The sequence below is a fragment of the Helianthus annuus genome, chromosome 13 (genome assembly GCF_002127325.2).
Source record: "Helianthus annuus cultivar XRQ/B chromosome 13, HanXRQr2.0-SUNRISE, whole genome shotgun sequence".
Lineage (NCBI taxonomy): Eukaryota > Viridiplantae > Streptophyta > Magnoliopsida > Asterales > Asteraceae > Helianthus > Helianthus annuus.
In genome coordinates, this window is record NC_035445.2 from 138,434,526 (window position 1) to 138,506,614 (window position 72,089).

The following is a 72,089-nucleotide window of genomic DNA, read 5'->3' on the forward strand; positions in this document are numbered from 1 at the left end:
TGGTGAGCACCGGGCTTACACCGATAGGTATGAGGAGTTGAGTTTACTTTGCCCTACCATGGTTACCCCACTCGAGAAAGCTATCGAGAGGTATATTGATGGCTTACCTGACTCTGTACAAGACATCGTCACTGGTAGTAACCCTACCAAAGTTCGGCACACAATTGAGTTAGCTGCGACATTGATTGAGTCGCAGGTTCAAAAAGGTAAACTGCACAGGAAGGGAGAAAAGGGTAAGAAACAGTCGTCTGACAAAGGTGAGAGCAAGAAGGGTAAAAAAAGAAGGGTAAGGATTCTGGTTTTTCGAAGGGGTCTAGGAAGCGTAAGGCTTCCCAGAATTTTGCTATCACTGCCCAAGCGAATCAGGCAGCTCCCGATCAGCCCGCACAACCACCAGCAAAGAAGCGGTATGCGGGGAATGCACCTTTGTGCAATAGATGCATTAGTCACCATCAACCGCAACTTCCGTGTCGTTTCTGTACCAACTATGGGAAGTCAGGTCATCTCTCTGTTATTTGTCGCTTTGCTCCAAATCAAGCAGCTCGTATCCCAGCTCAGCGGGTTGCTCAACCGCCTGCTCAACAGCAGGCACAAGCTGCACGACCTCATTTTCCTTCTGGTTCATGCTATAATTTTGGAGACCTGACTCATTATCGAAACCAGTGTCCAAGGCTGGTCAACGCCAACCAGAATCAGGCTCAGGCTCAGGCTCGAGGTCGAGTCTTCAATATGAATGCTATTGAGGCACAAGCAGACAACGAAGTGGTGAACGGTACGTTCTTTGTTAACAATCAGTCTGCTTCTGTTCTTTTTGATTCAGGTGCCGATAAGAGTTTTGTGTCGTTGTCTTTTGAGCCATTGCTTCGCATGTCTAGAACGAAATAGGAAAGCCTTTGACAGTAGAAGTTGCTAGTGGTGATCTCGTTGTTCTCGATTCTGTTCTTCGCAACTGCCAGTTGAACTTTAACAACCATCTTTTTCCTATTGATCTCACGCCAATGCAACTCGGAAGCTTCGACATTATAGTGGGTATGGATTGGTTAGCCAAGCATCACGCAGAGGTAGTTTGTTTTGAAAAGATTGTTCGTGTTCCGCTTTCGACAGGTGAGATCCTACAGGTTCATGGTGAGAAACCTGCTAGTAGCCTCAAGCTCATGTCTTGTTTTAAAGCTCGGAAGTATCTGCGAAAGAACTATGTCGTAGCAGATAAAGGCAAGGGTAAGTCTATTCAAGATATCCATGTTGTTCGGGATTATACTGAACTGTTTCCTGAAGAGTTACCTGATTTACCCCTAGCGCGCCAAGTCGAGTTCCGCATTGATCTTGTACCTGGTGCAAATCCTATTGCCAGATCTCCATATCGTCTTGCACCGTCTGAGATGCAAGAGTTGTCTAAGCAGCTTCAGGAGCTTTTTGACAAAGGTTTTATTCGTCCTAGCTTTTCACCTTGGGGTGCTCCCATTTTTTTGTCAAGAAGAAGGATGGATCTTTTAGGATGTGTATCGATTATCGTGAGCTTAACAAGCTTACCATCAAGAATCGATATCCCCTACCTCACATTGATGATATCTTTGATCAGTTACAGGGTGCTACTTGTTTTTCAAAGATTGATCTGCGTTCTGGGTATCATCAGCTTCGTGTGCATGAAGAAGATATTCCCAAGACAGCTTTCCGCACTCATTATGGGCATTATGAGTTCACAGTTATGCCTTTTGGTTTGACAAATGCTCCTGCTGTTTTCATGGACTTGATGAATAGGGTTTGCAAGCCTTATTTAGATAAGTTCATCATCGTTTTTATTGATGACATCTTGATATATTCTAAGACGCAAGCTGATCATGAGCAACATCTTCGTCTTACTCTGGAACTCCTGAAGAAAGAGAAACTTTTTGCCAAATTCTCTAAATGTGAATTTTGGCTTAAGGAAGTTCAATTTTTAGGACATATCGTCAACGAACAAGGTATTCATGTAGATCCTCCAAGATCAGTGCGATCAAGGATTGGGATGCGCCTACTACTCCTACTGAGGTTCGTTCTTTTCTTGGTCTCGCAGGATATTACCGCCGCTTCATCGAAAACTTCTCAAAGATTGCAGATCCCCTAACTGCTCTAACTCAGAAGAACAAACCCTTTGAATGGGGAGCCAAACAAGAAGAAGCATTTCAGACCTTGAAGCAGAAGCTTTGTGATGCGCCTATTCTATCTTTGCCTGAGGGCAATGATGATTTCGTCGTATATTGTGATGCATCAAACTTGGGTCTTGGCTGTGTTCTCATGCAAAGGAACAAAGTCATAACTTATGCATCGAGGCAGTTGAAGGTACATGAGAAGAACTACACCACTCATGATCTTGAGTTAGGTGCAGTCGTTTTCGCTCTCAAAATCTGGAGACACTATTTGTATGGAACAAAATGCGTGGTTTTCACTGACCACAAAAGTCTTCAGCATATCTTTAATCAGAAAGAACTCAACATGAGGCAACGATGATGGGTTGAACTTCTAAACGACTATGACTGCGAAATTCGCTACCATCCTGGTAAGGCGAATGTCGTGGCTGACGCCTTGAGTCGTAAAGAACTTGTCAAGCTTCATTATGTTCGTGTTCAATATGATATTCAAGCTCAATCTGATATCCAAACCCGCATCTCTCAGGCTCAGCATACTTGTGATTCACAAGACTTAATGAGTAAGGAATACCCTATCACATTAAGCCTGATCTTGAACTAAAGGACAATGGATTATATTATTTCATGGACCATTTGTGGGTCCCAAGCCAAGATGATCTTCGCACCTTGCTTATGGATGAAGTTTATAAGTCTCGTTATTCTATTCATCCTGGTGCTGACAAGATGTATAAGGATCTTCGTACTCAGTATTGGTGGCCTGGTATGAAGAAAGACATTGCCTTATACGTGTCAAAATGCCATACTTATCTTAAGGTTAAGGCTGAACATCAACATCCTTCAGGTTTATTGGAGCAACCAGAGATTCCAGTTTGGAAATGGGAAAACATCGTTATGGATCTTATTACCAAACTTCTGCGCACTAAGAAGGGTCATGATGCCATCTGGGTAGTTGTTGATCGTCTTACAAAATCAGTGCATTTCTTGCCGATCCTTGAGGATCTATCTGCTGACAAGCTTGCTAAGATCTATGTGGATGAAATTGTATCTAGACATGGTGTTCCTTTGAACATTATTTCTGATAGAGATGCTCGATTCTCATCTCGTTTTTGGCGAACCATGCAATCTGCAATGGGGACCCAACTTAATTTGAGCACAGCTTATCATCCATAATCAGATGGCCAAACTGAAAGAACAATCCAGACTTTGGAGGATATGCTTAGAGCTTGTGTGATCGATTTTGGTGGTAGTTGGGATTCGTATCTTCCATTGATTGAATTCTCCTACAACAACAGTTATCACTCCAGCATCAACATAGATCATTTCGAGGCTCTCTATGGTCTAAAATGTCGTTCACCAGTCTGCTGGAATGAGATCGGTGAGGCTCAGCTTACTGGACCTGACCTCGTTCTAGAGACAACAGATAAGGTTAAGAAAGTTCGTGATAACCTTCAGACAGCTCGAAGCCGTCAAAAGAGTTACGCGGACCGACGACGCAAGCCCTTGGAATTTCAAGTCGGTGATCGCATATTACTTAAGTTCTCACCTTGGAAAGGTGTGATCAGATTTGGAAAGACAGGAAAACTTGCACCTAGATACGTTGGACCATTCAAGATCGTCGAAAGAATCGGTAAGGTAGCCTACAGACTTGAGTTACCTCCTGAACTTTGAAATGTTCATCCAACCTTTCACGTATCCAATCTCAAGAAGTGTTTAGCTGATGAGAACCTCCACATAGCACTTGACGAAATTCGTGTTGATAACACGACGCATTTTGTTGAGAAACCTGTGGAAATTATGGATCGTGAAGTCAAGTGGCTTAAACGCAAGCGTATTCCATTAGTCAAAGTTTGCTGGGAATCTAAACGTGGACCCGAGTTTACTTGGGAACGTAAAGAACAAATGAAGGAGAAATATCCACATCTATTCTCACGAGTTTCCTCTAAACAAATTTCGGGACGAAATTCCCGCAAGTAGGGGAGACTGTGACACCTGTGCTTGTAATCATTGTTAACAGTTCAGTTATCAATAAAATAATGTTATTTGACCCCAATGTTTGTTTAATTATGTTTGACATTTTTTATGTTTTGATTTTCGTTCAATTTCAAACTCTATATCATTTTCTGGAGAGTTATACGCAAGCTGGTGCGTAAACGTAATCAGTTTAACGCAACAAATACTCCGGAACATCAATTTATGCTTAACATACCTTAAATAACCTTTACATAACTTAGAAATAAGTTTTGAAGGCTTTGGTATGGCAAAATCAAGTTTATCCGCTGACAGGGACTAAATTCGACAAACTACGAAAGTATGCTGATTTGTACTGTAACAGACATTCCGGAACTTGATCATATGTTAAACACACCCTAAATATCCTTTACATAGCTTAGAAATAGGCTCTGAGGGGTTCGGTGTGCTAAAATAAACATTATGCTCATTCAGGGACTAAAAGCGTCAAAAAGTGCATAAGTTTGCATTTTCGCGCATAACTTACGTTCCGAATAGATCTGGACATCTAAAAATTTATGTAACCACTAAAATATTTTATTTTAGTGTTTGGCATGAGAAAAATCCATTCGTCGCGTAATATGGATCGTTTTTCGCGTTCGTGCGCATTTCGTCGTAATTAAGCGAATAACGCGTCTGTACGACCAAACGAACCGACATCCGACATATTTTTGAACATTTTTCATGTCCCTCATGTTTAGACATCATTGTAGGCCCTTAAGGTTGGCTTAACGGGCCTTAGATGTGTCAGAATTGAGCTTAAAACACTGCAGGGACTGAAACTGTAATAAATGAAAGCTGTTGTTGATCTGTGAAGTCCAGGCGGCCCGCGTAGCCCCTGTCTGACTCTTATGCGGGGCGCGTAGGTGCAGCAGATCTGCACAGAATCATTTTTTGAGCTGTTTCCAGCTGTTTAGGGGCCTTGCACATGGTTTTTAACTTACTATGGGCTCATATTAGGGGCTCCCATGGTTTTAGAAAACAATGGGTGCAAGTGTACGGCCTAGATCAAAGCTCGGGTTTCAAGAAACGATCTTAACGATTCTAGGAAATCTATAAATACCCCCACCCACTTCACTCTCAAACTCACACCTTTGAATCTGAATTGGTTCTCTAAGTTGATGTGTTTATATCTTCATACATGAGAATATTCGGATCAAAACTTCCGTTCTTGGACCCGTTGTAAGTATTCTTTCGTTCTTTTATGCGTTTTAGCATGAAAGTCAAACTTTGTTTGAATTTCCGCATTGACCAGTTTATGGTAAACATGAAGTTCGTTTGAACTTCATAACGTGAACGTAATCACGATGGTTTTAGTCTCTTATGACTATACCTACTGATTACCACGTTATCTAGGCAGAGTGGCGAGTCGTAGTTTCGGCCAAAATGCGTATTCTTGCGTATTTTGTAACCAAATTACTTTTAGGTATCAAGACCCTTTGTTTTGATACCAAACCTGTTTTCAAACTTCGTTAAACATGCTTTAACATGTTTAGCTCGTCACTTTTAGATTTGTGCTTAAATAGGGTCGTAAAGGTAAGCGGTCTAAACAACCGCTTATACTTTCGAACCCGACCCGTTTGGTCAATCATTAGGATCCGACCAAACACATTAGGTGACCATAGTTATATAGGGAATAACCTTCCGAGGTTATACCTTATGGTCACTACGTTTAGTTAGTTGTATGATAGGCAGTTTATATGCCTTAGGAAAATTACTAAAATGCCCTTTTTACGCTAAAATTCATTTTAAGCATATGTAACATAATTTTTGACATCTAAACTGATTAGGCAACAAATTAGACATGTTAAGGCATATTTTACTTGTCATAGGACTAGTTAGGCGGTCTGAACGCGTTTTACGCAAACGACGTGTTAAAGTAACGTAAGCTACCTAAACGAGTCGTAATGGGTCGTAAGCACTTAGGATAGGTTCCGTTTTAGAATGTGAACTTTGTTAAACCATATTACATGAGTTCTTACACTCATTTGGTTTACGAAACCACATTTTATCCGATCCTCCAATTTAGGTTCGTTTATTAACGTAGTTACCTATATTAGGTGCCGTTTGATTTCGTAATCTTTCTAGCATTGCTTGGTGGTTATCTAAAGACTATTGAGCAATCTCAAGTGAGTACACAGTCCCCTCTTTTACTGTTTTTCAAACATTTTGGGGTGAAACACATGTGCCTACTTGTTACTTTCGTGCTTTCCATGTTTTCATATCATATGCTTGCTATGTTCATTAGTACACTTATAGTACATGATTTCATTGTGTTTTTGCTATGTATGTCCATTTGTTGCATACTTAGTACATCGTTTTACATTACATTTTTATGCTATGTATGTCCATTTAGCGCATACTTAGTACATCGTTTTACATTGCATTTTATGCTATGTATGTCCATTTAGTGCATACTTAGTACATTTGTTTCACATCACATGCTATGTATGTCCATTTGTTGCATACTAGTACATTTTTTTTACATCACATGCTTACATTTTGGTATGACATTTGGTTTGTTTAAATGGGACAAAAAAATACATTCATTAACATTAGCTACGCCGTTCGTTAGTAGGTAGTGGTACCATAGGAATTGACAACTCCCGTTCCTGACATCCTAGGTATGTTTGGATGGAAGGAATGACCGAATTCGATACACATAACTCAGATAAACCTTTAATTTGTTGAAGGGTTTTTCGCCATAGTCTCAAGGCTTGAATGTATGCATTTTCACAATACCGCATAGATGTTTGTATCAGTATAGCATGCATTTCCACAAAACATAACTTTGATTTAAACTACGTTTTACTTCAATACCTTGTTTTGTGCATTTTCCCTATGGTCTAGTTGATATATTTCACATGCCATACATGATATTTTGGATACACACTACATGATTTACATTTGACACATGAACATTTTGATATTGGTTTACACATTATATGATTTACATTTTGATAATAGACAATTATTCACACATAAACATTTGACAATTGGTTAATTTACATTGGTGGTTTGTTTGGGTAAGTGATTTAAGTAACGAGGCGTGTGTAATATGATACAAGCATGGTGGATACGCCGTTGGTACTTTCTATATATAAGTGCTTGTATGATATTACATATCGTAGCGTTATTTAAATTATTTCAATTTAGACACATAACATTTTACATCAGTAACATATTCTTCACAAGACATTGTTTTACAAACAGTTTATTTTATACAACTCATTTTACTTGGTTATTTTATTAACCATACACCTTTCTTTTATATAATCTGATTTCATATCAAATTTTCATATGATTTATAAAAGAAAACACTTAACAAAGGTTCATGACTAATTTTTATTAAACTTTTCTTTAAACCTAAGTCATGAATCCTATTTTCATAAAACCTATGTATCTCACAGGCATTTTTATGCTGGCGTACCTATTTTCACATGTGTTTTCAGGAGCTGTTGTATAGGATGATCGTGACACACTAGGGCGGACCTGTGTCTTAGTGACTTAAAAATGAAGCTAGAACTAGTTTAATTTTGTTATGTACTCTTGTTTCTCTTTGTATAAGACAATTGCAATCCCTCTTTGTTAATAAATAAAACATAACTTTAATTACCATGGTTGTGAAACAATAATTATGTTACAACACTCCCCGACGTTTCCGCCATGTTTTTGTTGTTTTACGTGGTCGGGGTGTGACAAAACCCAAGTTTCCATTACAAACGTGTTTTTAGGGATAAACCCTAATTTATTTGAAATAAAACTTATTCTTTATTTAGGTAACTTTTATAGCCACTTTTCCAAGCCTTCAGTGCTCTCCAGCTGGCTTCTATTTGGCTTTCACATTTTGTTACCTGAACCGCGTTAAAAAACATTTTATCAGCAAGAAATACCGGCGAGTGAATCCCAATTTAATCAAAACAGGTTTTATCATTTTACAGCATTGAGGGCAATCCAGCAATTACATTTGTTTATATCTACTTTAATTACCACCCACGGTACTGTCAATCCTCACTGGTGGTAGTGTTACTACTCACAGTGTAATAACAAATTTTGTATACAAAACCCCAACATACCGACGATAATTGTAGAATACAAATACTCAATCACTGTTAAATATGAATTAAAACAATTTGAGGTTTTGTAAAACACTTTGTGAAAAGAGGAATCACTCAACTTGCTATTTTAGGTATTTCCCTTGTGACTTCCTGGTTATAATCTAATAAATTAAACAATGCACACGCGTTAGTATAATAACCCAAATTTACATTAGTTATACTCTCCCCGAGACAGAACTCCAACGACTGAGTAAGGCAGAGCCTCGACATGCATTATGGAGCACTAGATCGATCGGGCAGCGTATCTAATACGTAACCGGGGGTTATAATACTTACTACGAGGCAGAGCTTCGCTAATTAGGGGGTATTATACCCGATATAGTAATTGCTATTCAGAGATTTTGAGAGAGAGAGATTGAAAGTTTTGAACGAATTGGATTGAATGCCGATCTCCTCTATTTATAGTGTCTGATTGACGGGTGGTCCATTGGACAACCCTTTATGATGTTAAAAGACAAGTTTATCCCTCATTTAGTTGTGTAATTATCTGGAATTAGATAACTACGGTTGCTTATGTTTCAGGTGCGGTCCGGGAGCTTAAAGAGGATAAAATGCAGCTTTAGAGGGTTCGGAGTTGAACGGGTCGAGTATGGAGCAAAAGATGAAACAAAGAAGAAAAATCAGCTTTCCACCGTAAATTACGGTCCTACCGTAATTTACGGTGGACCTGATTTCCACCTGATTCCTGCCGTAAACCAGTAGAGTCATGCCGTAACAATATCATGTCCACCGTAAGTTACGGTGGAGCCGTAAGTTACGGTGGAGGGTGCGTGAAAAGTGTAACTGCCATCATTTATGCAGTTTTATGATGTCTTTTCATGTTTTCTCATCATTGGACGTTTTGGGAACTTGCTAGGGGCGATTTTGGTGATCTTGCTTGGTTGTAAACATTTGCTAAACAATTTGTTTGTGTTTTCGATCCGTATGAACATTGAACTTGTTGCTTTGATGATTCACCAAGCTATGTGTGGCTAAACTTATGGTGATCATCCTGAATTGAAGGTTTGTCTAAGACTTTTGTGTTTGGATTCGTATTTCTAGAATAATAAACTTGCAATGTTTGTTTGTTTAAAAAAAAATAAAAAAAGCAAGATTTATAGTGTCTGATCGACACTTTCTCACGGCCCGCGGGTCTTCGCGCCCTGCGAGCTAGGCAAGGGTAGGCCCTAGCTTGGCTGATTCGACCACTAGGCTCGACACGATGCAGACAAGTGGCGGCTCAGGGGGCGGCCTGGTGGCCAAGTTGTCGCGCCCCGCGACTGCCTTACTTGGCTCTTTTGCGCCCCGCGAGCGATATTAGAATTTTGTTTTTATTTAATTTTTGGTAAATTTAATGTATTTCGGGCCAACTTTTCGTATACGGGGTGTATTTTAGGGCGTATAGGGATGTTATAAGTATTTTAGGAGGGTGGTTATATCCTTCCCACCTTGTTTTAGAACTCGTCCTCGAGGTCTACTGGAACAGGTGTGGATATTTCCTCTGCATCTCTGACTCGAGTTCCCAAGTGTATTCTGGTCCTCTCTTAGAATCCCATCTTACTTTGACTAGAACCAATCTCTTGTGTTTGAGATTCTTGATCTTTCTGTCTTCAATCTGTAGGGGTCTTTCTATAAACTTGAGTTTCTCGTTTACCTCTATGTACTTAAAAGGTACCACTAATGATTCATCTGCTAAGCATTTCTTGATATTACATACATGAAATACATCGTGTATTTCTGCCATTTCCTCTGGCAGTTGTTGTTGGTAGGCTACAGGTCCTATTCTTCTACTACTCTCAAAGGGTCCAAGATACCTGGGGCATAGCTTCCCCCTCTTGATGAATCTGACTACTCCTTTCCATGGAGAAACTTTTAATAATACCTTATATCCTACTTGGAACTCCAATGGTTTTTGCCTGTTGTCAGCATAACTCTTTTGACGATCGCGTGCTGCTTTTAGTCTATCCTTGACTTGAATAATCTTGTCCGTTGTTTCTTGTACTATCTTGGGTCCAGATAGTTGCTTTTCTCCAATTTCTGCCCAACAGACTGGAGTTCGGCACTTTCGTCCATAAAGTGCTTCAAATGGTCCAGCATTGATACTGGTATGATAGCTATTATTGTAAGAAAATTCTATTAATGGTAGATGATCGTCCCAATTTCCTCCGAAATCAATTACACAAGCTCTAAGCATATCTTCCATTGTCTGAATTGTCCTTTCGCTTTGTCCATCCGTTTGAGGATGATAAGCTGTGCTTAGATTCAACTTGGTTCACATTGCTTTTTGGAAACTAGTCCAAAAATGAGAAGTAAAACGGCTATCTCTATCAGACACAATAGATAAAGGAATTCCATGTAATGAAACTATTTCATTTACATATAACTTGGCTAATTGTTCCATACTGAAAGTTTCCTTCATCGGTAAGAAATGAGCAGAATTGGTTAATCTATCTGCAATCGCCCAGATTATATCATTACCCTTTCGTGTCTTGGGTAATTTAGAAACAAAATCCATTGTTATCAATTCCCATTTCCATATTGGCATTTCTAATTGCTGCAATAAACCTGAGGGTTTTTGATGTTCAGCTTTAACTTGTGAACAGGTTAAACACATGGCAACATAAGCTGCTACATCCTTTTTCATTCTTATCCACCAGAAATTCTTTCTTAAGTCTTGATACATTTTATCATTTACATGATGTATCGTATACTTAGATTTTTGGGCTTCTTCTAATATTCGGTGGCGTAGGTTTCCTCGTTTAGGTATCGAAATTCTTTTCTTATGGAATCTCCAAATTCCATATGTTCCTTGTTCTAATTCCTTAATCATCCCTTTTAATTTTTCAGTATCATCCTTGATTACTGATCTTTGTATTTCTCTAATCTGATTATTTAAATCTATCTGCAGATTTAATTTAAGAGAACGTACTCTTTTTGGCTTTTCATGATACTTTCGACTTAAAGCATAAGCTACTACATTAGCCTTTCCTGCATGATACTGGATATTACAATCATAATCGCTAAGACTTTCCATCCAGCGTCTCTGTCTCATGTTTAATTCCTTTTACCCGAAAACATATCTTAAACACTTATGATCGGTGAAATGGTAAACTTACTACTGTAAAGGTAATGTCTCCAAATTTTAAGGGCAAAAATTATGGCTCCTAATTCTAAATCATGGGTTGTATAGTTCTCTTCATGATTCTTAAGTTGTCTAGAGGCATAAGCTATAACCTTTTGACGTTGCATCAACACACATCCATAACCCAATTTAGAAGCGTCACAATAGACTACAAAGTCTTTAGTTCCTTCTAGTAATGCTAGTATGGGTGCGTGGGTTAATCTTTGCTTAAGAATTTTAAAGGCTTCTTCCTGTTTTGGTCCCCATTCAAACTTAACTGATTTACAAGTCAGTTTTGTTAAGGGAATGGCTATTCTAGAGAAATCTCGGATAAACCGTCTATAATAACCGGCTAGTCCTAGAAAACTTCTTACTTCTGTTGGTGATTCTGTTAGTGCATACATCTGTCGACTTCGTCTTGTATCGAGTCTTAAATTAGATTATATAGATCAGGGCTCGTAGATCGAGAAAATGTCAAGTCTCACGTTATGTAGATGCTGATTTTGCTCGAAACAACTTATGTAGGTGATTCCGCCCGAAACAGTGTTAAGCGGAATCACAAGATTCTAATTCCGCTCCAAATGGTTCTGATGTCTTTCGAGCGCAATCGTGAGCACTATATATAGTCTTTAGGAGCGAAATCAGAAAGAGATAGAACGATTGACGAATTTCATACCGAAGTGCTGCCGGTGTGAGGACTGATTGTATTTGCTGTCAAATCAATATAATTAGTGTTTAAAGTGAATTGCTAGCTGTTACTAAGTCTATTTCTTGTTTTCCGCACCTGAAATAGATCAGAACCTCTTTGAACGACTCATTCGGGTCAATCGCACGATCCTACAATTGGTATCAGAGCTCAGGAGGAGGAGTTCTGCAGTCTACAGCCAAAATTTGATTACATTTTCTTGCTTCTACACCTTCTTTCATCAGTTCAGGAAAATTTAACGGTCAAAATCAGTTAAAATTTTCACAGACTGTATAAAATTGAACATTAACAAACCCTTGAAAGTTTCACATCTAAAATCGGACTAGAAATGGACAAAATGGACCCCCGAACTGATTCCGCTCGAATTGGACAATTTTTGATTTCGCTCGAGTTTTATGACTGATTCCGCTCCAGGGTACAGGTTCTGAGTGTTTCCGCTCCAAAGTTCTTACTGATTCCGCTCCAGGCTGCCAAACTGGTGATTTCGCTTCAACATACTTGTTGATTCCGCTCCAGACAACCAAAACTTCTCATTCCGCTCCAGTGTGCATTGTGATTTCGCTCCAAACTACAAATTAGTGATTTCGCTCGAGAGGTGGTGTTAGCTATTTCGCTTGAAAAAGCATTTGTGTTATTCCGCTCGAAAGTAACTGTTTTTTTTTTTAAAACGTGATACGTAATCATGAGTGAAGAGTTCTACAACGCGTTCGCTTCATCCTCGACTACTCCAGCTTCCATTGCTCAGAATATGAATTTGGAAAACGAGACCGGAACGTTACAAAAGCCTCCAAAACTGATGAGTATCGAAGAGTACTACGGGTTGAAAGACAAATTCGAAAACTGGGTCCAGGCAAACCATCTAAGGTTATGGGAGTGTATTCTGAAGAAATATGTTTTGCCACGTACTGATTTGCAAGTTGTGAAAACAATTTCTGAGTTTAGTGATCAAGAACGAGCTATGTATCGTGCTGAAAAGATGATGATAAGTTTGCTTCAACAAGCCATCAAAGAAGACATTTTTGTGTTGGTACAACATGATAAAACTTTGAAGTCAATCTGGGATGCTCTACGTGTTAAGTTTGAGGGTAGTGAGAACATGATTAAGAGCAAGAAGTCATTGCTCAAGAAAGAGTTTGATCTGTTCAGTAGTTTACCAGGAGAAGATACAAAGAAGCTGATTGAACGATACTGCCACTTGGTGCGATCCATGTCAATGCTGAGTATAACAAAAGATCGTGAAGAGTAGGTAGACAAATTAGCAGACGCTTTACCGCAAAAAGAATGGGGAACACACTTGATGATCTTGAAAAACACTGGGGTGTATGCTGGGTTAACTATTTCTCAGTTTATTGAGAAGATTGAAAGTCAGGATTTGGAACAGCAAAAGATCGCGAGTATGAATAGTCCAAATGGTCAACAGGATGTAAAAATGTACTACAAAGGTAGTGTTTCGGAAGCTGAGAGAAGTCCGAAAATCCAGACTGCGTTTAGTGTTGGGGATTCAACGGAAAAAGCTGATCAAAGTTCAAACAAAAGCAATTAATTCTCTTCATTTCCGAGTGTTAATCCAAATGATACTACATCAAGCTTTCATTCTCAAAGCACGAAAACTGAAAATGGTTATGTAATCCAGTGCAACCTCGCGTTGAATCTTCCAGATGGTCAAAGTTTTTATGAAGAGGTTGCGAAAGATCATATGGCTTTACTTGGTTCTGTGTTGTTATCCTATGAAGGATTAGTTGCAGGAAGGATCGGGAATCCTATGCTCACAAAAGAGGATTACGATCAGATAGACGCCGAAGAGATGGAGCTAATGGACATCAAATGGTGTCTAGCTAGTGTTCTTAGACGAGCCGAAAAGTTCAAACTGATTACTGGGAGAAATGACTTTCTTGATGCACATGTTTCTACTTTAGGTTTTGATAAATCTAAAGTTACTTGTTTTCGATGCAAGGAGAAAGGTCATTTCAAGAGAGAATGCAAGAACAGGGAAGCTAGTGAAGCTCAGAATCCATTCGGTAAAGACGATTACTACCGGAAAGCCATTTATCAGCAAGTTGGTCAACAACAACAACAAGAACCACAGGTGGCTCATGGTAGAAAAGTGATCGAGGATTCAAAGAGAGTCTGTTTGGTGGATTTTAACTGGAACGAATACATATCACCTAAAAGCAAAGTCTGTTTAGTTAATCAAGATGATGAAAGGCTACCTGAAGGCTTCAATTGGAATATGTTTATGGATGAAAATGGATATTTTAAAGCTTTCATTGCAAAGATAGTGAAAGAACCTGATATGTTCACTGAATGGATGAAATCTATTGGTGAAACTATAAAGAATGTAGAAGAAAAGTCTGTCTCATCTGATGAAAGCTCATAGAGTGCAGATGAAAGCTCGCAAAACTCAGATGATAGTTCAGAAAAAGAAGTCGTCTTTGATCAAACACCATCTGATTCTGATTCATCGGATGATAATTCTGAAAAATCAATCGATTTTGATCAGTCACCAATTAATAACAGTAGTGACGATGAAGAAGAAAAACATATTAACATTGCAAAATCTCATCTTTCTCCTGAAAGTTTTCATTTTTATTTTGCAGAACGCTTGGAGAAACTGAAGGAAAAACAGGCTGCAAAAGAACAAAAGGAAATGAAATCTGAAATTGTTGCTGAGGAGATTGTTGAGACTGAGCAGGTCGGTGAAGCAGAAAAAGTGACTGAAGCTAAGAAAGTGGTCGAAGCTGAAAAGATTGTTGAAGTTATCAAACCTTACGAAAAGTGTTTGGAAGCTTGCAAAGAATGTGCAGCAAAAGATGAAAAGCTGGCTGAGTATGAGAAAAAGAAGGAGCAATTGCTGTTCAATCTCAACTATGTGAAAGAGTCTTACGATGTTTTGAACAACACTGTGACCGGTCTTCAAAAGACAAACTCAGAGAGAGAAGACGCTTTGACAATAATGAATGCTGTGATGATGTCGAAGCAGAAAGCTATCAACTTCTACATCGAAGAGAGTGCAAAGTGGAAGCAAGAGTTGGAAACCGAAAAGATTGAGAATGAGAGAATTAGACGTTTATTGCAGAGTTACTCTAGCTCTGATTATCTCATTGATCGAATTTATCCAACTGTTGCAGGTTTTGAAGCTTTCCAAGATGACAAGACAAAGAAGACAGATAGTGGTAAGAAACCGACTGTTAACTATAACAAGTGTCCGCCTCCGATCTGGGAAGGGTATTCTCCCAGAAAACCAAACGAGGAGCAACTTGAAAAAGCAGTTAATATAAAGCTAAAAACCGAGACAACTGATGAATTACCAGAAAACATTGATGTTACTTACACATCGTCTGACACTGATCATGAGTCTGAGTTAATTAAAAAGGTGGTCGATCAGGTGTTGGATACTGATGAGGAATCTGAGTCAAAATCTGAGTCTAGAGGTTCAAGTTCGTCAGTCAATGGTCCAAAATCGTGGGTTAAATGGTCTTATAGTAAAGAATTTTTGTTATCAAAAGAAAATTTGGATGATGAAACATTTGAAGTTGCATACACTTTAAATGATTCTGACAAATTATACTCTGACAAAGAGTTTGCAATAAAAAGTGTTCGTTTTGAATTGATCAAAAAGGTTTTCAAAATGACAGAAATTAATATTTCTGAAATAAAAGATTTAAATCTTACTGGAAAACCTAAAAAATACACTTCAAGAGTTCAACAACGATTAAACAAGAAAAAGGGTTACAATTCTGGTTCTGGTTTTCAAAAGAAACCAAACCATAATGGTAGATACAAAAAGAAAGGTTTAGGTTTTATTCCACCAGAAAATTATAAAAATGAGAAAAATTCTAAAACAAAAACAGAATTTGGTTCAGGTGGAAGTGCTGAGGAAGAACAGAAGAAACCGTTCTGGAGACAATCAAATCAGAAGTTTCTTGCTGAGAAGAAAAGGAATGGAACTGGAGTGTTTCATCCAAGAGAGACTCGAACCTATTTCAAATGCAATGAAGCTGGTCACATTGCATGGAACTGTCCGAAAAATGCTAAGACAAAGCAGGGAGTTTCTGAGAAATTGAAAGAAAAAGTTGTTGATGTTGAACCACCAACCGAAAAATTTAAAATTTTTGAAAACTCAACTTATGAGGTTGGTGAGTGTTCTAAAAAGAATTTTTATATAAAAAAAAGCAAAGGACAACCAAGTGTGGGTTGTTAAGAAGTCTGAAGAGAGAGTCGGCGATGAGTCTGGTTCCACAAAGCCAGAAGAGCCACAGGATGAGGTAAAAGATTTAGTGAATGATGATGAATTTCCATCACTGAAGTTTGAAGAAATTAAACAGAAAGTTGGTAAGGTTGAGATCTCGGATCAGTTCTACTTCGAGAAAAATGAGTTTGATGTTGAGAAAGTTTTCAATGGAAATGTTAAGAAAATTTTTGGGAAAATGCTTGATGGAAAAGCTAAAGGGGTTAAAGATTTTTATGCAACTAAAAAGGCAACTTACAACCCTACTGAGCAAGAACTGAAAACACTTAAGTCTGAAAAGACTTGGGTGGAAATTCTCTTTCCCTGAACATCAGGACTATGCCGGAGATCCCAAGTTTGTAATCGTGGATCAGGAATCGGCATCATTCATGTTTAATGAGTTTGTATGAAAGTTTTTGAAATTGTTGAAACTTTACAGGTCGAAGGACTATGCTGGAGCTTCCAGGTTGGTAATTGCAAAGTAGGAATCGGCATCCTTGATTGGTAAAATGACGTGTGTAGATGGTTTATTCCTACACATGGTACAGGTGTTTGTGTTTTTACAAGTGGTAAGAGGTTAGATCTTACAAGTGATTCGTCAAGGTCATTAGTTTGAACTTGATGTAATCTTATACAAGTGGTTAAATGAACAAGATGATGAACCCTAACCTACAAATGAAACAAATTCATTTTCCGGAAAAATCATTTTGATTAATACAAACTTAAGTGTTTTGAAATCTTAATGAGAAAATGGTTTGTTGAAAGGGGGAGTTCTAATTGTTTATGCCAAGTGAATGGCGAATTGAGGCGATTTGATATCGGTTGTGAAGTTTATTGTACAGTTTTTTGTTTTCAAATTTCTTTAAATGTGTTTGCATTTTAGGGGGAGTAGAAAATTTCAGAAAATCCAAAAACATTAGAAAATTTGAAAAAGCCAAAAACGTGATAAAATTCAAAAATGAGTTTTTGTTGTCAAAAAGAGGAAATGATAGTACATCAGTGGACTGTCACAACATGCTAAAGAAATGGAATGTTAAATGTGATAAACAATCTCACTGTGGATATGCCAGTAGGTTTTTATACATTTAGTAAATTGTGATGAGATATAAATCTAAATTTAAACTTGCTTATATCGTGGGGAACAACTTCTTGGATATATGGGTAACCCCCGAAATCTTGTTTGAAAGGTTCCTCTTTCTGAGATACTAGGTCTTTATGCTTAGTGATATCTGGGGTATTATCCCGGGACTTCTGCTGTATGGAAATACTGACCTAGTCCCCGTATAATACTTCCGCAAATGCTTGAAATACAGCGCCGCCCTCAGCAACTTGATGAAACAATAAAATTGATAGTCATTGCTGTTGAAACAAAAGATCCTCTAAAGGGGACAAACCTAAAGTCGAACCGTCATCTCTCTACTGAACGGAAGTTCTGACCTGAGCTCTCACGGTTTCGCACCTAACTCCTTACAGATATCATCTAGGTATACTCACCTGTAAGACTGAATATTGGGATCTGGATACGGGAGTATATTCAAGTAGTGGGACACGCGAATAAGTTTAAGTCATTAAAACATTAATATCGTATCTCGAAACAGTTGAACTTTGTGTGAAAATTTAAAGTGGACCAATATACTGACAATCTAGGTGAATTTTTTAAAACTTATAATGAAATGAAGCTTAATGGTGTTCGTGATATGTCTCATATACTGATATGATCCTCTTACACAAACTCACAAAAATAGTGTCTGTAAATATTCCTTTACTACGTTACATTTCTCTTATTTCAAAATCCAAAAGATTTTAGTGTGTTTTAGCATAAATTTTGAAAAATTCAAAAAGATTTTCGACAACTGGTATTGAAAAGCTGATTTTCAAAATTCCAAATGCTAAACATGATGAGCATAATTTGAGGGGGAGTTTGTTCTTAATTGATTGTATCTTAATGAAATCTTCAAGTGGTTCATCAGAATTATATGAGAAAAATCATTCTGGTTGTTTTTGAGGGAGAGTCTGAGTTAGTACATGCCTCTATATTTGAAATGTGTAAATGTATGAAATTTACTGTGAGGTAGAGATTATGCAGGTTAAGTATGCGCTGGGTTTATAGATCCTGAACTGGAAGAGAGCCAGGTGTCGATTTTGGAACAATCTTCTGAAGAGCCAGGTCATTCGATCCTGTCAAGCTTTTATTTAAAAGAGCCAGGTTATGATACCTGAGGACTCTGATTGAATAAAGCCAGGTAACGATCATGAACCTGTGAAAGCCAGACAACGATCCTGAAGTTGATAATGCTGGTGATCTGAAGGAATGCCAGCATATCGCAAGGGGGAGTCTAAAGACATGCAACAGAAGATTGAAAGAGTAAAGCCCAGAGACTGATCAAGTCTGAAGATACGAAGACTCGACACTGAAGACTCGTCAACATCTGAGGGGGAGTCTGTTAGTGCATACATCTGTCGACTTCGTCTTGTATCAAGTCTTAAATTAGATTGTATAGATCAGGGCTCGTAGATTGAGAAAATGTCAAGTCTTACGATATGTAGATGCTGATTTCGCTCGAAACAACATATGTAGGTGATTCCGCCTGAAATAGTGTTAAGCGGAATCACAAGATTCTAATTCTGCTCCAAATGGTTCTGATGTCTTTCGAGCAGAATCATGAGCACAATATATAGTCTTTAGGAGCGAAATCAGAAAGAGATAGAACGATTGACGAATTTCATACTGAAGTGCTGCCGGTGTGAGGACTGATTGTATTTGCTGTCAAATCAATATAATCAGTGTTTAAAGTGAATTGATAGCTGTTACTAAGTCTATTTCTTGTTTTCCGCACCTGAAATAGATTAGAACCTCTCTGAACGACTCATTCGGGTCAATCACACGATCCTACAGATTCAGTGACTTTCCATTTAGTAATCACCACGATCTTTGTGGGATCCACATGAATTCCTTCATGATCGACTATATGTCCGAGGATTTGCACTTCTTCTAACCAAAACTCACATTTCGAAAATTTAGCATAAAGCTTTTCTTTTCTCAATAATGTAAGGAGTGCATGCAGATGCGCTGCATGTTCCTCTTTACTCTTAGAGTAAATGAGAATATCATCTATAAAGACAATTATGAATTTATCCAGGTATGGTTCACATATTATGTGCATCATGTCCATAAATGCGGCTGGGGCATTGGTTAAACCAAATGGCGCGATGGTAAATTCATAATGGCCATACCTTGTCGTGAAGGCGGTTTTAGGATTGTCCTCTTCCTGTACCTTTAATTGATGATATCCTCATCGTTAGTCGATCTTAGAAAAGAATCGAGCTCCTTACAATTGATCAAACAAATCATCGATTCTCGGTAATGGGTACCGATTTTTAATCGTGACTTTATTGAGTTCTCGGTAATCAATGCACATACGCATTGATCCGTCCTTATTCTTGACAAACAAGATCGGTACTCCCCATGGCGATGAACTAGGCTGTATGAATCCTTTTTCCAAAAGTTCATCTAACTGTTTCTTTAGTTCTTGAATCTCTGCGGGTGCCAAAGGAAAGGTGCCTGGCAATCGGTGTTGTCCCTGGTAGTAGGTGAATTCTGAATTCGACTTCCCTGTCTGGCGGTAGTCCAGGTAGCTCTTCTGGAAAAACATCGGAGAATTGAGATACTATGGGAATACCCTTCAATTCCTTTCCCTTAGTGTTAATGATTATGGAAATAGTACACACTAGGGATCCTTTTCTTGCATAACTTGTTGTTTTCATCACAGAGATGAATTTCATTGATCGAGATGGCTTATATCCTTTAATTGTGATCTTTTCACCCTTTGGTGAATTTACTTGTATTAACTTTTGATCACACAGAATACTAGCTTTATTGGCTACTAACCAATCCATTCCTAACACGATATCAAATCCAACCAGATTCATTAGGTAAAGATTAGCAATAAAATTTTGGTTTAAAATTTCTATTCTTGCTCCCTGCAAGATTTCAGTGATCTTAATGGATTCTCCGTTTGCTATTTCTACTAGACATTCTTGTTGAAGTTTAGTTAATGATTGATTGAGAAGTTTGCAAAATGAAGTATTAATAAAACTTTGGTTTGCACCAGAGTCAAATAATACTTTAGCAAAAACATTATTAACTAAAAACGTAGCGGCAATCACGTCTGGAATCATCTTGGCTTCTTCTGCAGTCAGAACAAATGCTCTAGCATTCTTCGTAGTCTTGTTGTTTATGGCTGGAGCTAGTTTCGGACAGTTCGGCTTGATATGCCCTCTCTCCCCACAATTGAAGCATACTCCATTGCTGGGTTTCTTTCTGCAGTCTTCTTCCTTGTGTCCTAGTATCTTGCAGAAATTGCAGTATGTAGAACATCTCCCTGAATGCTTTTTCTTGCAGGCCTTACAGTATGGTGTAGAGGTAGAACCTATATTTTTTCCACGGTTGGAATTACCGTAGCGAAATTCTTGGGTAAGCTTTTGAGCTAGGTTCTTCCTCTGGTTTTCTTCTATTTGCTAGTTCTACAGCTTCTTCTATGGTTTGTGGTCTAGCTGCCTTGACTACGTGTCTAATCTTACTGATTAATCCCCAAATGTAACGGGAGATTAATACCGGTCTGGTGATGATAGGGTTGGCACTATTCTAGCATATTCAAAGAATACGGTAATGTAACCCTTACAGTCAACTCCAGTCATTCTAAGGTTTAAGAACTTATTAGCTATCTGTTCTTTTTCATTGGAGGACAGAATTTCCTTTCAACCATGTTCTTAAACTCAGTCCATTCCATATTAAAGACTCTGTCACTTCCCCTAGACCGGAGAATAGTGTTCCACCATTCTAGAGCTGCATTCTTAAAAATATTGGAAGCAAACATGATTTTATCTTCCTATGCACACTTGCTTATTTTTAAGACTGCTTCAGTCTTTTCTATCCAGCGTAGAGCTGCAATGGCTCCTTCATTGCCCGAGAATTCCATTGGTTTACAAGACCAGAATTCTTTGTAAGAACAACCATAAGACATGGTTCTTCTCCTTTTTGGAATTGGCAATTGAAGTAGTGGTCCATTGTTTATGCTGTGACTAGGTTCAGTAGATGGTTGTTTACTTCCACTATTAGTTTTATTATTTTCTGCTTCCTTAACCGTTTCGATAATATATGGCATAGCGTCTATAATCCCTTGTGCCACTATGTGTTGGATGGCACTGTTATCTAATTGGTTCCCGTTATTATCGTTATTCGGGTTTTCTTGATTCACTTCGTTGCCCATCTGGATTATTAACATTTACCAAGTATTAATATCATAGAACAAGATTTAATGCGAACAATCATACAAACACAAACAGGTTGATCAAATCGTCGTACATTGCGACATTTACTCTATTTCATATATTTATATATTACAAGCTGCAATTGGAATTTAAAATATAATACTAACTATGCATCCGTAGGTAGTGGATTATCTATTTTTAGTTGATTTTTTTTCAAACTACTCGCATATATATTTGTATCTATATTATTATTATTACTATCATTATTGGGGGTTCATCTAGTACTACATGTTTCGCTCGTCGTACTTCCAAACGAGCCTCTCCCCTATTTGCCTTATCCTTTAACCTTCATCTAATAACTCCTCACCAAAAGTGTGGAGTTCCTACAAATTTTCAGTACTCATGGGTGGTGGTGGTGGTATCGGGTCAGGGTACTGGGGCATCGGTTCTTCGTATGGGTATGGGTTCTCTTGGATTTCTCGAATATACTGGTCGTTATCCCAATATGGATCTAGAGGGTCAAGGTTAGGGTATGGTGCTAATGGGTTTTGTATGGGTTCCTCCTGTGGGTAGAGTTCTCAATAATCCCTATGATCATCGTTCCATGGGTTATAAGCTAGAGGGTTTGGTGCTGGGACTCTAGGGATTTTGTTTGGGTCAAAGGCGGGTATGGGAACCTGATCTCCTGGGTTAGGTTCTATTTCCATGGGTTGAGTTGGGAACAGTGGTAGTGGCTGTGGTGCAATGATTTGTTCTAAGTTTGGGTCTGCAGCTGTGGTAGCTAATATGTGAAAATTAGCCAATCGCCTATTGATTATGTCATGGGTCTGGGCATTCATCTCCCTATTTGCTGTTGCTAAGGGCCTCTGTTGCTGTAACTTCCTCATCCTTTTCCTACGCTCGTGAGCTCCCCTACTGAACCATCCTCTCTTTTTTTGGTAGGGATTGGCTCTTCGGATTGTGCCTTAAATATGAAAATCCCCTCTTCTGTATCAGCTGAATACCCTGTGGGGGTAGGCTGGGAAGAAGTTCCTTCATCTCTAGGAGAACTAGACAATTGACGATAGGCGTCTGATGGTCCTTGATCACTCATACTGTAAACTAACAAATTGTCAAATAACACAAAACAATAATATACAGATATGCACGTATTCACATATATTATTTCCTAACATAGTGGATAAAATTTTTGTGCCAGCAGAACACTTATGTGTCTAAAATCAGTGGCTATAGCTCTGATACCACCTTCTGTCGCAACCCCCGACCCCTACCCCTGGAGGCGGGCGGCCGCGGCCTACTCAGGGATGGTGGTATCGGTGTTTATCATTAACTTGGCAGCGCAAATTTCATCAGGACCGTAGTTAGGAAATATTTTATCAGAGTAAAACACCACATTTTATAATTTATAAATATATGGGAAAAATCCAAGTTTCCATTACAAACATGTTTTTAAGGTTAAACCCTAATTTATTTGAAATAAAACTTTTTCTTTATTTAGGTAACTTTTATAGCCACTTTTCCAAGCCTTCAGTGCTTTCCAGCTGGCTTCTATTTGGCTTTCACATTTTGTTACCTGAAACGCGTTTAAAAACATTTTATTAGCAAGAAATACTAGCGAGTGAATCCGAATTTATTCAAAACAGGTTTTATCAATTTACAGCATTGAGGGCAATTCAGTAATTACATTTGTTTATATCTACTTTAATTACCACCCACGGTACTATCAATCCTGACTGGTGGTAATGTTACTACTCACAGTGTAGTAACAAATTTTGTATATAAAACCCCAACATACCGACGATAATTGTAAAATACAAATACTCAATCACTGTTAAATATGAATTAAAACAATTTGAGGTTTTGTAAAACACTTTGTGAAAAGAGGAATCACTCACATTGCTATTTTAGGTATTTCCCTTATGACTTCCTGGTTATAATCTAATAAATTAAACAATGCACACGCGTTAGTATAATAACCCAAATTTACATTAGTTATACCCTCTCCGAGACAGAACTCCAACGACTGAGTCAGGCAACGCCTTGACATGCGTTATGGAGCACTAGATCGATCAGGCAGCGTATCTAATACGTAACCGAGGGTTATAATACTTACTACGATGCACAGCTTCGCTAATTAGGGGGGTATTATACCCGATATAGTAATTTCTATTCAGAGATTTTGAGAGAGAGAGAGATTGAAAGTTTTGAACGAATTGGACTGAGTGATGATCTCCTCTATTTATAGTGTCTAATCGACACTTTCTCGCGGCCCGCGAAAGAGAACAAGGGGGCTTCGCGCCCCACGAGCTAGGCTAGGGTTGGCCCTAGCTCGGCTGATTCGACCACTAGGCTCGACGCGATGCAGACACGTGGCGGCTCAGGGGGCGGCCTGGTGGTTAAGCTGTCGCGCCCCGCGACAGCCTTACTTGGCTCTGTCGCGCCCCGCGAGCGATATTAGAATTTTGTTTTTATTTAATTTTTGGTAAATTTAAGGTATTTCGGGCCCACTTTTCATATACGGGGTGTATTTTAGGGCGTATAGGGATGTTATAAGTATTTTAGGAGGGTTGTTATAAAAACGTGGCACCGAATTCACCTGGGAACTCGAGAGCAAGATGAAGACCAAGCATCCACATCTCTTCGTCCAGCTTTCCTCTTGAATAGATTTCGAGGACGAAATCTCCTAAAGTAGGAGAGAGTGTAACGCTTCACACTTTTGTACTTTCCAGATTTAGCAACTATTGTTGTAATTTCCATTTTTAGACACCTGTACTCATGTCGTATTCTATCTCGTTTCATTTTGTACCCCGAGATAATTGATCATAATGAAAACGCAAGTATTTTATTCATATTCATGTTATTCACTATATTATACATGTTTCGTAATTGCACAATACACATTTATGCCCATTACACATAAAACGAGTTAAAACATACAATTTAATCGAACTTGAACCTCGAAGGAAAGGGGAAGCCCCCTCTCGTATGAAGTGCCCTTTCGTACGAAGTGGGCACACTCATCCCAACCTGCACACTCGTCCGAACTTGTCGGAAACCCAAATTTCACCCTACACCTATAAATAGGTGTATTAGTTCACTCCATTTCTTTACTCACTTCACTCATACTCCTCCAAACGCTCTGAACCTTCTTGCACGTGATCAGAAGCCTTTGGTATGGATTCTTTCATCTTTTCCATTGCTTTAACATGATTCTTACATCATTGTTAGATTCCTTAAAACACTTTTGCAAAACCCTCTTCATCCAACACATCTCAGAGATGGTTTCCACTAGTTTTGCTTGGGGAAACTGTTGTTCAAGCATCACATACACGAGATTCGAATCAAGATTCATAAAGTTTAAACATTTTTACAACTTGGTCATAATTTTAATTTTGATTATTGTACGATCTTGATGGAATCTGGAACCCATCAGACCCTCAACTCATTTCATAGTCAAGGGTTTGCATTTAGGTTAATTTCCATCAAGAAATGATCTATTTCGGATGGATCTAACAGATGATCTTCGACAAAACAGTCACATTCGTACGAAAAGGGGCATTTTATGTATATTCTGTTTTCGTTTTCACTTTTGTTTTGCATCAGTTCATCAGTATTTAACCCCGAACAGTTTACTAGTCACGAAGTGAGTTAGCCCCGTCCAAACTCCGACACTTAGCTCACGCTCTCCATGTCGTGTTGGCACTCCTGGGTGGTCCTCACTTGGCTGTTTGACCGTTTTACTTCCTGTTTTCAACTTGTTTAACAACAACTTTACTATTTACGTTTAAATCAGTTTATGGCTAAGCTTTACGCGTTTTAAACAGTCCAAATCGTTCGAAAGCGAACACCCATTCGTACGAAAGGCCTTGCCCTTTCGTACGAAAGGGTCTGTTAATCTTTTCGTTTCGTACTTTTATTGTACCTTGCAATCTGATCTGAACCTCTTTCACATCAGAATACTTACACTTCTGTTTACCAATTTCAGGGTAACTTCGGTGTTCCAAATCTCGTTAACTCAGCTCTCGGTTTTCGTGGAACCCTACGCAAAACTGTGAGTATACTCGATCCCATTTTCGTTTTTCATCACTTTAGGTGCAACATGTACACTTATACAAAACCATGCAACACTATTAAACTTTTTTATACAATCACACTCTATCCACTATTAAACATGAAAACATGTATTACTTGTTAATCTCATATGCTCTGTTTACATTGTGTCTATATGCTCATTAAATTTGTAAGCCTATGATGCGTGTGTAGTGTAATATGTTTTTAATATATAATTAAGCCCTTTTTACACCTTTAGCCAAGTTTTAAATTTATAAAACACGATATTTACTAACACTAAACACAAATATGGGCAAGTGCACCCATCGTGGACGTAGTATAGTGTTGGCAAGATACCGAGGTCGTCCAAGGACACAAGAGCTTTAAATACCGGTTTATCCTCAACGTCTAATCAAATCAAAAAGTTAGAAAAATGTTTTTAAACAAAGAAAATAAAAACTAACTAAATGCTGAAAAATAAAAATAAAATAAAAACAGATAGACAAGATGAATCACTTGGATCCGACTCGTGTATTAGTATAACCTTTGATTATTTTCGCACTTTTGCACTTGTCTAAGAGATTATCTTAGTTATTGTAGTAGGCCCCTCTTTTGAAGGCGACGTTACCCTCAACCCAGTAGTTTGAGTCAGCAAGGATACAATCCTAAATGGTTGGATTATTGGAAGATAATGAATTAAGTTATTAATGCAAATTGTGGTAGGCCCCGCTTTTGGCGGTGACGTTACCCTCGGCTAAGTAGTCTGAGTCAGCAGGGATACAGTCCTAAATAGCCGGGTTATAGTATTAATAGTAGTTAACTTATGAGGGGGTCAAAGAGTCTGGATCCCCGCCATCCAATAACTATGGGCATTGAAGGAGATCCTACTAAATTTGACCCAGGTCCCTTGCAGGACCTCTAAACGCTGAACAAGGGCATGACCCTTACCAAACCGTTCCCTTAACCCCCGACCAGGTAGCCAACATACCTCCATATAGACCGTGGAGATATGAATGGTGAAAATCTTTTATTTTATATAGACAGTAAAATAATGCCAAGACACCACGGACAAACGATAAGGAAAGATCACCTTCAACATAAGAAACTAGTTATTAAAGTCATTAATACAAAACCAAATAAAAAGTGCAAAAGATTAAAAATAAAAAGTATTATACTAAACACTTGTCTTCACCAAGTGATGTAAGAGACTTAGGCAAACATGGCCTTGATTGTCAAGAACTCTTACTATCAATCTTGGATCCCGAGACGACTCACACACTCTACGATGGACAATGGATGATGGTGGTGGATGATGGTGTTATGGTGGTGGTGGGTGGTGGATGAAGTGTGAGAGAGGTGGTGTGCCAAGGGATGAGTTGGAATGAAACCAAGCACTCCTATTTTTAGGCTGAACAGAAGGCTGGGCACGGCCCCGTGTCCGCTGGACAAGCCCCCGTGCCCGTCTGACACTCTCTCTCTTCATTAATTGTAATTCGCAATTACAATTAATGCGCCTGCTGTACTTTCGCCACGCCCCCGTGCTCACTGGACACGGCCCCGTGGTGGGCAATAGAAGCTTCTACAGGTTTGTCTTTTCTGCTGCTTCTTGGGCACGGCCCCGTGCTGGCTGAGCACGGGGCGTGTTCAGGCTTCTGTTTTCTCTTCTTTGCTTGGGAGGATGCCGTTGAGGGTTCGGGCAGTCTACTTTTATTCCTTTTCTTGTATTTATGTTAGAATTAGCTGTCTTTTTGCTTCTTTTGTGAATTTGAGCTCATTTCATCCTGAAAATACAAAAGGAAGACAAAAACACTCTTTTTCCAACATTAGTACTTAAAAAGGGTTAGTTTTATGCCTTATTTGATGTAATTTATATGTTGCATTTTACACACATCAGCCTACCTTTACAACTTTAACGCTATAGGATTAATGCCCCGCTCGTATACTTGTGGTATTGTTAAGTAAAACACATTACACCCTCTTCGTTTCGGTGATGTTGGGTAAACACGATTGCGTTAAACTTTGGTTTGATATATAGCTTACACCCGTACAACATGTTAGTAACTTGTATACATTTGTCATGTTGGATATGAGTACACTTAAAACATCTTTCGTATTATGCTATGTATTCAAACTTGTATACTCGCCAACATATTTGTTGATCATTATTTTAATACATGTTGCAGGTTGATAGACGATGACATGAAGAAACAAGTTTAGGGTGGACTTAGGAACACACCTTAGTAATAAACAATGTTTGAATTATGTTCCATGTTTGACACAATTGAGCATGTTTTGTTTTGGTTGAACGATATATGACATTTAGCATTTATGAAATTTTGATTTTATAAATTACGGTCACAATTTAGCGTTATGAAGCTATGAGTAATTTGTTTTCGTCTCACTTCGATGTTTCCGCCATCGGTTGGGGTGTGACAAAAGATTACTGGAAGGCACACAGACCAACACTCATCCAGTTCCAAGACAACTATGACGCGGTCCGCAGTGACAAAGTTCTTATGTGATGACTTTATTTTGAATAAAACCTTTTTGAGTTTGACTTTGTATGAACGAGTTTAAAACAATTAAAGATTGTTATGAATTTTCAAATACAAATTTATTGATGTGATTTTTTTGTAATATGATTTAAACATTTACGAGAGCCGTCTATTCCGACTTCAACATCACAACCCTAATCACTATCGTACCCTGTGCTAGGAGTTCGGCATATTCGAGTTGAGGGCACATGGTGATGTTAAAATTATTCTGGCCTCAAAAATTGGTTTTACAAAAATAATAATAAAATACATTAAATATTTTTAGTTTTTCCACTTCAGATCAAAAATATTTTTCCTAAAACTTAACGAAAATATTTTTCTAAATAAACCAAATTGCTTCTGTGCATGAAAAATTAAAATACTAATGTTTTACACTTGTCAAAGTGTAAATATAGTTAAGTATATACAAAACTCAATAAACATGAGTCTAAATAACGAAGTTATGGTTAATAACAGACCGTTTGATAACTAAAATTTAATAGTGGAGCCTAGGAAATTTCTCCTACTACTCCTCCATCACTTGAGACACATCCTCATATTGCCGATCCAACAGCATACGAGTTGCCCCCCTCAATTTATCTTCAGACCCTCTACGTTTGTCTGAATCGTAATTAGTGCTTGATTGGTGGAAGTTAAGATCATTGCTGCTACTTCATTTTTCCTTCATCTGACATCACGTTTGTTTCTCCTTCATTATCGACTTTATCTGATACTCCCACTTCCTTCTTGACGTTTGCACTAACGTCAATTGATACAATTGTCAACTCTTAATCAGAACCGTTGATAGTTTGTGCCGTTGTCACGCTTTCAACGTTACTATCCTAAAATTTATCATCGTTTTCGTTTATTTTACTCGGACGTTTTATGTTTTCTCCATGTTACGCATTTATAATTTTTTATTGCTAGTTCATTTTGTGTCGCATCACCACGACTTACTTTTCCCCATAATTATGTGATGTTGGTATTATCTCACTTATTCATAGACCGACCCTTTCCTCATAACTATGGATGCAGGTACTGCCATCATTTAGTCATGCCCTTTTTAGGTTTGAGACTCAAGTGTTGGTTGTTTGTGGATTTGTTTATGCTTATTTAGTTAGTAGGTGTTAGGTTGAGTCGTCGCATAGAACCAATCAAAACCGCTAACGAAGCAGATGAAACTTGATACAGACATGGTGGATACACCGTTGGTACTTTCTATATATAAGTTATAATATTAATATATCAAAAGCCTCATTAGATTGTGTTGGACCGTGTTCCGACCCTAAACAGTCAGTTGAGAACGTTCATCTTCACATACGAAGGCGGAATCAACGTAAATGAAGTTACACAGCTTTTCCTATTCAATTCCTTCTCTTTTATTGCTTTCTGATTCAAATTTGACAGAGTTTCGTTACACCAGCAATGACCTAGTTCCACTCCAACGTCCACAAATTATGATCAGGTTTCGCTCCAGGCTATTATATATAGTCCCTATGGTTTCGCTTATATGGTACTGACTAATAAGCGAAACCTCTTGAATCCTTATAACTGAAACCTTCTAACTGACAAATAAGCGGAACCTCTATTATACATGTACATAAAAGCGAAACTACAACATAATATCCTAATTTTGACTTTCAAAACCCTATGTTGACCTATCTTGACCTAAGACTTAATGTAGACGTAGTCAACAGACATTCCATGCATCAACAGACTCCCCCTTGGATGTTGACGAAGTCTTCAGCTCCGAGTCTTCAGTCTTGGTCTTTTATCCAACTCTCTGTCTTCTAATCATAAGCACTCTATCTTCACAGGTTTAGGATCACAACCTAGTTCTATCTTCAAACTCCCATTTGACTGTTGATCCAGACTCCCCCTTTCACTGACTCCCCCTCTCAATATGCTAGAATCTGAGGTCTTGATCTGGTTCAAGCTTTGACATTTAGCTTCCGTTGGGAATAATGAAGTCCAAAAACCTGTTACTCAACCAATAACATTACAATCTATCTTTTCAATAATAAATCACAAACTTAATCAGCTTTAGAAATCCACTCAAGTATTCAGGTCCAAGTTAATGACCCTGATTACTCAATTAATCTACCAAGTCCAATTTAATGACTTTGGTTGATCTTTTGACGAATCAAACTGATTTTAAAACAACAATTTTCACAGTTTCCTGAAAATAACAAGTATCAAATTAATGAACTCGTTTTAACTTTGAAAACATCTCAAACTTCAACAAAGTAAGCTCTCCTCATTCTTCAGCTCAGAACTTTTCCTGCATCTGCTTCAATCTCCGAGAATCCAACGATTAACTCTCCACTTTGGTTTGTCAAAAATAAAGCAGAAATAAAATCTTTTTGAATTTTATAAAGTGTTCTAAACTAAGAAATAAAATGAAATACAGAAAACTTAAATTGCAGAAAGTAAACAAAGTAAACTATATACAAACTTATTTTTGGTGAGCGTGTCAGGGAATCATATCAGCTTTTCAGACAAATTACTAGTACCGTTAAGCTTCATTTCATATTCAGACTTAAACAATTCACCTCGATTGTCGATATACTGATCCATCTTAAATTCTCACACAGATTTCAATCGATTCAGGATACAATTTAGATGTCTTATGAACTTAGCTCAATTCATGTGTCCCACCTCTTAAATATACTCCCGTATCCAGAATCCCAGATATTCAGTCTTACAGGTGAGTATACCACAGATGATATCTGTAAGGGGTTAAATGTGAGGGCCGTGAGAGCTCAGGTCGATACTTCCGTATACGCAGAGAGATGACGGCTTCGACTTTCTGGTGTGTCCCCTTTAGAGGATCTTTTAGTTACAACAGCAGCGACTATCAATTTTATTGTTTCATCAGCTTGCTGAGGGCGATGCCATGTTTCAAGCATTAGCAGAAAGTATTATTTGGGGACTAGGTCAGTACTTCCATACAGCAGAAGTCCCGGAATAATACCCCAGATATCACTGAGTATAAAGACCTAGTATCTCAGAATATAGGACCTTTCAAATGAGATTTCAGGGGTTACCAATATATCCAAGTAGTGTTCCCCACGAATTTCACAAGTTTGAAATTTTAGGTTTATATCCCGAATAAATCTACTAAATGTGCGAAAACCTATCAACACATCATTAGTGAGACTTTTAAGTCATTTAGACTTTTCAATTCTTTAGCATACTGTAATTGCCTAACCGATGTACTATCATTTTCCCTTTATACACAAGCTCTTTTTTCAATTTTATCATGTTTTTCTATTTTTTGCATTTTTTTTACTGTTTTTGTATTTTCTGAAAAATATAAACTATTGTCACACCCCCAAACTCCACCTGCGGAGTACCATCCGCTTGAGGGCGTGACTGACCAGGATCCAGCCACCAATTATACTGAATAATTGAATTAATGACCATAGTAATACTTACTAACCATACGATTAGCAAATATCATGTTCAGAGCTTAAAGTTTTAAGTTCAAATAGTAGTAAGTAGCGGAAGCATAAGTAAAACAGTTTAAAACAAGGTTCAGAGTTCATGTTTATTTAATACCCAACACAGGGGTAGACGAACACTACACATCCCCAAGCAGCAAGCTCCTCAGTCACTGGTTACCTGCAAAGCATGCAGTAAGGTGTCAACAATAATGTTGAGCGAATTCACTAGTTGTCCAGTTTTAATTACCAAAAACTTGTTTCACCAGTTAATTTATCCGTTTATACATGCCATGGGGAGCTACCCCAGAAGTTAGCGACTAAACTGTTTTTCCAATACCGAACACTAGGTAACCGTTTGCGTTTCCGCAGGATGCCCAGATGTCAATGTTCTATCATCATTGACGGATTCCTGAGTACATTAGTTCACGACCGATCCCATACACGGGCACGGTGTGAGGCTGGTAAAACCTAAATAGCGCTATCAACTAATAACCCGTTCGCCTGGCCCCGGCGACTAATCGGTATTATGTAGTAGGGACTTGAGTGATAGAGTTTCGTTTAGTGCCGTTTGTTGCAATCCGTATAAACAGAAATTAACTAAAGGTTCCCAATAACAAGGGAAGAAAAGTAAGTAGTATCCCTCATAAGGGGATAGTGTTGTTTTTAGTTCCGTTTCCCAAACCACCGGGAACGCATGCTTTAAGTTGTGAACTCACCTTGGGTTGCTCGGTAGATTAAATACCCGGTCAATCATGTTGGTCAGCACGTCCTAGCATGGTTACCAAATATAGGTCAAGTTGGGGTACAGGTAATCTCATAAATCCTACACAAGCTAACACATAGCATGCATACAACATACAGTTGGGTTATTGGGCCTGCCCTAACATTTTTGCAAACAAACAGTAACAGAAACACATGCAGCCCAGTCAACGGATAGCCCAACAAGTCGTGGCCCAATAACACGTAGGTAGCCCAGTCGAGACAAGGGTGGTCTCGACTCGAGAATACACGGTCTCGAGTCGCAACCGGGAGATCTCGAAGAACCACGTTTTGGTCTCGAGTGTGCTGCTTGCGAGTCGCAATCTCAGGAGTCTCGAGCCCAGTCTCGAGTCGAGATCATGTCGTCTCAAGTCGAGACTTAGTCGGTCTCGAGTCCCTGAAGCCCGTCTCGGTTCATCGTGCTTTGGTCTCGAGTCGCAACCAAGGGTTCCGACTCGCAACCATGATTACGTGCACCAGAATCCTTCTAGAACATGTCCAATTGTACTAACCAATAGAATGCTATAATCGTGATTTGGTGTACTATCCAATAGAAATTCACAAACATGTTTTGTTGTCTCATTTGCCAAATATTCAGATCAAACAAAGCCTATTCAAATATTTTTCATGATCTTCAAGTAGTTCATCATGCATATTCAAATATTCAAACAAATCAACTAACATTTAATCCTTGGTTCTTAACACAACTTCATAACATGAGATAAGACAATCATTAAGCACCATATTTGCCCTATTTTATCATTATAAATCGGATGGTAACAATCATCAAACATTGATTCATACACACACATGTTCATCCTTCTCAACCAAGCAATTATGAGCAAAATAGCTAAGATAGAAGGATCACTCTAACACTTCACATAATCCGAATGGTTCTAATCCTCTTTTTACCAAACCGTTCACATACAAAACATGAAGGAGCATGGTTAATCAAGCAAAACATGTTACTCATATCATCAAACAAGCATCTTTACATAACCATCATACACAACAACAATCTTTAATCATTCAACCAAAAGAGAAACTAACCGGCTAGACTTAAGGTGTGAGAATATGATGAATAAGCTTCCAAGTAAGATCCGAAGCTTGAACCGGAAATCCTTGCTATTACCGGTTTTGATCCGAGAGAGAAAGGAGATGAGAGGAGGTTGATGATGATCTAGGGTTTTAGGGTTTTAGTGAGGGAGGGAGTGAGTAAGATGAGGGAGAGTGTAAGGGAAGTGTGGTAAAGGTGGATAATGGGTTTTATATCTCATGGTGTGCACTAATGGGCTTTCGGGTGGACCAAAGGGAGGGTTGCGGCCCAACCGATGTGGGTTACTCGAGACTAGGTGGTCTCGAGTCGGCTCTTGTGGTTTCGGCTCACTAGTAATATACACACATATATATATAACGTACATACATACAACACATAATAACAGAAAAATCCATAATTTCTCATTTAATAATATACGTACACGCAATGTTAAATCAAGAAGGTTGCTCGGGAAACCCGAAGTGTCACATTATCCCCAAGTTTTAAGAACTTTCGTCCCGAAAGTTGAGGCAGCCACTGTCAAGCCAGTGTAAATGAGAACGTTTCAACGGGGTGTCACATCATCCCCCCGTTAGTTTGGAATTTCGTCCTGAAATTCGGTTGTAGCTTCAGTGCTGGGGTTTTCGTTTGGGAACAGCTGGGGATACTTGTGCTTCATTTGGTCTTCCCGCTCCCAGGTAAACTCTGGGCCACGTCGCGAGTTCCAACGGACTCGTACGAGAGGGATTTGGCTACGTTTGAGGGTTTTGATCTCTCGATCCGTGATCTCGATCGGTTCCTCCGTAAAGTGTAGCTGTTCATCAATAGTGAGTTCCTTGAAAGGAATTACGAGCGTTTCATCTGACAGACACTTCTTCAGATTTGATACGTGAAAAACGTTGTGTACCGCACTCAGTTCTTCAGGCAGGTTCAATCTATAAGCAACCTTACCGATTTTCTCGGTAATTTCGAATGGTCCGATATATCGCGGATTAAGCTTGCCCCTTTTACCAAAGCGTACCACACCTTTCCAGGGTGAGACTTTAAGTAGAACCCGGTCACCGACCTGGAATTCTAGTGGTTTCCTGCGCTTATCAGCGTAACTCTTCTGACGGTCACGAGCTGCCGCCATGCGTTGTCTGATCTGGGCAATCTTTTCCGTTGTATCCACCACCATCTCTGGGCCCGTGATTTGACTATCACCGATTTCCGCCTAGCAGAGAGGTGATCGGCATTTACGACCGTACAATGCCTCAAAAGGTGCTGCCTGAATGCTAGTGTGGTAGCTGTTATTGTAGGAGAATTCCACTAGCGGTAGATGCTTCTCCCAATTCTTGCCAAAATCGATCACACATGCTCTAAGCATGTCTTCTAGGGTTTGGATGGTGCGTTCGGACTGTCCATCCGTTTGCGGGTTGTAAGCGGTGCTCATGTCCAAACGTGAGCCAAAGGATTTGTGCATAGCTTGCCACAATTCCGAAGTAAAACGAGCGTCTCGGTCGGAAATAATTGAGGTTGGCACCCCGTGCCTCGAAACTACTTCCTTTAAGTAAACTTCCGCCAAGGTGGAAAACTTGTCTGTTTCCTTAATAGCCAGAAAGTGCGCGGACTTGGTCAATCGATCTACTATTACCCAAATAGTGTCATTTCCGCGTTGAGACCTAGGTAGCCCTGTAACAAAATCCATGGAAATTTGCTCCCATTTCCATTTTGGGATTTCTGGTTGTTGGAGTAGGCCTGCTGGTTTCTGGTACTCTGTCTTGACTCTTGCGCAAGTCAAACATTTGCTGACATATGTTGCTATGTGGACCTTCATACCAGGCCACCAATATGTAGTCCTTAAGTCATGGTACATCTTATCCGAGCCAGGATGTACTGAGTAACAGGACTTGTGGGCTTCGTCCATCACGAGTTCACGTAAATCTCCATAGAGTGGGACCCAAATGCGCCCTGTTACATAGTAAGCGCCGTCTTCCTTCTGTTCTAGTCGCTGTCTCGATCCTCGCAGAGACTCGGCCCTGATGTTTTCCGGTTTCAACGCTTCAACCTGAGCATTTCGAATCTGGGTAGGGAGGTTAGACTGGATGGTAAGTTGTAATGCTCGCACGCGCGTTGGTATAGTGTCCTTTCGGCTAAGGGCGTCTGCCACGACATTGGCTTTGCCCGGATGGTACTTGATGGCGCATTCGTAGTCATTCAAGAGTTCGACCCATCGACGCTGTCGCATATTCAATTCCTTTTGCCTAAAGATATGCTCGAGACTCCTGTGATCGGTGTAAATAGTGCACTTGGTACCGTACAGGTAGTGTCTCCATATCTTAAGAGCAAAAATCACTGCTCCCAGTTCCAAGTCATGCGTAGTGTAGTTTCTTTCATGCGTCTTAAGTTGTCGAGAAGCGTAGGCAATAACTTTCTCGCGTTGCATCAACACGCAACCGAGTCCATGGATAGACGCATCGCAGTAAACCACAAAGTCGTCAGTGCCTTCAGGCACCGAGAGAATAGGAGCACTACAGAGGTTATCCTTTAGCCTTTGAAAGGCCGACTCCTGAGCTTCATTCCACTTGTAAGCAATGCCTTTCTGAGTGAGAGTCGTGAGGGGTTGAGCAATCTTTGAGAATCCCTTGATGAATCTACGGTAGTATCCTGCCAATCCCAAGAACTGGCGAACTTCGGTTGGCGTCTTGGGCGTAGGCCAATTCTTTATCGAGTCGATCTTAGCAGGGTCGACGTGAATCCTGTCCTTATTGACCACATGCCCAAGGAAATGGACCTCTCGAAGCCAAAAGTCACACTTCGAGAATATGGCGTACAATTGCTCATTGCGTAAGAGTTCAAGGATAAGGCGTAGGTGTCGTTCATGCTCTTCTTGACTTTTCGAGTAGATCAGGATGTCATCGATAAACACAATCATGAATTTGTCGAGGTAAGGCTTACACACTCGGTTCATGAGATCCATAAAAACCGCAGGCGTGTTAGTCATTCCGAAAGGCATGACGAGGAACTCGTAATGACCGTAACGAGTTCTGAACGCAGTCTTGGAGATGTCTTCATTACGAACTCTCAGCTGATGATAGCCTGATCGCAGGTCAATCTTAGAATAGTAGCTCGATCCTTGCAACTGATCGAACAGGTCGTCGATGCGCGGGAGAGGGTAACGATTCTTGATGGTAACCTTGTTCAGCTCACGATAGTCGATGCACATTCGGAATGTGCCATCCTTCTTCTTAACAAAGAGTACGGGTGCTCCCCAGGGTGATGAACTAGGACGGATAAATCCTTTATCCAATAGTTCCTGTAATTGCGTAGAGAGTTCCTTCAGTTCTGCAGGGGCTAGACGATAAGGCGCACGAGCTATGGGCGCTGCTCCGGGAGCTAGCTCGATTTGAAATTCGACCTGACGGTGGGGAGGGAGTCCAGGTAGTTCCTCAGGGAATACCTCGGGGTAGTCACGTACTACAGGAAAATCTTCAATCCTCTTTTCCTTTTCGTGGGTGTCGGTGACAAGTGCTAGGATAGCGGTGTGCCCTTTTTGCAACCACTTCTGGGCTTTTAGAAGCGAGATAATGCCTGTGACTTCTCCGCCTTTGTTACCTTGAACGATGAGGGGTTTGCCAGAACGGCGAGGAATACGAACCGCTTTCTCTTGACAGAGGATCTCAGCGCGATGCTTGGATAACCAATCCATACCGATGACGACGTCGAAGCTTCCAAGTTTGACAGGGAAAAGGTCGATACTAAACGTCTGACCAGACAGTTCTAGTTTGCAGTCGTGGATCACGTGCGAGGCCTCGATGTTCCTACCATTGGCTATCTCGACGACGTGCTTAGAACTTAATAATGCAGGCGGGTGCTTAAGTTTCTTACTAATACGAAGGGATACATAACTAGCATCGGCTCCGGAATCAAATAATACAGAAACATAACGATCATCAAGTAGGAACTTACCCGCCACGACGTTGGGGTCGTTCCTTGCTTCTCCAGCTCCAATCACAAAAGCTCTTCCCCTTGCACCATTCCCAGCATTGTTGTTTTGTTCATTGTTCCCAGCTCCCTGGTTGTTGTTGCGATTCTGATTCAGTTCAGGGCAATCCTTTCGCATGTGCCCTGTTGCCCCACATTTAAAACATCCGCGGTTGTTTCCATGCTGCTGTTGTTGTTGAGGTTGTTGCCGATTTTGCCTTGCCGGGAACTGACTTCTACAATCCTTGGCTTCATGCCCCATCTTGTTGCATCGCTGGCACTGACCTTTGTTACATGCCCCATTGTGGTGCCTGTTACACTTGTTGCACTTAGGGTAGCTTCCCCGGTAGCCACCCTGTTGCTGAGGGCCTTTGTTGTTCTCAGTTTTCCTTTGCTGGGCTGGGGCCTGAGTAGAATTAGCATCCTTGCCCTGCTTTCCATCCCACTTTCGTTTGCCATCACTAGAAGTTCCTTCCGCAACACTGATCCTTTTGGGCAACCTGCCCTCCTCCACAGCCTGGTTGGTGAGTTTGTGGGCAAGACGAACCACGGGCTGTATGGTAGTGAGGTTGTCCGAGGTCACATGGCTCCGAATTTCTGGGACTAAGCCTTTAATGCACAATTCGATCCTTCGATACATGGGTCGAGACATGTTTGGGCAAAGTGCGGCATAGTCGTTGGACAGCTTGGTGTAGGTCTCAATCTCTGACCCAACCATCTTGAGACCATAGTACTCGTCCTCGAGTTTGTGGATGTCATCCCTGTGACAATACTCTTCCTTTATCATATCCTTGAAATCTTCCCATGCAGTAGCATTAGCAGTCTCCAGACCAAGCATTTGAATTTGCGCTTTCCACCACGAAAGCGCGCTTCCCTCAAGGGTACCAGTAGCAAACTTTACCCAATTAGCTGGGGGACATTCGCAGACAGCAAAGACAGCTTCCACCTTCTCGATCCAGTGCAGTAGCCCTATGGCACCCTCAGTGCCATTGAAAGGAAGAGGTTTGCAATCCATGAAGGTCTTGAAAGTACAAACACGTGGTTGCACAGGCGCATGCTGACCTGTTGTGAGGAGTGAAGCGAAATGGGTTTAGAGGTGATAAGACGATGCGGCGGTAGGATCTAAACATCCTAAAACAACGAGCTTACCTCCAGGGTGAGCTGCGAAAGCTGCAGCCACCGTGTTGATCAGGTTAGTGAACTGAGCCTGAGTCATGTTAACGTTTCCTCGTCCGCGTCCACTCATTGTCTTCATAGCCAGAAAACATAGTATGAGTGTGATGTCGTAATATAGCGAGAATGAGATAGAAGAGGGGAGGCATATCTATCTAATCAGGCAAACTAGTACGTATAGTAGAGCAGAAAGCATAAGACAAACAAGCAAGTAAACATGGGTCCGAGCTATGAGGTCAGATAAGTCGAGTCTTGCACTTGGAGTGTAGTGTCGTCACGAGTCACGGGTTATAGTCTGGTTTTTCTCAAAAAGATTTTTCCCCTTTTTAAAACCAAGTTCACTATAACCAATGGCTCTGATACCAATCTGTCACACCCCCAAACTCCACCTGCGGAGTACCATCCGCTTGAGGGCGTGACTGACCAGGATCCAGCCACCAATTATACTGAATAATTGAATTAATGACCATAGTAATACTTACTAACCATACGATTAGCAAATATCATGTTCAGAGCTTAAAGTTTTAAGTGCAAATAGTAGTAAGTAGCGGAAGCATAAGTAAAACAGTTTAAAACAAGGTTCAGAGTTCATGTTTATTTAATACCCAACACAGGGGTAGACGAACACTACACATCCCCAAGCAGCAAGCTCCTCAGTCACTGGTTACCTGCAAAGCATGTAGTAAGGTGTCAACAATAATGTTGAGCGAATTCACTAGTTGTCCAGTTTTAATTACCAAAAACTTGTTTCACCAGTTAATTTATCCGTTTATACATGCCATGGGGAGCTACCCCAGAAGTTAGCGACTAAACTGTTTTTCCAATACCGAACACTAGGTAACCGTTTGCGTTTCCGCAGGATGCCCCGATATCAATGTTCTATCATCATTGAGTGATAGAGTTTCGTTTAGTGTCGTTTGTTGCAATCCGTATAAACAGAAATTAACTAAAGGTTCCCAATAACAAGGGAAGAAAAGTAAGTAGTATCCCTCATAAGGGGATAGTGTTGTTTTTAGTTCCGTTTCCCAAACCACCGGGAACGCATGCTTTAAGTTGTGAACTCACCTTGGGTTGCTCGGTAGATTAAATACCCGGTCAATAACGTTGGTCACCACGTCCTAGCATGGTTACCAAATATAGGTCAAGTTGGGGTACAGGTAATCACATAAATCCTACACAAGCTAACACATAGCATGCATACAACATACAGTTGGGTTATTGGGCCTGCGCTAACATTTTTGCAAACAAACAGTAACAGAAACACATGCAGCCCAGTCAACGGATAGCCCAACAAGTCGTGGCCCAATAACATGTAGGCAGCCCAGTCGAGACAAGGGTGGTCTCGACTCGAGAATACACGGTCTCGAGTCGCAACCGGGAGATCTCGAAGAATCACGTTTTGGTCTCGAGTGTGCTGCTTGCGAGTCGCAATCTCAGGAGTCTCGAGCCCAGTCTCGAGTCGAGATCATGTCGTCTCAAGTCGAGACTTAGTCGGTCTCGAGTCCCTGAAGCCCGTCTCGGTTCATCGTGCTTTGGTCTCGAGTCGCAACCAAGGGTTCCGACTCGCAACCATGATTACGTGCACCAGAATCCTTCTAGAACCTGTCCAATTGTACTAACCAATAGAATGCTGTAATCGTGATTTGGTGTACTATCCAATAGAAAGTCACAAACATGTTTTGTTGTCTCATTTGCCAAATATTCAGATCAAACAAAGCCTATTCAAATATTTTTCATGATCTTCAAGTAGTTCATCATGCATATTCAAATATTCAAACAAATCAACTAACATTTAATCCTTGGTTCTTAACACAACTTCATAACATGAGATAAGACAATCATTAAGCACCATATTTGCCCTATTTTATCATTATAAATCGGATGGTAACAATCATCAAACATTGCTTCATACACACACATGTTCATCCTTCTCAACCAAGCAATTATGAGCAAAATAGCTAAGATAGAAGGATCACTCTAACACTTCACATAATCCGAATGGTTCTAATCCTCTTTTTACCAAACCGTTCACATACAAAACATGAAGGAGCATGGTTAATCAAGCAAAACATGTTACTCATATCATCAAACAAGCATCTTTACATAACCATCATACACAACAACAATCTTTAAACATTCAACCAAAAGAGATACTAACCGGCTAGACTTAAGGTGTGAGAATATGATGAATAAGCTTCCAAGTAAGATCCGAAGCTTGAACCGGAAATCCTTGCTATTACCGGTTTTGATCCGAGAGAGAAAGGAGATGAGAGGAGGTTGATGATGATCTAGGGTTTTAGGGTTTTAGTGAGGGAGGGAGTGAGTAAGATGAGGGAGAGTGTAAGGGAAGTGTGGTAAAGGTGGATAATGGGTTTTATATCTCATGGTGTGCACTAATGGGCTTTCGGGTGGACCAAAGGGAGGGTTGCGGCCCAACCGATGTGGGTTACTCGAGACTAGGTGGTCTCGAGTCGGGTCTTGTGGTTTCGGCTCACTAGTAATATACACACATATATATATATATAACGTACATACATACAACACATAATAACAGAAAAATCCATAATTTCTCATTTAATAATATACGTACACGCAATGTTAAATCAAGAAGGTTGCTCGGGAAACCCGAAGTGTCACAACTATATACATCTATCTATCTACTCCCCCTAAATACCAAAACAAGTAAAAAATCGACAAACCATTGCAGATTGTTTCTCATCTTCATCCGTAACAGTACTCTCATCAACGCCAATTATGCCATCCGACACCGAAAGAAGCTTCATACCATTCAGTTTTAACAAATATTTAAACCGATTTTTATCAAAAGCTTTGGTATGTAAATCAGCTTTCTGTTCGCCAGTGTGGATTTTCTCAATTCGTATCAACTTTTTCTCGAAGCAATCGCGAATAAAGTGATGACGAATTTCTATATGTTTAGTTTTAGCGTGATGTACTGGATTCTTTGCTATATTTATTGCGGCCTCATTATCAACAAAAAGAGGTGTGTTAAGAAACTACAAACCGTAGTCGCGCATCTGTTGATGTATCCACAGGGTCTGAGAGCAGCAACTGCTAGCAGAAACGTACTCCGCTTCACATGTAGATAACGCCACAGACGTTTGTTTCTTACACTTCCAAGTAACCAACCTAGGTCCAAAGAACTGGCATCCTGCAGTTGTTGATTTGGTATTGACTTTGCAGCATCCGAAATCCGAATCGGAATACCCTTCGAGCGTAAAGTCGCCTTTTCTAGGATACCACAACCCCAATGTAGGAGTTCCCTTTAAGTAGCGTAATATCCTCTTCACAATAATCATGTGCGAAGCTCTCGGGTTAGATTGATATCTTGCTGTGAGGCACGTTGGGTACATGATATCAGGACGTGAAGCAGTTAGATACATCAAAGAACCTATCATGGAACGGTAGAACGTTTCATCAACCCTGTCTCCGGTGAGATCTGGATGAATCCCATGATTTGTTGCAAGTGGGGTAGCAACTGGAGTAGAACTTGACATTCCAAATTTCTCTAGAATATCATGCACGTACTTCGTCTGGTGAATGAAAATTCCCACAGGTAGTTGTTCATGTGACACCCCGAGACTCCAAGACCTTTCCTTTACGCGTCATCTGTATTATGTGTCATCTGTTTACAATCCGGTGTTTACATTTCGTTGTACGTTATGTTTGATTTTTTAATAGATTGAATTGGTAAATGCTATTCTAATTTATTTAATTAGTAAATTCTAAGGTTGTTATACATCAGATTATCCTACATCATACAACAAGCAATATTTATATAATAATATGTTTAAATATATTGGTGTCCATGTAACTTAAGCTAATGATTGGGTTTCATGTGATGTACTGACACAAACTTTGAATTGATTAGTAACTCATGCAATTCCTTAACTCCAATCCCATTAAGCCGACAATATCAATACATTTCAAATCCAATTGGACCAAAAAGATCACTACTCTAAATTAAATATGAACACTTCATGTGAGGTCTTCTGACACAAACCACAACTCGAAGCAAAACAATCAGCTTTTGACTAAACTTGATTTCATTGGACCTCTGATACTATCTCACATGGGCCGATATCAACAAATCGCCTCTTTTAATATTGTGGCGGCCCAATTAGAGGCTTAAACCCATTATCTCGGCTAATAACATAAACCGCCCCAAATCTTAGCTATTTGTATACGTATTATACTTCTATTAGATGCTGGATTAGCCTAAAACTAAAACAAACCCCTACCATCCTCCATCTTCTTCGTGCGGCTCCACCTGACTTGTTCGGCAGCAAGAAACCCCCCCCCCCCCCCGAGGCATTCTCCTGGTGGATCGAGTGATCTGGTTAGTAAACCCACATTCATATTGATTCCTAATTGATGATTTCGTTTATGTGTAATCTGGACTTAACAAATTATATATGTATGTTGATGTGGTATAGACCTAAATCTGTTATGTGAATCATATGGAATAGGATCTTGTGAATTAGTTGTTGTCTGTTGTTACTCGATGATACGTGAATACTTATGTGGGAGTCTAAGAATTATAACAATATGCATGGATTCGAGGGTTAGATTAGTAAAGTCGGTGGTAATCTAATAATGATAATAGGGTATCGGTTGGTCATCATGATAAATCATTGGTTGAATGTGCTATCTGATATGTATGTCGATGTATGATGATGATGTGACTAAATAAATGTGCGTGAGAATCGGTGCATCACGTTGTGTTCATGTGTGATCATAATGAATAGATTATATAGTTCTAGCTCTTTGATCGATGCATGAAAATTGGACTGGAATGATGATGAATATTATCGTGAAGATGCTGATGATAATTGTCAATAATTTGATTTTGAATGATGATGCCGTAATGGTAGAATAATTGAGATAGTAATTCAGTAGGCTGGTTAATTAATATGGCTTGGTTTGGGAGCGATTTTCCGTAATGGGCCTCACACACCATTCAGTGGATCACAACACACTCATACTCATACATGGGCTACGTGATGTTCTGGACAGCCACGTATTGTTATGGGCTGGGCTCCGATGACACACACACACTCACACTTTGTTGATAGTTATTGTAATGGGCCGAACACTGGTATGTAAATTAGAGGGAATGCCGAATTATTAAAGGGTGGCGTTTGGGCGGTTGGGCCGGACATGAGGGGAACAAACCATAAGCTGGGTAGAGGGTTTGGACTTAACACATGATAGGTTAGATTGGCAAATTATTGGGCGGCACTGTTGGTATTAAACGTAAGTGGTTAACTAATGGGCAGCGTAGGGACGGATTGAATATTGGGCCGAATGCTGGCTGGGCTGGAACCGGTTGGGTCGAACAGTGGGCGTTAACTTGCTATGTGTCAGGTGTGGTATGAATTTGTGATGTGAGCGTATACGTGAACCAACTATGTGTATGTAAATGGTAATTGAGTTGTTAATATGTGGCATTATGGTATATGGGTTTGTGAAGTAAAGGTGTATATAACTTGAATACTCGTTATAGCTCGTGTAATAGTAAGTGTTGTTCATTACTTGCATAACAAGAATATGTGATTTATGTGTGTAAGTAACTGACTGGTACTGAAACCATACTAGGATTGGGTTGATCAAACTGTGAACACATACTTAATTCTAACCGAGCAAACCAAAGGTGAGTTCACTGCACTTTTCTCAAGCATGCGTCCCGGTGGTTTGGGACAACTGGTAAACATTTGGAAGGGGAACATTGGGTAAGTAACTTAATCGGTTTTGGTTATTGCCTGGAGGGCAATGGGGGTGATTAGTTGATAGCGCTATTAGGTGGGAAACCTCACACCGGGCCGTAAGGACGGGCGTGAACTAATTATCTGGGTATGGCTATGGTTGTTAGAGGCACACTCCTCGGATACATATGGGCACTCTCCCTAGGGTATCTAACGAAGGCAACATAGCAATCGGTCGTTAAGGGGTACCCACTCCCCGGATACTTATGGGCACATTCCCTAGGGTATCTAACATGAGCAACATCAAAACGTCAAACATCATAACAACAAACAACATATCATTTTGTAAACTGTTTTACTCACTTGATCGGTAACACAACTTGGTAAACAAACACAAACCTTGAACTCACCAGCGTAGTCTGACACACTTGTTTACATGCTTGTAGGTAATTACTGAAGGAACTTGGGAACTTGCTGTCTGATGCTGCTGGAGTGGTTATGGTCATGATAAACATTTATATTGATTGGGTTTCGACACATTTATACATTTACACTTTTATGCTTCCGCTCAGTATTTTGGTTTTGGTTTAACTTTTCAAACGATACATTTCTTTTGTTTGGGTATTTTAACACATTATGTCTTGTGTTTGATGTGATTGGTGGCTCTTTGTTGGATCGTTGCACCTCCAATAGGGACATACCCTAGGTGATAATTTGGGGGTGTGACAGTTTGGTATCAGAGCCACTGGTTATAGAGAACTCGGTTTTAAAAACGTTTTCATAAAACCAGACTATAACCGAATTGATCCAAACGATGACCATGACACTCAGCTTCAGACTGCAAGGTTCGTTCCTCCTTAGCTTATACTTATATGTCTAGTAAACGTAACTACATATATAGCATGCACGATACGACATGGTAGACATCATGACACATTGTTAGTGCAACATAACACTTGTATCTAGTAAATTTTAATCTTGTTGGTAGTGCTTGCTTTGTGTTTGATTGGAGTGGAAGAAACTTCAAACATAAGTTAAGAAGCATCGAGAGGAGTATGCAAACCGCCTTATTATCATGGGTGCACACATAATAATAACGCGTGGTGCATGCAAATCCCAATGAGGCTTAACGAGTGTAAGAGGGGTTCTTCCCTGTTTGTGTATGAACCTGGTGGTTAATCGTTCTCAACGTGATAAACCTGAACACTTTCTTGTACTGAGTCGTCACCTTACCTCTTTTTACCCTTGCACCACAAGAGTCACATCTTTGACTCTACGACAGTTACCTTAATTATGGTAAACCTCTCGCTGGCCTTTGTACTATCCGGTGCCTATGGGTTGATGCAATGCCTCTATCGGTTGATGCAACACTCTTGTAAGTTTTGACATGGTCGTTGACATGGACTTGGTTATCTAGGTGTCAAGCGGAAAATTCTCTGCAACCGGAAAATCGTGCGTCCCCTCTCCCCAGTGGGGAATCCTTATCAGTTTAAGATCGAGTGTCTTCCACTTATCCATGAATTTTCTGACTTGCCTCCTGAAGAGTGAGTTGGTTTACTTCCACACCGTTAGGCGGAATTTCAGATTGACCTTGTGCAATTTCAGATTAGTTTGAACTTAAACCTAAACGTGTGTTAACCTTATTAAGTATGAACCTTTGTTATACGTAACTTTTGTTAAACGTTACATGTTAATATATTTGGGCCACCGCACTTGTTTTTTTTTTAGTATTTGGGCCACCACACATTAATGATCCAGCCCAGGTTATTTATGCATGCTATCCATTACCCTTCGGCCCACCCATCCCCCTTTCATTAGCTTGGCCCAACATTAAACCTTTTTGTATACGTATACTAATTATGTATGGATATTTAATAATCCCTAATCTACCAAAACAAACTCTATCTTTCTCAATCTTGGACGGTAGCCTCATCTCTCTCGAAACCCCCCCCCCTGAGGTCGACGACAACATCCAGAAAAGCCAGCCTAGTCGCAACCCTTTCTTGCGTGTTAACGGGTCGCCGTGTGTCGTTTGTCGGGTTAGTGTTCCATCATAGTTAACTATTGTTGATTGACGCATGATATGTGTATTTAATTGTGTTATACATGGTGTATGTGTGATTTGTGTTCTGTTATCATGTGAGTATGTCGCTTGATGAAGGAGAACCATGATGTTTTAGGGCATAGAACTCAGTAATCATTAAATGTTATTGTGTGACTGGTTTTGGTTAGTAATTCTTGATTCTTGCCTGCAATATTCATCGTTGTATGGTATTGTTCATATGTGATATTGAAGGTGTGATTTTCATATATGATGGATTAATCGTGTGATAATATGTGAATCCTTGTGCATTGATTGAATAGGGTTAGTTGTCGTGGTTAATAATCTGATTTCTTGATCTTGCTTTATATGCATATCATGTTCCGATAACCCTTGCATGATTTTGTTGTATATGTGCTTTGAAACCACCCACAACCATGAGGAAATTATAAGATGATCTTATGTGATATGATGACTGATCTAATGTGTCATGCGTATGGAATTGGTGTAACTGGTCTTGTAAGGAACCGGTTAGAATATATGCTAAAGTAAATGGTGATCTTAAGTTTGGTTCGTGAATTATAAGGTAGTTGTTTTGATACTGGATGTTATGATCGTATGCTTGGTATAATAAACAGAAATCCCTTAGGTTTGCTAAATAATAGCACAGCTTCGTCATAGGATTTTCGAGGGTTTCGCAACTTCAACCCCCTTAGTATAGCGGGGAGCTGTGAATCCCTGAGTAATAAAATCGGAGAACGTCCTTACAGCTTTTGAAACCCAACCCTACAACGCGCGAAGCATCGCTTCTATCCGAGGGTGCCGATGATCCAGCGATATACCATGATGGTGTTACGGAGAGGAACTGCACGACCTACAACCTCCGGTGGAAACCGTGGTCATTGGATTTAAGTGGGAGGCATTGCTTGGACGGTACCGAAGGCACCAATTAGACCGATCACAAGGGCCTCCAGTGCACCTTTGTTTCAATAGAGCTAACCATGTGATGGCATCGCTAGATGAAACTTCCGAACGAACACGGGATTAGGAGAACTATACCCACGCATCCCTGTAGACGAACCTTATCACTTTCACTTGTCATCGCCGCTGGAAGGGAAGCAGTCACAGTTACACGTGTATGTCGTTTTGCAACACTAACCTTTACCCACCAAACTCTGTTCTGAACAAATTATACACTCGCGCGACCGCAATTTAACGAACCTCCCTGTTGTGCCATGCCGCCATGCACCACTACTGGAAATTACTTTTTGACAACAAATTTGCTGGCCAAATCCTTCGGATGTTTAATGGACCCCTGTTTCGCTCGATTCTTTGTACGAACCTCATTAATTCCCTGTTTCTTTGATTGGCAACTGATATAACAAAACGCTAACCACCATACCATGATTTCCACTGATCACAAGATTAGCCCCCCAGGCGTTGTAAAGTATCTATAGATCGAGTTCGTCGGAACTTACTTCAAACCATTGTTTTAGATCAATTTTCGGGACGAAAATTCTTTCAAGTTGGGGATGATGTGATACCCCGCGAAAACGCTTAACAAAACTAGCTTCCTCAATGACTGTTTGCTAAATTTCGGGGCGAGATTCCTCTTCAAGTTGGGGATGATGCCACAACTGAGCAAAACCCGCAACAACTCTGATTTCTCACACTTGACGCTTGCCAATTTCGGGACGAAATTTCTTTCAAGTTGGGGATGATGTGACACCCCGAGACTCCAAGACCTTTCCTTTACGCGTCATCTGTTTTATGTGTCATCTGTTTACAATCCGGTGTTTACATTTCGTTGTACGTTATGTTTGATTTTTTTTAATAGATTGAATTGGTAAATGCTATTCTAATTTATTTAATTAGTAAATTCTAAGGTTGTTATACATCAGATTATCCTACATCATACAACAAGCAATATTTATATAATAATATGTTTAAATATATTGGTGTCCATGTAACTTAAGCTAATGATTGGGTTTCATGTGATGTACTGACACAAACTTTGAATTGATTAGTAACTCATGCAATTCCTTAACTCCAATCCCATTAAGCCGACAATATCAATACATTTCAAATCCAATTGGACCAAAAAGATCACTACTCTAAATTAAATATGAACACTTCATGTGAGGTCTTCTGACACAAACCACAACTCGAAGCAAAACAATCAGCTTTTGACTAAACTTGATTTCATTGGACCTCTGATACTATCTCACATGGGCCGATATCAACAAATCGCCTCTTTTAATATTGTGGCGGCCCAATTAGAGGCTTAAACCCATTATCTCGGCTAATAACATAAACCGCCCCAAATCTTAGCTATTTGTATACGTATTATACTTCTATTAGATGCTGGATTAGCCTAAAACTAAAACAAACCCCTACCATCCTCCATCTTCTTCGTGCGGCTCCACCTGACTTGTTCGGCAGCAAGAAACCCCCCCCCCCCCGAGGCATTCTCCTGGTGGATCGAGTGATCTGGTTAGTAAACCCACATTCATATTGATTCCTAATTGATGATTTCGTTTATGTGTAATCTGGACTTAACAAATTATATATGTATGTTGATGTGGTATAGACCTGAATCTGTTATGTGAATCATAGGGAATAGGATCTTGTGAATTAGTTGTTGTCTGTTGTTACTCGATGATACGTGAATACTTATGTGGGAGTCTAAGAATTATAACAATATGCATGGATTCGAGGGTTAGATTAGTAAAGTCGGTGGTAATCTAATAATGATAATAGGGTATCGGTTGGTCATCATGATAAATCATTGGTTGAATGTGCTATCTGATATGTATGTCGATGTATGATGATGATGTGACTAAATAAATGTGCGTGAGAATCGGTGCATCACGTTGTGTTCATGTGTGATCATAATGAATAGATTATATAGTTCTAGCTCTTTGATCGATGCATGAAAATTGGACTGGAATGATGATGAATATTATCGTGAAGATGCTGATGATAATTGTCAATAATTTGATTTTGAATGATGATGCCGTAATGGTAGAATAATTGAGATAGTAATTCAGTAGGCTGGTTAATTAATATGGCTTGGTTTGGGAGCGATTTTCCGTAATGGGCCTCACACACCATTCAGTGGATCACAACACACTCATACTCATACATGGGCTACGTGATGTTCTGGACAGCCACGTATTGTTATGGGCTGGGCTCCGATGACACACACACACTCACACTTTGTTGATAGTTATTGTAATGGGCCGAACACTGGTATGTAAATTAGAGGGAATGCCGAATTATTAAAGGGTGGCGTTTGGGCGGTTGGGCCGGACATGAGGGGAACAAACCATAAGCTGGGTAGAGGGTTTGGACTTAACACATGATAGGTTAGATTGGCAAATTATTGGGCGGCACTGTTGGTATTAAACGTAAGTGGTTAACTAATGGGCAGCGTAGGGACGGATTGAATATTGGGCCGAATGCTGGCTGGGCTGGAACCGGTTGGGTCGAACAGTGGGCGTTAACTTGCTATGTGTCAGGTGTGGTATGAATTTGTGATGTGAGCGTATACGTGAACCAACTATGTGTATGTAAATGGTAATTGAGTTGTTAATATGTGGCATTATGGTATATGGGTTTGTGAAGTAAAGGTGTATATAACTTGAATACTCGTTATAGCTCGTGTAATAGTAAGTGTTGTTCATTACTTGCATAACAAGAATATGTGATTTATGTGTGTAAGTAACTGACTGGTACTGAAACCATACTAGGATTGGGTTGATCAAACTGTGAACACATACTTAATTCTAACCGAGCAAACCAAAGGTGAGTTCACTGCACTTTTCTCAAGCATGCGTCCCGGTGGTTTGGGACAACTGGTAAACATTTGGAAGGGGAACATTGGGTAAGTAACTTAATCGGTTTTGGTTATTGCCTGGAGGGCAATGGGGGTGATTAGTTGATAGCGCTATTAGGTGGGAAACCTCACACCGGGCCGTAAGGACGGGCGTGAACTAATTATCTGGGTATGGCTATGGTTGTTAGAGGCACACTCCTCGGATACATATGGGCACTCTCCCTAGGGTATCTAACGAAGGCAACATAGCAATCGGTCGTTAAGGGGTACCCACTCCCCGGATACTTATGGGCACATTCCCTAGGGTATCTAACATGAGCAACATCAAAACGTCAAACATCATAACAACAAACAACATATCATTTTGTAAACTGTTTTACTCACTTGATCGGTAACACAACTTGGTAAACAAACACAAACCTTGAACTCACCAGCGTAGTCTGACACACTTGTTTACATGCTTGTAGGTAATTACTGAAGGAACTTGGGAACTTGCTGTCTGATGCTGCTGGAGTGGTTATGGTCATGATAAACATTTATATTGATTGGGTTTCGACACATTTATACATTTACACTTTTATGCTTCCGCTCAGTATTTTGGTTTTGGTTTAACTTTTCAAACGATACATTTCTTTTGTTTGGGTATTTTAACACATTATGTCTTGTGTTTGATGTGATTGGTGGCTCTTTGTTGGATCGTTGCACCTCCAATAGGGACATACCCTAGGTGATAATTTGGGGGTGTGACAGTTCAACTTGTAGACCCAGAAAGAATTTCATCTCCCCCATTGATGACATTTTGAATTTTTGCTTCATCACCTGTTCGAAATCTTTGCACAATTTCTCATTCGTTGACCAAAAAATTATATCGTCTACATAAATCTAAACTATCAGAAGATGTCCGTCGACCTCTTTAGTGAAGAGAGTGGCATCCACTTTTCCACGTATGAACTTGTTGGCTAGTAGGTGTTGAGACAAAGTCTCGTACCAAGCTCTCGGGGCCTGGTGTAAACCATACAACGCTTTGTCCAATAGGTAAACCTTGTTTTTGTGGATTGGGTCAGTAAAGCCCGGCGGCTGACCGACATAAACCTCCTCTTTGACCTTCCCATAAAGAAACGCCGATTTTACATCCAACTGATAAACTTTGAAGTTCTTCCAAGACGCAAATGCAAGGAAAATTCTGATTGCCTCTAGTCGTGCCACAGGAGCATAGACTTCTGTAAAATCAATCCCTTCCTGTTGACTAAAGCCCTGAACAACATGTCGAGCTTTGTTCCTTACAACAACTCCTCTGTCGTCTCTCTTACACTTGAATACCCATTTTGTATTGATTTTCCTTTGACCATCCGATAAATCCACTAACTTCCACACTCCCAACTTTTCAAACTGACTTAACTCTTCTTGCATTGCAATGACCCAAGAGTCTTCAGTAAGCGCCTCTTTATACGTTCTCGGTTCGATCTGCGAGATAAAACAACTTAATGAAAATTCAGTTTGTAAAGGTGCTACTGTAGAATAAAAACATGTTAAGCCCTTTTCTATTTGACGTCTTGTGCGAACGCCTGAATGCAATTCTCCTATGATCAACTCCTCTGGATGATAAGAAAGAGTTCGCGGCATCACTTCGCTTGGAACATCTACATCACCTTCCAGATTAGTAACATTTTGATTTGCACTTTGTTCACCAACTTGGTTTATTTGACTTGAATCTTGAATCTGCTCCCCCTTAGAATCTGAATCTCCATGATCAAAGATCGGCATGTTCTCTGATTCTTGATTATCATTCTGATCTGACTGATTATCTTGAGCAACTTCATTCTGTTGGACATCATCGTGTTTACCAGCATTACTCGGACCTGCTTCATTGTCATTCGAAGTTTCCCGTGGTCGTCTTGAATACTCAGCTAGGAACCTTTGCTGTGACTCGTACTCACGCAAAATATCCAACTCATTAAAGAAACCTTCTTCTTCTTCTTCCATCATGTCAAATGATTCCCACAACTTATCGTAATGATATCGCCAAGAATCTCCTGGACTTTGTGGCGGCATAGTATAACCTTGACATTCAACATTTGCAGCTTCAATAATCCGCTTCTCACTTGGAACGAAGACACGTCGTGTAGGACTTGAATATCCAACAAATATACCCTCAATGCACTTCGGACCAAATTTTCCATGAGGCTCTATAACTGTACAGTGACCCGAACGGTTCTAGATACTTCAAATTCGGTTTGCGATTATTGATCAGCTCAAAGCAGGTTTTGTTGAACTTTTTGACAGTGAGAACCCTGTTGAGCGTATAGCATGCGGCAGAAACAGCTTCAGCCCAGAAATTAATTGGTAACTCTAAATCTGCGAGCATAGTTCTAGTTGTTTCGATTAGCGTCCGGTTTTTGCGTTTTGCGACTCCATTTTGCTGCGGAGTGTACGGAGCACTAAACTCATGCAATATACCTCTTTCATCACAAAATTCTTCCATCTTGCTGTTCTTGAATTCAGTACCATTATCACTTCGAATTTTTTTGATACGCCTTTGGTACATATTCTCAGTCTTCTTAAACAACGCCATTAAACTGTCAAATGTTTCGTCTTTTGTCTTCAAGAAAGAAACCCACGAAAATCTGGAATAATCATCAGTAACCACAAGACAATATTTATCTCCCGTAATACTCTTGACATTCACCAGACCAAACAAATCCATGTGAAGTCTTTCCAGGGGTCTTGAGACTGAATTGACTTGCTTTGTAGGGTGTGACTTTTTCTTCTGCTTGCCTTTAACACAACGAATGCACTCCCCTTTCATCTCCCTTCCAGATGAAAACCTTTGACATGAACTCCTGTAACCAAATCGTTATGCACCAAATGATTCATTTTTCTAAGATGTATATGCCCCATCTTCCGGTGCCACAATCTCGATTCTTTCTCAGTTGCTCTGGACGCAAAACAATGAGCTTGACCCGTGGTTGTAGTAGCTATGCTCATGTCCAACACGTACAGATCATTGACTCTTAGTGCCCTCATGATAATCCATTCCTCAGGGATAACAAATCCTGGTTTCAAGATCAAACATTCTTTATCAGTGAAGTGAGTGGTATACATCCTGTCACAGATCTGCGAGATACTCAGCAGATTGTTCTCCAGCTCAGCAATGTAGTTAACTCTCTCAAACGTCACAATCCCGTTGGATAACGTTCCTTCACCAATAATCCTTCCTCCTTGATTACCCGCAAAACCTATGTATGCTCCATTTATGTTTCTTACATCATACAGCAACGCGGTCTTCCCTGTCATATGTCTTGAAGCTCCACTATCCATGATCCATCTGGATACAAGTTTTGGAAGATCCTGCACATAACAAACATGATTTAACCAACTTCAATAAAGATGCCGATTCATGCTTCGCGATCAAGGAAGCTCCGGCAATTCAAACTGCTTAGTCAAACATGGTGTCCACCCAGGCCTCATCAGCCTTAGGTATACCCTTGACCGTTTTAACTCTCGCAACTTGAATGTTAAAGTTTTCAGCCTTCAAAGGTGGAAAATTTGCATTATAATCAACTTGAATTGAATCCTCAGAAGGTAAAACCTTTTTCTCTGTTTTCGGTTTCCAAACTTGTTGAGATAACGCAACCCGTTTGTAAAATTTGTCATTCTTAGTTACCGACTTCTTTAGGGTTCATTTTTCACTTTGATGTTATCATTTTTCACACTCTTTTTCTCAACAACGATTGGTGCTTTACCCTTCACATCAACTTTCTTCTGTTGAATCTTCACAGCTTCAGTCTTAGGCTTCACATTGGTACACTTTCGTGCAATATGACCAATTTGACTACATCTGAAACAAGTTCGAGTATCAGCCACTCGACTTGTGCCTTCAGACTGAGCCTGTGAAGCTCTTTTCTCAAAGAACTCTTTGTTTGATTTTGAAAAAATTTCTTTCTCTTCATCAGCAAGTGAACTCGAACTGTTCACAAACTTTTTCTTCTCAACAAACCTCTTGTTTGGAACATTTCTTTTATGATAAGACTTACCCCCCCTGATAACCACCCGACCAATTATTTCGGTTGTTATTATAAAAACGTGGTGGATTAACAGATTTCTTGTAGTAAGTTTTATCTTTCTCAAAACTCATTTTTCTCTTCGATTGACTCAAATTGTTCACTTCTGACAACTCTACTTCAACCAATTTGAAAACATTTGTCAATTTGTTCATGTTAACATTCTCAATCGGAAACTCTGAATTCGAAAACAACTTATCTGAACCCAACATCTTGTACATGACAAGATTTGATTCTTCATTTAAGTTGTTCTTGGATTTTTGTTTTGGAATGTATTTGTTCAAGAAACACCCATCTTCCTTAGTAGTGTCATTATCTGTTTTTAGCACATTTTCAACAACTTCTTTTACAATATCATTCTGGACACTATCGTCATTGGAAGATGTGAACGTGACATCAATGCTTTCCGGAAGTTTAACTTCACTTTCTTCTTCAATTTCAACCAACCCTGATTGCTTTTTCGTCTAATTATCTAAAATCGACGATGGAACTCTGTGAAAACCCACCCCGGTTCCATCAGAATAAACATCTTCGCCAACTTTGTTTTACCCGATGGGTTTGGGAACAATGTGTTGCAAAACAAAGCTTGCAGAGCTGTAACTATTAAGCTTCAACTAGATTCGCTCGTTTTCAATTTCAGCCTCTTGAAATTTAAGTTTCAGTTTAGCGATTTCATCCAGTTGTTGGTTGATTGATTCTTCTTTTACTCTCAGCACTGCTTTTAAATGAACGTTTTCTTTATGAGTTTTACCATTTCGATCAAGAATTAACTTTTCATTTTCATTTTTAACTTTTTCATGATCAATTTTATCTTTTTCAATTTGATTAGTTAACTCTCTTATCCGTTCAGTTGAAGCTTTAACTGTTTTGTCACAATCGAGAATTTGATTCTCAATGGTTCTGACCTTTGTTGTCAGATCTTCAACTTTCTTACCGTTGAGATACGTGACTGTATTACAAAATTTGCACTCTTTGTTGCAATTTTTGCAATCAACATTTCCATCAATTTGTTTACCTGACGCATTTGTTGACAAGTTTGAACTGACCTGACTTTTTGACTCAGACACGGAGTTAGAGTCTACCTCAAGTGCCTTAGCAGCCAGCACTTTGTCAGCCATTTTTCCCAGGTTCTCAGCAGTCAACTCCTGCATTGTGTCAATAACCCCAGTATCAATCTTCTTTGATTTCTCTATTTCTTCTTTCTCCTTTTTCTCTTTCTCTTCTTTCTCCTTTTTCTCTTTCTCTTCTTTCTCTTTCTCGTCTCCAGTTCCCCACCATTTATTCTGCCAATAATCATCCTCTTCTTTGTACTCCTTGATTATGGCTTCGATATCAAGTGTTTTGTCATCGATCGCAATGTTTCCATATGGATCAAGATAACACTCCCTGTCCGGATCCCATCTTCTTGCTCTCCTCGCTTCCACATAGATACCAGAAATTCTAATGATTCTGTTTTCAGCCAACATTTTTCTGTATCTATACTTCTGCTCTTCAGTTTGGTTATCTTTCCAAGGAATAGGTTCGTCGTTTTTCGCCATGAATGCGTAACCAACCGCATCTTCTTCCGATAGAACCTCTTGACTCCAATCATACCCCTCATCATCGTAAATTACTGTAAGAGCTCTAGATTTCTCTTTGTTGTCTTCAACCTGCTTCAATCTAGGCGGCTCGGATTTATTCTGGTGATAAATCGCCTTCTTGTAATAATCATCTCTGAAAGGGTTCTCCGACTCATCAGCATATGCGTTTCTGCATTCTCGCTTGAAGTGACCTTTCTGCTTACACTTGAAGCATGTCACTTTGGATTTATTGAACCCCAGCTTGGTAGATGGACCACCAATTGTCTTCCTGTCGGTAATTTCCATGAAACGCTGTGCTCGACGAACAGCACTAGCCATAGCCCAACGAATATCGATCAGCTCCATTTCTTAAGGATCTATCTGATCATAATCTTCCTTCGTTAAGTTGGTATTGCCTATCTTCCCAGCTACTAACCCTTCATACGATTCCAACACCGATGCTAGGAAGATCATCTGCTGTTTGGCTGACTCCTCATCAAAATTCTGAGCATTTTTCAAGTCTATTGCAATATTGCATTGAAAACGATTCTTCGCATCAGAATGACTTACATGATGAAGATCCACTATGATAACCACTGTGATTTCCACTGCTTTGACCACTTTGACTTTCTTTGCTTGATGTGGACACATTTTCAGCAGAAAAGGCAGTTTTGGGAGAAGTTGCTTTTGGCATCATGCTTTTTGGATAATACAAATCCAAATTCTGCTGGTAAGATGAGTGATTGACTTTGTACGTCTTCTTCAGTTCCAACTCGTGACTTTTAAGTCTCTCAATCACCAAATCCACAGTCAACTTTGAAGGCTCGATAGTGTTTTTCAGCATAAGCGCATAATATCTCCAATCCATCTCGTCAGGTAATGAATCGAACAGTTTTCGATAAGCTCTTCATCAGGAAATCTAATATCATGTCTTGCTAATTCCAGCTTCAGATGACCAAACCTTTCTATCATTTTACATACTGACTCATTCTTTAAACAGTTAAACATATCAAACTCTTTCCTAAGAAGTTTCTTTTTACTTTTCACAATTTCAGCACTTCCTAGACATTTCGTTTCTAGATTTTTCCAGAGATCTTTTGCATTTGAATAATCGATCAATGAGATTATGTCTTCTCGGACAGACTGGAATAACAAAGCTACACATTTTTGCTCAGCTACAAATGAATCAATCTCCTCAGCTGATCTTAAAGTTTCACCATTTTTGTTTCCATTTTCATAACCATTTTTCAAACTCTTCCAGCTGGGAAATGCGAATGCCATTAACCAATCTTCAAACTTTCTTGACCACCGACTGCATTCCTCGATAGCCATTAGCTTTGGAGGTTTATTGAAGGTTCCTAAGGCGCTTTCCGATTCTCAAGCTTTCGTTAACTTTTTCTTCGCATTTGGCGGATTCTCATTCTCTTTGCTTGATGAAGTATCAACGTTTCCGGAATTTCCCGTGAACGCGTACATGTCACTAATCGGGTTCAAGAATATGTCATCCATTTTGAATGTACCTGCAAAATCAGCAAACACTTAGAATAATTTTCAAGAATTTGAAAAACAGTGACACAAAAGCGAAATCAGTTTGGACAAATAAGCGAAACTATCAAAGTGATAGAAAAGCGAAACTGCTATGTTCGTTCGAGCGAAACCACAGTGTTCGTTCGAGCGAAACTACCCAATGTCCGTTCGAGCGAAACTACCCATTGTCCGTTCGAGCGAAACAACCCAATGTCCTTTCGAGCGGAACTATAATGTCCGTATGAGCGGAACGTCTGTAAGAGCGAAACTTGTATGTCCGAATAAGCGAAACTACAGGTTATTTTCGAGCGAAAGCTATGTATTACGAGTGAAGCCTGCGATGTTCGAAAAACCAAAACCTCTAGTTTAACTGATTTTTACCATTTTTAAGCCGTGTTTTAACCTGAAACTTTCTAGGGTTTGTTAATTGTATGTTTTACACGTTATACTCGATTTTCAGGCCATTTCAACCGTAGGAACCAGTTCAAATCGAAAAAGTATGAGAGAAAGTGAGTAGAAATGAGAGAATCTGTAGAATCAAGCTGTAGTAGTATGAACTCCTCGTCCTGAGCTCTGATACCACTTGTTGGACCATGTTCCGACCCTAAACAATCAGTTGAGAACGTTCATCTTCACATACGAAGGCGGAATCAACGTAAATGAAGTTACACAACTTTTCCTATTCAATTCCTTCTCTTTTATTGCTTTCTGATACAAATTTAACAGAGTTTCGTTACATCAGCAATGACCTAGTTCCGCTCCAACGTCCACGAATTATGATCAGGTTTCGCTCCAGGCTACTATATATAGTCCCTATGGTTTCGCTTATATGGTACTGACTAATAAGCGAAACCTCTTGAATCCTTATAAGCGAAACCTTCTAACTGACAAATAAGCGGAACCTCTATTATACATGTACATAAAAGCGAAACTACAACATAATATCCTAATTTTGACTTTCAAAACCCTATGTTGACCTATCTTGACCTAAGACTTAATGTAGACGTAGTCAACAGACATTCCATGCATCAACAGATTGGTCATGAGAAGTTCTTTGTAAAGTTTTATAAGAGCCATCAATCACGATTTGAATAACGGTGTGGATGAAAGTTTGGTAGAGACATGGTGGATACGCCACTGGTACTTCCTATATAAAATCGTCTTTGTTAAATTTTCAAAAGCAGTGTTAGACTAATCATGAGAAGTCGGTGAAAGTATTGTAAGAGTCGTCACTCAAATTTGAATAATGACATGGATGAAAACTTGGTACTGACATGGTGGATACGCTGCTGGTACTTCCTATATATAAGTATCTCTGGAAAATTTTCAAAAGCAACGCTAAACTAATCATGACAGACTTTTTGTTAGTTTGTTTTGATTTTGTGATTGGAGATTCAAATTCTATGACTTCGCGCATTTAACTCCATCGTTGTGGCATTTTATGAGAGATTTTTTTAGGTCCTAGGTCGTGACACGGAATAGTTTAGACATCATGAGTATACTTTACGACTCGATTGCAAACTCTCTCGTGTTACATGTCATATTTGGGACATGATTTTCTCTTAAGCCGCAATCAATCCTCGATCTGTCATTTATGGGCTTCATGGTGTAATGATCGTATCGCCTATGATTGACTATCTGGTATATAGTCATTTACGTTCTTCATTTCTGCATCTTTGGCATTTAAAAGTGATTCCTGTAATTGGGTATGCAACCCTTATCAAGAACGTTACCGCCTTAATAAGTCTGCACATTTTGATATATTGTAGTTCGAGCATATTCTCAGCAACGTTAGGGCTTGTGTTCCATACTTGTTACCTGACATTTCTAAGAAACGATCTGATCCCAAGATTCGAGTTCATAATACTCTTACCAAACCTAACCGCTATCCTTAGCCTATGAAAACCCGACACATCATCCTGCACGAGCGGTTTCCTCCTAATTTCAGGATGACATTCCCAAAAGTAGGGTAGACTGTAACAATTGCCAAAAACGGATCCAAGAAACCCAACTTGTTTCGTGAACCAGATCTTAAGCGAAAGAAAAAAAAATGAGAGTTTTTATCTTTATTATTTTTAATAATGGCATGTATTAATATAATTAATTACGGATTTAATTATATTAATTTTATAAGGAAATACTAATTTTATAAAAAAAAATCAGTTTGTTTTTCTTTCGAATTTAGCTACCCTAAACTCTATCTAACTCACCAGCATCATTGGGCTATTACCAAATTATTATATAATAATAAATAATATGAAGTTAAAAAAAAGGAGCAACTTATTAACTATTGAATAAACAAGTACTATTAATTAATTTGAAATTAAAGATGAAACTTAATAGGATCGTTTGACATTTTATAATGTGTATTAATTGTGAAAATAAGGCCATAGTGTGTATTTTAACATTTGAGCTATTAACGATGACATGACATGGCATGTTAAGTGGCAATGAGTTATTTGTTAACATGTTAACCGGATGTTAAAATAGTGAATTAATTATTCTTTTCTTTTTGTAAACAAAAAACCCTTGAAAAATAGGGTTAGATAAAGTTAATGGGATTAAACCATTTTCTTGGAGTAAGGCATTGTGAAATAGGGGGAAAATGGGTGATATGACACTTATGTGGAGTTAAGGAGGGTTAAAGTATACCCAAGGCCTAAGTTACTAGAAAGTTTACGTAACTTAAAACTTGTTATGAGAATGAATAGAATAATAAATAATATTCCAAAGTTCAAACCAATGCAATTTACTAGAAATTAAATGCTAAAATATGTATGGTTGTAATCAAAGGATAAATAAACAAAATAAAGTGGTTATTCTTGAGTCCATTCCACTTTATTTCGCATTCTATACAAAAGTCCTCTATCTAATCCTGTTGTTAGAAGGCAATTGTTGTTCGTTTAGATTCGCATAAAGTCTAGGGTTCATAGCATTTAGGGATTTTTATACTTTATTAAATTAAACGAATTAAACTATTCTATGATAATCTTAGACCTACTTTATGATACAAATTCAGTAGTTTTGATGTTAATCTTGTTTACATATTTTTACAGGATTTATTTTGTTATAATTTAGATTCTCATCATTATATTTTGTTAGTATATTATTACTAGAAATTCATGTTAAGCATTTGTAGATTAGTAAATTATTAATTTCAGAATATATTGTTGGAGAATTTTAGATGGTAATTTTATTAATTTGATGTAGTCCATATTAAACCATATATATTATACAATATATATATATACTAAAAATATGTATTTCGTTAATCTAAAGATTGGTGCCTTTAGATGTAAACAACTTAGATATAATATTTTAATCATAGACCTGGAAAAGTTAATATTATGCTTTAAGTTGTCGGTTAAAATAATAAAATTACATAATAATTTTTGAATAAAAGTGGACAATATATAGATATTTGTGCCTTATTTAGTCTTATATTTTATTTAAAAGTATTTACTTATTTAAATAAGTATTTTAGTCACAATTTATAAACTCTAATATGTAGCCTTTAAAAAAATATAGTATTGTGCATCAATAACCAAAACTATTTTTATAAATCAATTAACTAGGGGAGGGTTCATATTCATTGGGAAACCAAAAAAAGTGGGGAACGGGGTAACACTCTTAAAAATTATATTTAACATGTTAAAAATTATTTTTTTTATAAATTTTTTCGGCGCTTTTTCTTATAAATAGAAGTAGAAACATTTTTAATAAAAAAAAATCAAAAACTAAAAATATAAAAAAGTGTTTAAAAAACAGTTATATCTTATAGAATTAATTCAACATGTTAAAAATATTTAAAAAATAAAAATTTCAGCGTTTTCTTTATAAAAAGGAGGAGAAACTAGTCGAATAAAAAAATAATTTTTCTAAAAAATTTTTTTTTGCCTTTTTTTAATTGTTTTTTTTAATATTTTTAGTTTTTGATTTTTTTGATTAAAAATGCTTCTACAAGTATATATAAGGAGAACCGTCGAAAAAGATTTAAAAAAAATTAATTTTTAACATGTTAAGTTAAACTTTTAAGAGTGTTCCCCGGTTTCCCACTTTTTTTTGTGTTTCCCAATGAAGCTCACAATATATATAATCATTATAGATTCGATATACATATTCTATATCATTAGACTTAAGATTTGGACTAAAACTATTATTTACTTGTATTCTTAGTAAACTAGAAATATATACATACTAGGTTAGAACCCCGTGTATTACACGGGTTGAATAAATGCAATTTTATATACCAAATAATAAAAAATATATATCTTTAAAAATCTCGTTTATAACACGGGTTTAATAAATGCAATTTTATATACCAAATAATAAAACAATATATATTTAAAAATCTCGTTTATTACATTGGTTGAATAAATGTAATTTTATATATTAAATAATAAAAAAAGTTATATCTTTAAGAACCCCGTATATTGTACGGGTTGAGTAAATTTAATTTAATATATTAAATAATAAAAAAAAAGTTATATTTTTAAGAACCTCATCGAGCTGAGGAGCGAGACTAAGTTCGACCATTAGGGAGATTAAAGCGGGAGGTTGTGTTATACGGCTTGAACACATGTAATTTTATATACCAAACAATAAAAAGTTATATCTTTATAAATCCTATGTATTATATGTATTGAATAAATCTAATTTTATATACTACATAATAAAAAAAGTTATATTTTTAAACTCCGAGTATTACACGAGTTGCATAAATGTAATTTTGTATAATAAAAAATAAAAAATGTTATATCTTTAAAAAAAACTTGTTTATTACACGGGTTGAATGAATCTAATAAAAATTTATATCTTAAAAAAACTAATGGATATACTCGATATACGATGGATGGGGTGATTACGGTGATTGTTCTTATAAATGGCACGTAAACATAGTGATTACCGTATTTGAGTTGAGAATTGAACACGAAAATATAAGTATAGAACCAATAAACATCTTTTAAACATTTTTGAAATAGGTTCTACCCTTAACTATTTTAGTTTAATAAAATAAATAAATCATTTAAATTAACTGAGTTAGGGCTAAAGGACATAACTTGCAAGGGTTTGCAAACATCGAGTACGTTTTCTGTAATTATTGAAGACAAAAGACACAGTTTGCATTAAGTGACATACATAAAGGACGATTTTTGTAATTTACTCTATTTTAAAATATTATATATATTATCTCCTATACGAATTGTTTAAATTTATATTAAATTTAATTGTATAATTATCTTTTAATTGATATTAATTATCTATAAAAATAGGTGCCTTCAATGAATGACACGTGTCCAAAACTTGGTTTCTTTTATTATAGTATATATAGATACTTGTAGATAAATGTCGTATATTATTCGATGTTGGATATACTATATATTTACTTTTAGGGTAAAATATATATTAAATCTTTTTTGTCGAAATCATATAACTACATTCATTTTGCTAATCTATTTAAATACGAAATGAATGATATTTGTATTTATATATTTTTTACACTTAAACCATTTTTATCACTTAAACTAAAAATCCCCTAAATCGTGTGAACCTAGAAATCTTCGTCTCATCGTATTCGTTTATTTGTTCGATTCGTTATTCATACTTGTTTTCGTATATATGTTGCTAGGATAATTTTTGGGATGTTATTTCCAAAATGTTATAACGTATCTTCAATTGTATTTGGATCGTTTCGCAGCCTGTGAGTGATTCCTTCTGTTTTTCCCCTTTTTCTTTTTACAAATTTTGGGGTGCATCGTGTTATACAAACACTCGATTTATTTTATCATTAGCATGTTATGTTTCAACGTGTTAATATATGGATATCTCTATGTGTTTTTAATGGGTATGTCAAGTCAGTGTATTACATTATATCTTGTCATGTGGATCCACGGCTAAGTAGGTTACCCACGGCCATGGGTTGTAGCCTTGTATTGCCATCAGTATTAGACTCGATCTCCGGATCTTGAGACTAATGCACACTACAATCTTTGAGTTTTATATTTGGTTTGTTTCGTATACTTGTTTGTGAGTTCTCGTTTGGTATATATGGCTTTGTTGGTTGTGTTGTTGATATGTGATAATCTTTATACTAACCTTGAAAAGCATGTTAAAAGAAGTTTTCCTAAGATAAATATAAAACTTATTTTGTAAAATGAGGAAATTGCTCACCAACATATTTGTTGACCTAAAAACAATTTTTTAATATGATACAGGTACACGAGTAGGAGGATTTGAAGTTGGAGACACAAAGGATGTGTCTTAGTAATAGATTGGATATTTGTTCATGATTAGTTGTCTTTTATATTTTATATGACTTTTGTTGAACATTTTTATGAATATGTGTGACACTTTGATCTGGTAACTTTAAATATTTAAACTTGTAATAATGGCATAAGGTATGGACAATCCTCAGGTCCCGTAGAAATCCGTTGTGGGTCAGGGTGTGACAATATGCAATAACTTGATACGTGGTCAAAATCCGGTGTTTTAGCATGTTTAAGTTGATGTTTTTACATAATTTTTAGTTTCGAATAGTGATGTGCACAAAATGCAACATATAAATTACATCAATTGTGGCATAAAACTAACCCTTTTTAGTACTAATGTTGGAAAAAGTGTGCTTTTGTCTTCATTTTGTATTTTCAGGATTAAATGAGCTCAAATAGACAAAAGAAGCAAAAAGGCAGCTAAATCTAACATAAATACAACAAAAGGAGCAAACGTGGCATGCCCGACCTCTCGACAGCATCTACCCAAGCAAAACAAGAAGACAGAAGACTGAACACGCCCCGTGCTCAGTGAGCACGGGGGCGTGCCCAAGTGTCAGCAGAAAAGACAAAGTTGTAGAAGCTTCCATCACCCACCATGGGGCCGTGCTTAGCGGACACAGGGCCGTGGTCAACTATAAGATTCGCGGAATTCACGCAAATCTTGATAGTACAGATATCCTTCTGCACACGGGATCGTGCTCAGCGGACACGGGGGCGTGGTCAAATAATGCAGACAAACTGCATTTAATGAAGAAAGAGAGGAGGATGGACACGGGGCCGTGCCCAAGTTTCTGGTCAGCCTATAAATAGGAGTGCCTGGAGCTCTTGCAAATCATCCCTTGGCACACCACCTCTCTCACACTTCACCCACCACCACCCACCACGATCACAACCCCATCATCCACCACCATCATCCATTGTCCATCATAGAGTGTGTGAGTCGTCTCGGGATCCAAGATTGATCGTAAGAGTTCTTGACAATCAAAGGCCATGTTTGCCTAAGTCTCTTACATCACTTGGTGAAGACAAGTGTTTAGTGTAATACTTTTTATTTTTAATTTTTTGCACTTTTTAATTGGTTTTGTATTAATGACTTTAATTACTAATTACTTATGTTGAAGGTGATTCTTCCTTATCGTTTGTCCGTGGTGTCTTGGCATTATTTTACTGTCTATATAAAATAAAAGATTTTCACCATTCATATCTCCACGGTCTATATGGAGGTATGTTGGCTACCTGGTGGGGGTTAAGGGAACGGTTTGGTAAGAGTCTTGCCATTGTTCAGTGTATAGATCCTGCAAAGGACCTGGGTCAAATTTAGTGGGACCTCCTTCAATACGCAACGGTATTGGATGGCGGGGGTCCAAACTCTTTGAACCCCTCATAAGTTAAACTACTATTAAAACTTTAACCCGGCTACTTAGGACTGTATCCTTGCTGACTCAGACTACTTAGCCGAGGGTAACGTCGCCTTTAAAAGAGGGCTTAAAACTTGGCTAAAAAGTGTAAAAAGGGCTTAAAATATACACCTAACGTGCATCAAGTTTTTGGCGCCGTTGCCGGGGACACAAGGATTTTAAGAAAGTTAGGAATCAGCGGCCTAATCATTTTTTTTTATTTTTTTTAGGATTTTCTAAATTTTTCAGCTTCTGCAGAGCTCAGCACGGGCCGTGCCTGGTCGGACACGGGTCGTGCCTAACAGTGTCACTGGCAGTTTTTATTTTCCGAGTTACAGAGAGCTGAGCACGGGGCCGTGTCGGTGCAACACGGGGTCGTGTCCAACTTCCCAGTAACAGGGATCCGGAAAACAATCATTGTATCTCCGACCACGGGCCGTGTTCACTGAGCACGGGGCCATGGTGAACTTTCTGAGCAACATTCTTTTCTGTTTTTATTGCATGACATGGAACCCAGGCACCACATCTGAACTTTCTACGTAGTGTATGAGCTCCAGTTCTAGTAGAGACATAAAAGAACCTCTAGAAGAACCCGAACGCTTTCTCAGAAAAAGACTTAAAGCTAAAAACCAAGAGAAACTTTCGGGGGACCCACTTCCAATGGCGGACCAACGTACCCTCATGGATTACCTACGACCCACCGTGGGTAATCTCGGCGCCGCTATCAATGCCCCGAATGTCGAAGCTAACAACTTCGAACTTCGGCCACATTTGATACAGATGCTTCAAAACTCCGCAACCTTCCATGGGCTTGCGGACGAGGATCCCCATCTACATATTACTAATTTCTTAGAAAATTGTGATACCTTCCGGATCAATGGAGCATCAAACGACGCCATCCGCCTTTGGATGTTTCCATTTTCGTTAAAGGACCGAGCAAAGGCTTGGCTCAACGCCCTCCCAGTTGGCTCGGTAAACACCTGGGATGAACTAGCCCAAAAGTTTCTAGGCTAGACACGATGCAGACACGTGGCGGCTCAGGGGGGCGGCCTGGTGGCCAAGCTGTCGCGCCCCGCGACAGCCTTACTTGGCTCTTTTGCGCCCCGCGAGCGATATTAGAATTTTGTTTTTATTTAATTTTTGGTAAATTTAAGGTATTTCGGGCCAACTTTTCGTATACGGGGTGTATTTTAGGGTATATAGGGATCTTATAAGTATTTTAGGAGGTTGTTATATCCTTCCCACCTTGTTTTAGAACTCGTCCTCGAGGTCTACTGGAACAGGTGTGGATATTTCCTCTGCATCTCTGACTCGAGTTCCCAAGTGTATTCTGGTCCTCTCTTAGAATCCCATCTTACTTTGACTAGAACCAATCTCTTGTGTTTGAGTTTCTTGATCTTTCTGTCTTCAATCTGTAGGGGTCTTTCTATAAACTTGAGTTTCTCGTTTACCTCTATGTACTTAAGAGGTACCACTAATGATTCATCTGCTAAGAATTTCTTGATATTACATACATGAAATACATCTTGTATTTCTGCCATTTCCTCTGGCAGTTGTTGCTGGTAGGCTACAGGTCCTATTCTTCTAATAATCTCAAAGGGTCCAACATACCTGGGGCATAGTTCCCCTCTCTTGATGAATCTGACTACTCCTTTCCATGGAGAAACTTTTAATAATACCTTATCTCCTACTTGGAACTCCAATGGTTTTCGCCTGTTATCAGCATAACTCTTTTGACGATCACGTGCTGCTTTTAGTCTATCCTTGACTTGAATAATCTTGTCCGTTGTTTCTTGTATATCTCGGGTCCAGACAGTTGCTTTTCTCCAATTTCTGCCCAACAGACTGGAGTTCGGCATTTTCGTCCATAAAGTGCTTCAAATGGTCCAACATTGATACTGGTATGATAGCTGTTATTGTAAGAAAATTCTATTAATGGTAGATGATCGTCCCAATTTCCTCCGAAATCAATTACACAAGCTCTAAGCATATCTTCCATTGTCTGAATTGTCCTTTCGCTTTGTCCATCCGTTTGAGGATGATAAGCTGTTCTTAGATTCAACTTGGTTCCCATTGCTTTTTGGAAACTAGTCCAAAAATGAGAAGTAAAACGCCTATCTCTATCAGACACAATAGATAAAGGAATTCCATGTAATGAAACTATTTCATTTACATATAACTTGGCTAATTGTTCCATACTGAAAGTTTCCTTCATCGGTAAGAAATGAGCAGACTTGGTTAATCTATCTACAATCACCCAGATTGTATCATTACCCTTTCGTGTCTTGGGTAATTTGGTAACAAAATCCATTGTTATCAATTCCCATTTCCATATTGGCATTTCTAATTGCTGCAATAAACCTGAGGGTTTTTGATGTTCAGCTTTAACTTGTGAACAAGTTAAACACATGGCAACATAAGCTGCTACATCCTTTTTCATTCTTATCCACCAGAAATTCTTTCTTAAGTCTTGATACATTTTTATCATTTCCAGGATGTATCGTATACTTAGATTTATGGGCTTCTTCTAATATTCGGTGGCGTAGGTTTCCTCGTTTAGGTATCCAAATTCTTTTCTTATGGAATCTCCAAATTCCATATGTTCCTTGTTCTAATTCCTTAATCATCCCTTTTAATTTTTCAGTATCATCCTTGATTACTGATCTTTGTATTTCTCTAATCTAAATATTTAAATCTATCTGCAGATTTAATTTAAGAGAACGTACTCTTTTTGGCTTTTCATGATACTTTCGACTTAAAGCATCAACTACTACATTAGCCTTTCCTGCATGATACTGGATATTACAATCATAATCACTAAGACTTTCCATCCAGCGTCTCTGTCTCATGTTTAATTCCTTTTGCCCGAAAACATATCTTAAACACTTATGATCGGTGAAATGGTAAACTTACTACTGTAAAGGTAATGTCTCCAAATTTTAAGGGCAAAAATTATGGCTCCTAATTCTAAATCATGGGTTGTATAGTTCTCTTCATGATTCTTAAGTTGTCTAGAGGCATAAGCTATAACCTTTTGACGTTGCATCAACACACATCCATAACCTAATTTAGAAGCGTCACAATAGACTACAAAGTCTTCAGTTCCTTCTGGTAATGCTAGTATGGGTGCGTGGGTTAATCTTTGCTTAAGAATTCTAAAGGCTTCTTCCTGTTTTGGTCCCCATTCAAACATAACTGATTTAAAAGTTAGTTTTGTTAAGGGAATGACTATTCTAGAGAAATCTCGGATAAACCGTCTATAATAACCGGCTAGTCCTAGAAAACTTCTTACTTCTGTTGGTGATTCACTGACTTTCCATTTAGTAATCACCTCGATCTTTGTGGGATCCACATGAATTCCTTCATAATCGACTATATGTCCGAGGATTTGCACTTCTTCTAACCAAAACTCACATTTCGAAAATTTAGCATAAAGCTTTTCTTTTCTCAATAATGTAAGGAGTGCATGCAGATGCGCTGCATGTTCCTCTTTACTCTTAGAGTAAATGAGAATATCATCTATAAAGACAATTATGAATTTATCCAGGTATGGTTCACACATTATGTTCATCATGTCCATAAATGCGGCTGGGGCATTGGTTAAACCAAATGGCATGACGGTAAATTCATAATGGCCATACCTTGTCGTGAAGGCGGTTTTAGGATTGTCCTCTTCCTGTACCTTTAATTGATGATATCCTCAGCGTAAGTCGATCTTAGAAAAGAATCGAGCTCCTTACAATTGATCAAACAAATCATCGATTCTCGGTAATGGGTACCGATTTTTAATCGTGACTTTATTGAGTTCTCGGTAATCAATGCACATACGCATTGATCCGTCCTTCTTCTTGACAAACAAGATCGGTACTCCCCATGGCGATGAACTAGGTTGTATGAATCCTTTTTCCAAAAGTTCATCTAACTATTTCTTTAGTTCTTGCATCTCTGCGGGTGCCAAAGGTAAGGTGCCTGGCAATCAGTGCTGTCCCTGGTAGTAGGTGAATTCTGAATTCGACTTCCCTGTCTGGCAGTAGTCCAGGTAGCTCTTCTGGAAAAACATCAGAGAATTGAGATACTACAGGAATATCCTTCAATTCCTTTCCTTTAGTGTTAATGATTATGGAAATCATACACACTAGGGATCCTTTTCTTGCATAACTTGTTGTTTTCATCACATAGATGAATTTCATTGATCGAGATGCTTATCTCCTTTAATTGTGATCTTTTCACCCTTTGGTGAATTTACTTGTATTAACTTTTGATCACACAGAATACTAGCTTTATTGGCTACTAACCAATCCATTCCTAACCGATATCAAATCCAACCAGATTCATTAGGTAAAGATTAGCAATAAAATTTTGGTTTAAAATTTCTATTCTTGCTCCCTGCAAGATTTCAGTGATCTTAATGGATTCTCCATTTGCCATTTCTACTAGACATTCTTGTTGAAGTTTAGTTAATGGTTGATTGAGAAGTTTGCAAAATGAAGTATTAATAAAACTTTGGTTTGCACCAGAGTCAAATAATACTTTAGCAAAAACATCATTAACTAAAAACTTAGCGGCAATCACGTTCGGAATCATCTCGGCTTCTTCTGCAGTCAGAACAAATGCTCTAGCATTCTTAGTAGTCTTGTTGTTCATGGCTGGAGCTAGTTTCGGACAGTTCGGCTTGATATGCCCTCTCTCCCCAGAATTGAAGCATACTCCATTGCTGGGTTTCTTTCTGCAGTCTTCTTCCTTGTGTCCTGGTATCTTGCAGAAATTGCAGTATGTAGAACATCTCCCTGAATGCTTTTTCTTGCAAGCCTTACAGTAAGGTGTAGAGGTAGAACCTATACTTTTTCCACGGTTGGAATTACCGTAGCGAAATTCTTGGGTAAGCTTTTGAGCTAGGTTCTTCCTCTGGTTTTCTTCTTGTGTACGTACTAGTACATCATTCAAGGTATTTGCTAGTTCTACAGCTTCTTCTATGGTTTGTGGTCTAACTGCCTTGACTACGTGTCTAATCTTACTGATTAATCCCCAAATGTAACGGGAGATTAATACTGGTTCTGGTGATGATAGGGTTGGCACTATTCTAGCATATTCAAAGAATACGGTAATGTAACCCTTATAGTCAACTCCAGTCATTCTAAGGTTTAAGAACTTATTAGCTATCTGTTCTTTTTCATTGGAGGACAGAATTTCCTTTCAACCATGTTCTTAAACTCAGTCCATTCCATATTAAAGACTCTGTCACTTCCCCTAGACCGGAGAATAGTGTTCCACCATTCTAGAGCTACATTCTTAAAAAGGTTGGAAGCAAACATGATTTTATCTTCCTCTGCACACTTGCTTACTTTTAAGACTGTTTCAGTCTTTTCTATCCAGCGTAGAGCTGCAATGGCTCCTTCATTGCCCGAGAATTCCATTGGTTTACAAGACCAGAATTCTTTGTAAGAACAAACTTAAGACATGGTTCTTCTCCTTTTTGGAATTGGCAATTGAAGTAGTGGTCCATTGTTTATGCTGTGACTAGGTTCAGTAGGTGGTTGTTTACTTCCCCTATTACTTTTATTATTTTCTGCTTCCTTAACCGTTTCGACAATATATGGCATAGCGTCTATAATCCCTTGTGCCACTATGTGTTGGATGGCACTGTTATCTAATTGGTTCCCGTTATTATTGTTATTCGGGTTTTCTTGATTCACTTCGTTGTCTATCTGGATTATTAACATTTACCAAGTATTAATATCATAAAACAAGATTAAATGCGAACAATCACACAAACACAAACAGGTTGATCAAATCGTCATACATTGCGACATTTACTCTATTTCATATATTTATATATTACAAGCTGCATTTGGAATTTAAAATATAATACTAACTATGCATCCATAGGTAGTGGATTATATATTTTTAGTTGATTTTTTTTTCAAACTACTCGCATATATATTTATATCTATATTATTATTATTATTACTATCATTAGTGGGGGTTCATCTAGTACTGCATGTTTCGCTCGTCGTACTTCCAAACGAGCCTCTCCCCTAGAGGGTCAAGGTTAGGGTATGGTGCTACTGGGTTTTGTATGGGTTCCTCCTGTGGGTAGAGTTCTCGATAATCCCCGTGATCATCGTTCCATGGGTTATAAGCTAGAGGGTTTGGTGCTGGGACTCTAGGGATTTCGTTTGGGACGAAGGCGGGAATGGGAACCTGATCTCCTGGGTTAGGTTCTATTTCCATGGGTTGAGTTGGGAACAGTGGTAGTGGCTGTGGTGCAATGATTTGTTCTAAGTTTGGGTTTGCGGCTGTGGTAGCTAATATGTGAAAATTAGCCAATCGCCTATTGATTATGTCCTGGGTCTGGGCATTCATCTCCCTATTTGCTGTTGTTAGGGGCCTCTGTTGCTGTAACTTCCTCATCCTTTTCCTACGCTCGTGAGCTCCCCGACTGAACCATCCTCTCTTTTTTGGTAGGGATTGGCTCTTCGGATTGTGCTTTAAATATGAAAATCCCCTCTTCTGTATCAGCTGAATACCCCGTGGGGGTTGGCTGGGAAGAAGTTCCTTCATCTCTAGGAGAACTAGACAATTGACGATAGGCGTCCGATGGTCCTTGATCACTCATACTATAAACTAACAAATTGTCAAATAACACAAAACAATAATATACAGATATGCACGTATTCACATATATTATTTCCTAACATAGTGGATAAAATTTTGGTGCCAGCAGAACACTTATATGTCTGAAATCAGAGGCTGTAACTCTGATACCACCTTCTGTCGCAACCGCCGACCCCTACCCCTGGAGGCGGGCGACCGCGGCCTACTCAGAGATGGTAGTATCGGTGTTTATCATTAACTTGGCAGCACAAATTTCATCAAGACCGTAGTTAGGAAATATTTTATCAGAGTAAAACACCACATTTTATAATTTATAAATATATGGGAAGAACCCAAGTTTCCATTACAAACATGTTTTTAGGGATAAACCCTAATTTATTTGAAATAAAACTTTTTCTTTATTTAGGTAACTTTTATAGCCACTTTTCCAAGCCTTCAGTGCTCTTCAGCTGGCTTCTATTTGGCTTTCACATTTTGTTACCTGAAACGCGTCTAAAAACATTTTATCAGCAAGAAATACTGGCGAGTGAATCCCAATT